This window comes from Triticum urartu, chromosome 3A, assembly GCF_056163025.1.
Source record: "Triticum urartu cultivar PI428250 chromosome 3A, HENAU_Tu73, whole genome shotgun sequence".
Classification (NCBI taxonomy): Eukaryota; Viridiplantae; Streptophyta; class Magnoliopsida; order Poales; family Poaceae; genus Triticum; species Triticum urartu.
Genome location: NC_141875.1, coordinates 164,732,812 through 164,804,900, shown reverse-complemented (window position 1 = coordinate 164,804,900; position 72,089 = coordinate 164,732,812). Strand labels below are relative to the sequence as shown.

Below are 72,089 nucleotides of genomic sequence, written 5' to 3'. Positions count from 1 at the left end.
TTCACGCATGTAGTTGAATCAAATCAACATAGCCTTCATGATATTTATGTTCATGGTGGATTATATCCTACTCATGCTTATATTGGGTGTGAATTAATTTTAATGCATGTTTATGACTGTTGTCGCTCTCTCAGTTGGTCGCTTCCCAGTCTTTTGCTAGCCTTCACCTGTACTAAGTGGGAATACTGCTTGTGCATCCAAACTCCTTAAACCCCAAAGTTGTTCCATATGAGTCCACTATACCTTCCTATATGCAGTATCTACCTACCGTTCCAAGTAAATTTGTATGTGCCAAACTCCAAACCTTCCAATGAAATTCTGTTTTGTATGCTCGAGCAGCTCATGTGCAACTATGGCTGCCTATATCTTCCATGCTAGGTGGGTTATTCTCAAGAGGAGTGGACTCCGCTCCTCATTCACGAGAAAGGGCGGGTAACCGGGATGCCCAGTCCCATGATCCAAAAAGATCAAAGCAAATCAAAATAATTAAACAAAACTCCCCCTGGGACCCGTTGAATGTTGGAGGCACTCGTTGTTTCGAGCAAGCCATGGATTGATGCTTGTGGAGGAGGGGGAGTATAAACCTTTACCATTCTGTTTGGGAACTGCCTATAATGCATGTAGTATGGAAGATACAGCCATCTCATAGTTGTTACGTTGACAGTGAAAGTATGCCGCTCAAAATATTATTTATCTCTATTTCAAAAAACGAGCTCTGGCACCTCTACCAATCCCTGCTTCCCTCTGCGAAGGGCCTATCTATTTACTTTTATGTTGATTCATCACCCTTCTTATTAAAAAGCACCCGCTGGATAGCACACTGTCGTTTGCATTCATTATGATTGGTTTATATTGGGTATGACTTGACTGGATCTCTTTTACCATGCATCACAATGTTTAGTCAGTCCTTGATCTTTAAAGGTGCTCTGCATGTATGTTTTGCGGTCTCAGAAAGGGCTAGCGAGATACCATTTTGTTATATCATGTTATGATTATTTTGAGAAAGTGTTGTCATCCGAGTTCTATTATTATGGCTCGCTAGCTGATTATGCTATGGATATGAGTAATTGTGAGACCTACGTGTTATTGTGAGTATGGTTAGTTCATAATAATTGCTGAAACTTGAATGCTGGCTTTTCATGTTTACAACAACAAGAGCAAACAGAGTTTGTAAAAGTTCTTCTTTTTCTCTTTCAGTTTGTCAACTAAATTGCTTGAGGACAAGCAAGGGTTTAAGCTTGGGGGAGTTGATACGTCTCCATCGTATCTACTTTTCCAAACACTTTTGCCCTTGTTTTGGACTCTACTTGTATGATTTGAATGGAACTAACCCGGACTGACGCTATTTTCAGCAGAATTGCCATGGTGTTGTTTTATGTGCAGAAAACAAAAGTTCTCAGAATGACCTGAAACTCCACGGAATATCTTAGAATAAATTATAAAAAATCCTCGCCAAAGATGAAGACCAGGGGGCCCACACCCTGTCCACGAGGGTGGGGGGCGCGCCCCTCCCCCTGGGCGCGCCCCCTACCTCGTGGGCCCCCTGGTGGCCCTCCGACGCCAACTCCAACTCCATATATTGACTTTCGAGGAGAAAAAAAATCAGAGAGAAAGTTTCATCGCGTTTTACGATACGGAGCCACCACCAAGCCCTAATCTCTCTCGGGAGGGCTGATCTGGAGTCCGTTCGGGGCTCCGGAGAGGGGGATTCGTCACCGTCGTCATCATCAACCATCCTCCATCACCAATTTCATGATGCTCACCGCCGTGCGTGAGTAATTGCATCATAGGCTTGCTGGACGGTGATGGGTTGGATGAGATTTATCATGTAATCGAGTTAGTTTTGTTATGGTTTGATCCCTAGTATCCACTATGTTCTGAGATTGATGTTGCTATGACTTTGCTATGCTTAATGCTTGTCACTAGGGCCCGAGTGCCATGATTTCAGATCTGAACCAATTATGTTTTCATGAATATATGTGAGTTCTAGATCCTATCTTGCAAGTCTATAGTCACCTACTATGTGTTATGATCCGGCAACCCCGAAGTGACAATAATCGGGACCACTCCCGGTGATGACCATAGTTTGAGGAGTTCATGTATTCACTATGTGTTAATGCTTTGTTCCGGTTCTCTATTAAAAGGAGGCCTTAATATCCCTTAGTTTCCAATAGGACCCCGCTGCCACGGGAGGGTAGGACAAAAGATGTCATGCAAGTTCTTTTCCATAAACACGTATGACTATGTACGGAATACATGCCTACATTACATTGATGAACTGGAGCTATTTCTGTGTCACCCTATGTTATGACTGTTACATGATGAACCACATCCGACATAATTCTCCATCATTGATCCGGTGCCTACGAGTTTTCCATATACTGGTTTACTCTTATTTACTTTTCTGTTGCTACTATTACAATCACTACAAAATACCAAAAACATTACTTTTGCTGTCTTTACTTTGTTACCGTTACCACCACTATGATATTACTTTTCTACTAAACACTTTGCTATAGATACTAAGTTTCCAGGTGTGGTTGAATTGACAACTCAGCTGCTAATACTTGAGAATATTCTTTGGCTCCCCTTGTGTAGAATCAACAAATTTGGGTTGAATACTCTACCCTCGAAAACTGTTGCGATCCCCTATACTTGTGGGTTATCAGTTGCTGGTGCCGCTACAGGCCAGCCAGCTGTCTTCGCCCGCGCAAAAGTGGGTCATAAGGCTTGTTAGGGTTGTCATTGTCCTCGGTTTTTCCTGGCCGAGGTGTCTGGCGAGCCATTCGTCCCGGACACTGTGCTTGAAAGCCGCAAAGGCTTCAGCATCTGGGCAGTCGACAATTTGATTCTTCTTCGTGAGGAATCTGTTCCAAAGCTTACGGGCTGACCCTCAGGGTTGTTGAATTATGTGACTTAAATCGTCTGCGTCCAGAGGTCGGACATAGGTCCCTTGAAAATTGACCCTAAAAGCATCCTCAAGCTCCTCCCAGGTTCCAATTGAGTTTTGGGGAGGCTTTTCAGCCAGTGCCGAGCTGGTCCTTTCAACTTGAGGGGCAGGAATTTGATGGCGTGGAGATCATCTCCGCGAGCCATGTGGATGTGAAGGATAAAGTCCTCAATCCAGACCCCAGGGTCTGTCGTTTCGTCGTATGCCTCTATGCTCACGGGTTTGAATCCCTCTGGAAATTCATCATCCAGCACCTCATCGGTGAAGCATAGGGGGTGCACAACACCCCTGTATTTGGATGTGTCATGGCATTCTTCGAACGGTTGTAACGTTTGGTTTTGATACCGAGCTGTTATTCGGTCAGTATAGTCGTTTGGGCGGCCATGATTCTGTGCCGGAGCGCGCTTCCTAGATCAATAGATGGACCTGGCCATACTAGCTTTTTTGTGCATGTCTTCACGTAAGTCGTGCACAGACTTGTGTGCGACGTCGACACCGGATCCACGAAGGAAGGGGGTCCCGAACTGTGCGGATGTTGGTTTCAAAACCAATGTCGGTGTCAAAACCGGCGGATCTCGGGTAGGGGGTCCCAAACTGTGCGTCTAAGGCCGATTGTAACAGGAGGCGAGGGACACAATGTTTACCCAGGTTCGGGCCCTCTCGATGGAGGTAATACCCTACTTCCTGCTTGATTGATCTTGATGATATGAGTATTACAAGAGTTGATCTACCACGAGATCGTAGAGGCTAAACCCTAGAAGCTAGCCTATGATTATGATTGTTGTTGTCCTACGGACTAAACCCTCCGGTTTATATAGACACCGGAGGGGGCTAGGGTTACACAGAGTCAGTTACAGAGAAGGAGATCTACATATCCGAATCGCCGAGATACTCCCTCAGCCATTTTTATTAGATCTAAGGGTTGGCCAGTCGTCGGCTTCAGCCCCCACGTAGGTAGTACGGGGGTGTTCGGGATGAATCTAAACACTCTTTATCCCAACATTTGGTCCTTAAAGGAGATGTTTAGAGAAGGAAATATGCCCTAGAGGTAATAATAAAGTTGTTATTTATATTTCCTTATATCATGATAAATGTTTATTATTCATGCTAGAATTGTATTAACCGGAAACTTAGTACATGTGTGAATACATAGACAAACAGAGTGTCACTAGTATGCCTCTACTTGACTAGCTCGTTAATCAAAGATGGTTAAGTTTCCTAGCCATGGACAAAGAGTTGTCATTTGATGAACGGGGTCACATCATTAGAGAATGATGTGATTGACTTGACCCATCCGTTAGCTTAGCACTTTGATCGTTTAGTTTATTGCTATTGCTTTCTCCATAACTTATACATGTTCCTATGACTATGAGATTATGCAACTCCCGAATACCGGAGGAACACCTTGTGTGCTATCAAGACCCACAACGTAAATGGGTGATTATAAAGATGCTCTACAGGTGTCTCCGATAAAGTTTTTTGAGTTGGCATAGATCGAGATTAGGATTTGTCACTCCGTGTATCGGAGAGGTATCTCCAGGCCCTCTCGGTAATGCACATCACTATAAGCCTTGCAAGCATTGTGACTAATGAGTTAGTTGCGGAACGATGCATTACGGAATGAGTAAAGAGACTTGCCAGTAACGAGATTGAACTAGGTATGAGGATACCGACGATCAAATCTCGGGCAAGTAACATACCGATGACAAAGGGAACAATGTATGTTGTTATGCGGTTTGACCGATAAAGATCTTCGTAGAATATGTAGGAGCCAATATGAGCATCTAGGTTCCGCTATTGGTTATTGACCAGAGATGTGTCTCGGTCATGTCTACATAGTTCTCAAACCTGTAGGGTCCGCACGCTTAACGTTCGATGACGAATTGTATTATGAGTTATGTGATTTGATGTACCGAAGGTTGTTCGGAGTCCTGGATGAGATCACGGACATGACGAGGAGTCTCAAAATGGTCGAGACGTAAAGATCGATATATTGGAAGGCTATATTCGACATCGGAAAGGTTCCGAGTGATTCGGGTATTTTTCGGAGTACCGGGGAGTTACGGGAATTCGCCGGGAGAAGTAATGGGCCTTATTAGGATTTAGTGGAGAGAGGGGAGAAGGGCCAAGAGGTGGTGAGCGCCTCCCCCCTGCCCAAACCGAATTGGACAACGGGTGGGGGCACAGCCCCCCTTTCCTTCTCCCTCTCCCTCTCTTTCCTTCTCTCCTACTCCGAATAGGAAAGAGGAGGGGAATCCTACTTGGACTAGGGAGTCCTAGTAGGATTCCCCACACCTTGGCGCGCCCCCTCTAGGGCCGGCCTCCTCTTCCTCCCTCCTTTATATACGTGGGCAGGGGGTACCCCAAAGGGACTCCAAGATTTGTCTTAGCCGTGTGCGCTGCCCCCCTCCACAGTTACACACCTCGGTCATATCGTCGTAGTGCTTAGGCGAAGCCCTGCGCCGGTAACTTCATCATCACCATCGCCAAGCCGTTGTGCTGACGGAACTCTTCTTTGGCCTCAACTGGATCAAGAGCCCGAGGGACGTCATCGAGCTGAACGTGTGCTGAACGTGGAGGCGTCGTACGTTCGGTACTTGGATCGGTCGGATCATGAAGACGTACGAATACATCAACCGCGTTGATTAAACGCTTCCACTTACGGTCTATGAGGGTACGTAGACGATACTCTCCCCTCTCGTTGCTATGCATCACCATGATCTTGCGTGTGCGTAGGAATTTTTTTGAAATTACTACGTTCCCCAACGGTGGCATCCGAGCTAGCTTTATGCGTAGATGTTATATGCACGAGTAGAACACAAAGGAGTTGTGGGCGTGGGTATATACATATTGCTTGCCGTCACTAGTTATTTCTTGATTCGGCGGTATTGTTGGATGAAGCGTCCCAGACCGACATTACGGGTACGCTTACGCGAGATTGGTTCTACCGACGTGCTTTGCACACAGGTGGCTGGTGGGTGTCAGTTTCTCCAACTTTAGTTGAATCGGATTCAATGAACATGGTTCTTTCTGAAGATCAAAAAGCAATCACTATAACGGGTTGTGATTTTTGATGCGTAGGTAAGAACAGTTCTTGCTCAGCCAATAGCAGCCACGTAAAACTTGCAACAACAAAGTAGAAGACGTCTAACTTGTTTTTGCAAGGCTTGTTGTGATGTGATATGGTCAAGACGTGATGAGATATAAGTTGTTGTATGAGATGATCATGTTTTGTTGAAGTTATCGGCAACTGGCATAAGCCTTATGGTTGTATCTTTATTGCATAAGATGCAAGCGCCAAATAAAATCTTTACTTTATCGCTATGCGATAGCAATAGTTGCAAGAACAATAGTTGGTGAGATGACCATGTGATGACACATTGATAGATATCAAGATGATGGAGATCATGGTGTCTTGCCGGTGATGATAGAGATCATGACGGTACTTTGGAGATGGAGATCAAAGGCGCAAGATGATCATGGCCATATCATGTCACATGTTTTGATTGCATGTGATGTTTATCCATTATGCATCTTATTTTGCTTAGTTCGGCGGTAGCATTATAAGATGATCTCTCACTAAATTTCAAGGTATAAGTGTTCTCCCTAAGTATGCACCATTGCGACAGTTCGTCGTGCCGAGACACCACGTGATGATCAGGCGTGATAAGCTCTACGTTCACATACAATGGGTGCAAGCCAGTTTTGCACATGCCGAATACTCGGGTTAAACTTGACGAGCCTAGCATATGCAGATATGGCCTCGGAACACTGGACACCGAAAGGTCGAGCGTGAATCATATAGTAGATATGATCAACATAGTGATGTTCACCATTGAAAACTACTCCATCTCACGTGATGATCGGACATGGTTTAGTTGATTTGGATCACGTGATCATTTACATGACTAGAGGGATGTCTATCTAAGTGGGAGTTCTTAAGTAATATGATTAACTGAACTTAATTTATCATGAACTTAGTCCTGATAGTTTTTGCATATCTATGTTGTAGATCAATAGCTTGCGATGTAGCTCCCATTTGTTATTGATATGTTCCTAGAGAAAAATAAGTTGGAAGATGATAGTAGCAATGATGCGGACTGGGTCCATGATTTGAGGATTATTGTCGGTGTCAAAACCGGCGGATCTCGGGTAGGGGGTCCCGAACTGTGTGTCCAAGGCGGATGGTAACAGGAGGTAGGGGACACGATGTTTACCCAGGTTCGGCCCTCTTGATGGAGGTAATACCCTACGTCCTAGTTGATTGTTCTTGATGATATGAGTATTACAAGAGTTGATCTACCACGAGATCGTAGAGTCTAAACCCTAGAAGCTAGCCTATGGTATGATTGTCTGTTGTCCTACGGACTAAACCCTCCAGTTTATATAGACACCGGAGGGGGCTAGGGTTACACAAGGTCGGTTACAAGGGAGGAGATATACATATCCGTATCGCCTAGCTTGCCTTCCATGCCAAGTAGAATCCCATCCGGACACGAGACGAAGTCTTCAATCTTGCATCTTCATAGTCCAACAGTCCGGCCAAAGGATATAGTCTGGCTGCCCGGAGACCCCCTAATCCAGGACTCCCTCAGTAGCCCCTGAATGAGGCTTCAATGATGATGAGTCCGACGCGCAGTATTGTCTTCGGTATTGCAAGGCGGGTTCTACTCCAAATACTCCCTGGAAGATTTTTGAACACAAGGATAGTGTCCGTCTCTGCAAAACAAGTTCCACACCCCACCGTAGAGAGAATAATATTTCCACAAATCTAATCCGCTAACACGTTTAGCAACATCACATCATGTCATGGCTCGGTCATTATTTGAACCGTTTTCCTCAACCAGCACCGCACATATCGCGAGGCAGTTTTCTTGACACGTCTAGTCGAACCAGAGATCGTGTCCCCTTATCACGAGATTCTCATCAATACGGGCATGGGTAACCCAACCGCGCCATCAATTACGGTGCTCGGGGAGTAAGCGATTTTAACAGGTAAGTGGGGAGGTGCATCGCCTCCTCCGCCCGTATAAAGGGACAAAGATTCACCCTTTTTACCCACGCCTTCTTCCTCCTTGCTTACCCATCCTCGCACACTCGATCTCCAGCGCCCAAGTTCGCGTCTTTCTTCTCAAACCACTCCAAGCATGTCCGGAGCGGGAGGCAAGTGGATGGTCTCCTCCGTCACGAAGGAGAACATCACAAAGTTATGGGAAGCCGGATATCTGGCTGCGGATATCGTGCATCGGCTGCCAGATGAAGGGCAGATCATCCCTACGCCCGAACCCCATGAGAGGGTAGTTTTTCTTACCCACTTCGTCCGTGGACTGGGATTTCCCCTCCACCCGTTCGTCCGCGGGCTCATGTTCTACTATGGGCTGGATTTTCATGATCTGGCCCCCAATTTCATCCTCAACATCCCGGCGTTTATCGTCGTGTGCGAGGCCTTCCTCCGCATCAAGCCCCATTTCGGCCTGTGGCTGAAGACCTTCAATGTCAAACCGAAGGTGGTGGTCGGCCAGCAAGCAGAGTACGGAGGCGCCATGGTGGGCAAGATGCCTAATGTCACCTGGCTCGAAGGCTCCTATGTGGAGACCATAAAGGGGTGGCAATTAGGGTGGTTCTACATCACCGAGCCGCGCAACACCAACTGGGCGGCGGCCCCCAAATTTCGATCCGGAATACCCACATGGCTCACTTCCTGGAAAGAGAAGGGCCTGTCCTGGGGTTCTTTGGTAGAGCTGGCCGGACTCCAGACTTGCATCAGGAACATGATGAGCAAGAAAATCAAGCTTGTCAACGTGGTCCAGGTCATGCTCTTCCGCCGGATTCTCCCGTGTCAATGACGGGCATTCAATTTGTGGGAGTTTGACCCGGCCAAGCACCAGATGCTGCAAGAGCTCTACGACACGACACACTAGGACGTCTGGAGGGTGCTGTTCAAGGGCGCCGAGGTACCTCCTTCCCTCACCGAGGACCGCGGACTCAACGCAAAGCGCCACGCCAATCCGGTAAGTTTCGATATCTCACAGGGTATTTATTTGCCCCAGTTAAATCATGTGTGGGATCTAAGCTTCCATGTCATTAACATGACTGGATAAAGACAGCGGAGGAGCTCGATTGCCCAGCCCCCCTGCCCGAAGATCCGGCAGATGTTCTCCTAACGGAGATGCTGGCTCCGACACCTTACGAGGTGCCGGCAAAGAAGGCCAAGAAGAAAGCCACAGGGACCCGAAAGGGTCTCCGGAGCAAGGTTGTATCGAACTCATCGTCCAATGACTCCGACGCGCACTCCTCCCACGAAAACGAGGAGGAGGAGGAAAGTTCTCCCCCCAGCTGGGGGAGACAAGAAAAGGAAGGCCGACCCAACCGGGGAGGCCGAAGGGTCCAAGAAGGGAAGGACCCTCCCTACAGACTGCTCCACGACGGTCGCCTATAGCGGCGATGTGTGGCTACCCAGGGTCAAGCCCCTGGCGAAGTCGTAAGTATCCGGACACCATAGTAATTCATGGTATGTTTTATTGCACTGCTTCTACTTATGCCGAATATGACTATGCAGCCCGTCCCGAGCCCGTATCGACGTATCGTCGGACGGTTCTTTGGACTCGTCGGATATGAACGATTATTCACTTCCGACTGCCTCCACCCCTTTCCCTGCAGACAACGTCGAGGTGTTGTCTCAACAGACACTGGGCCAATGGGAGGTAGTTCTGGGGGCGCCTCGAGGCGACCTTCGGATCCTGGGCGCAAAGGGAGCAAAATCCCCACGGGCTCCAAGTTCGGCCCCCAGCCGAATACTGCCCCGGAACCTCTAGTGGTTCCGGACATCGACAGGCGATCTCCCATTAAGGGGGGCAAGCCGCCCATGCCAGTGTCCTCTGTCCATCCAGAGGCACCGGACAACGTGCTGGAAGCGCTCCGTGGCGCTTCCATCGACGAAGAGCACCGCACTATCATGAGTGCAGTGATTGAGAAAGTTTAGTCCGCCAAAAATGGACTGACCGAAGCTTGTGCCAGCCTCCTAACAGGCTTTGAGGTAAGCAATGAAAATATAGGAAAATATTACCGCATGGACAATAGCCCCTGATGCCCTATTCGCGAAGAAAGGCCGAATAGAGGATCAAATGATAACTCAGGAGTCTAATTAGAAAAATGTCTATGTGTATGTGCAGGCTTCACTACTGGCCGCTGCCGCACATACTGCAGAGGTCTCTGCGCTGAAGCAGGACCTGAAGCGGTCCGAGGACGAGCTCGGCCTTACCAAGAGGCAGCTCAAGGAGAGCAAAGGTAAGAAATACCCCTGTCTATATAGTTAAAAAGAAATTCGGGTGTAAAGCAATAGGATCATCATGGATTTGCCAGGGGCCACGACCGAAGTGGCAACCCTGAGGAAGGCGATGTCCGAGGCCGAAGACAAAGCGGCCAAGGAGCGCATTGAACGGGAGAAGCAAGAAACCCGAGTAGGCGAGGTGCAGCAAGAGCTCGAGGCTCTCACCAAAAAGCACGAGTCCTTGGAGCTTGACTCTAAGACGCGAGATTCCGAGCTCGCGCAGGCGCTTGAAAGTGTCCGGAGCGCCAAGGCCGAAGCCCACAAGGCCCTCCAGGAGATTGACGCGGTGAAGAAGATAGCAGTGGGTAAGGCAATCATTATGCAAAGCAAGCACGTGAAGGAGACTTTCCTTTTTCTTACCCGAGTTTAGAGCTCTCCAGGAGCGTTTGTAGATCTTCCCCGCAGTGTACTTGATACCACAGAGTTTTACCGAGCTGAGGAGGGGAGCTCGACGAAGAAGTTGTTCTGGTCACAGTATACTGGGACCGAACACCCGGTGCCCTTGAGCAACCAGCTAAAGCAATTGATCGAGCTTCACAAGGCGGCCGAACAGGCCATGAAGGGCCTTATAGTCCGGATGTGGCCCGGCGAGCCCCTGCCCGACACCTACTTCGGTCTCGTGAGGCGGCTTGTGGATACCTGCCCATGGCTTGAAGTCATAAAGCGGTCCGTCTGCATCGAGGGCGCGTGCAGGGCTTTTGCCCGGTCGAAGGTGCACTGGGCGAAGCTAGACGCCGTGAAGCTTGTGAAGGAGGGGCCACCGGAGGGCAAGGAGCATCGCTGCCCAGAAAATTATTATGAGAGTGTCCTGAAGGGTTCCCGCCTAGTGGCGGATGAATGTGCCAAGGATGTAAATTTTGAATCAACATGTTCATGTGATCCTGTAATGTGAAACAAGTTCATTTGCGCTATACAACGCTTTTTAATTTAAAATATTACCTTCTGTGCGACCGTTTATGAAATCTGAGAGTTGGCCTATCGTCGGCGTCTGCCCCCATGTAACTAGTACTGGGGTGTTCTGGATAAACCTGAGCACTCTTTATCCCAATTTTGGGTCCTTCGAGGGAGATGTTCAGCGCAACGAACCAGGCAATCGGACTATAAGGCTTTATCACTCTCCCTTAGCCATAGAAGTCTACAATTTTAAATTTTGGCGAAGCCCCTAGTATTCGGAAGGCCAAATTTGGGGCACTATACACGCCTAAGATGGACAAGGCCGACTCCTCGCGCGAAGCGGAAAAAGTCTTTAAGGACTTGAGACCTCTCGAACAGCGACCAGTCTCTCGCCTTACCATGACAGTCAGTTTTCGGCTTTCTCTACTGAGGTGCTCGTCCAGAAGAACCGGGACACGATCGCAGTAGTTCTCCCACTGCTAGCTTAGCCGATATAGCGGAACGTAAGGTGCCAAAGCATGGGACCCAGGCAAACCCAACATTTGACCAAAGACATGATTCGGAGCTGATGCATATAATGCTATAAGTTCGGGGTGCCGCACTGTCGAAAGTGTTCGGACTTCTTGCACCGTATTATGGGGTAAACGAAAGCCCTTGGCGTACTGACCGTACCCGAACATGCGGGTGCGGATTGTCGTAAATGGACATATAAGAGAGAGAGAGAGAAATAAAAGCTTAAATAATGCAATGATAGACTAATGATATGCATTGTTATTTAAATAATACGTCGAAGCGTACTGGTACAAGTAGTGCAATAAGAAGAAAGTAGGACAATTCGAAATGTCCTATCCCAGGGCAAGCTGCGCATAGATAGTGAAAAACAGGTATATCAATTATTACTAGAGACTACCTGGGGGTTCCCGTGTTCATCTTAGCTTCTTGCCGCCTTGGTTGTTGCTTCCGGAATGTGTCCGGCAATCGTACTGCCGGAAAGGGCTTCCAGAGAGTTAGGCCCTAAAAGAGAAAAGAAATGATAAAGGTATGCAGCCCCTAGGGCGGTTAAGCCGCATTGCGGGACGTGCCCTGATCGTGCCCCCGCCTATGTCCATGGTATTTTCAGTGCATAGTTACGTGCATGGATTTCGTTGCTTGACTGGGACTAGGACGCAGGCCGAATTGCTAGGCGAGATCTGAACATGACAGGCGATCCTGCTGCAGCTTGTTCCGGACTCGCTTGAAGGTGTCCGGGGGCTGTGACGCCGAATTAGTGGTCTGCCTTAAAAGGCTTCTTTGTGCTTCTGCTACAAGGGCCGCAGTGTACGCTTCTGCTCCCTCTTAGGAATGTGGGTTGCGTATATCATGTTCACCTTCTTCACTTGTGGGGGGAACCCCTTCTGTCCTCCTGTGTTCGGCGGCCGGGGCTCCTCCTCGTCATCACTATGCAGCCCCTTGTCCTTGTTTTTGGCTTTTAACTTGTCGGCCTACTTGAACACCCAGCATTCTTTGTTGGTGTGATTGGCTGGCTTGTCTGGGGTGCCGTGGATTTGACATGAGCGGTCCAGTATGCGATCCAAACTGGACGGAGCCGGAGTACTTCTTTTAAATGGCTTTTTCCGCTGACCGGATCTAGAGCCTCTGAATCCGGCATTGACTACCATATCTTCTGTGTTATCGCTGTTATTGTGGCGCTTTGGTCTGTTACGACGTTGCCTACCATTGACATCTTTGCTATCCAAAGTGCCCGGATTCCTTCATGTGTTGTTGCTGTGAGCCAGCCAGCTATCCTCGCCCGCGCAAAAGCGGGTCATGAGTGTTGTGAGGGCTGCCACAGATTTCGGCTTCTCTTGGCCAAGATGGCGAGCCAGCCATTCATCGCGAATGTTATGCTTGAATGCCTCTTGGGCCTCTGTGTCCGTACAGTCAAGAATTTGGTTTTTTCTTAGTCAGGAACCATGTCCAGAATTGTCTGGCCGATTCCCCTAGCTGCTGGGTTATATGGCTCAAGTCATCAGCATCCGGTGGCCGCACGTAGGTGCCCTCGAAGTTGTCCAGGAATGCGTCTTCCAGATCCTCCCAACTGCCTACGGAGTCTGCTGGCAAGCTGTTCAACCAATGCCGAGCTGGTCCTTTGATTTTTAGTGGGAGGTACTTGATGGCATGTAGGTCATCGCTGCGGGCAATGTGGATGTGAAGGAGGAAATCCTCAATCCATACCGCGGGATCTGCTATGCCATCGTATGATTCGATATTTACGGGTTTGAAACCCTCCGGGAATTCATGATTCATAACTTCATCAGTGAAGCATAGGGGGTGTGCGGCGCCTCTGTCTCGGGCTATATCCTAACATAGTTCGTATGAGTCTTGTCTGCTGTATTCTGCCCGGTCGGGTTTACTCTTGGTGTATCCGACGCGACGATCATTGTCTCGTGTTGGCGTGCGTGCCCGTGACCCGTATATTGACCTTGCGATTTTTGCCTTACTTCCAATACGTCTCGCAGGTCCCCTGTGTTGCCCCGGGCCTTAGTATTTTTGATTGAGTGGTGGCGGGGTGCAGGCTGAAGTTCAGGCTGAAACGCCTCTCTGGCTCGGCCACGTAGTGGCCGGTCAGCCGCATCGTACACTGGTGAATGAGGTTTCAATGCTTCCTCCTCGAGGTGAGGTAGCAACCTGCATTTTGGGTAACTCTTGGAGGGGCGCTCGAGTTCGTACTCCTCGGCCGCAAGGACTTCGGTCCATCTGTCTGCTAGCAAGTCTTGATCAGCTTGAAGTTGTTGCTGCTTTTTCTTCAGGCTATTTGCCGTGGCCATAATCCGGCGCTTGAAGCGTTCTTGCTCGACGGGGTCCTCAGGCACGATAAATTCTTCGTCGCCGAGGCTCGCCTCATCTTCGGACAGAGGCATGTAATTTTCCTCCTCCGGCTCTCCATCTGCTGCCTGCTCTGGAGGGCTAGCTTGTTCGTCCTCCGGCTCTACATCATGCTGGAGGGGATTGTTGTTGTCTTCGGCACTATCCGGAGTGTTATTGTCTCCTGTGCCGGTATCACTACTTTTGCTGTGGCGGGACTTAGAGCGGCGCCGCTGACGTCGGCGCTTGGGTTGCTTCTTGGAGGGGTCATCCTCCGCTGTCTCGCCGCCATTGACTTCTTTGGGGGTGTCCACCATGTATATATCATATGCTAAGGTGGCGGTCCAGCGCCCTGTGGGCGGTGGTTCCTGTTCGTCTCCTGCATGGTCGTCCATACCGTCGAAGTCTTCGGAGTCAAAGTCGAGCATGTCGGTTAAATCGTCAACAGTGGCTACTAAGTGGGTGGTGGGTGAGCAGCGAATTTCTTCGTCGTCCGCGTCCCATTCTAGCCGGACATAGTTCGGCCAAGGTTCTCCTGACAGGGAGAGAGACCTTAATGAATTTAGCACATCGCTGAAAGGTGAGTGCTGAAACATATCCGCGGAGGTGAACTCCATAATCGGCGCCCAATCAGATTCGATGGGTGCGGATGCAGGTGGCTCGAAGTCCGTGGCCTGGAGAAGAATCCAGTGGTTCGGCGACACGGCTCTCGTAAGAGGTGAAGTCAGTATCCGGCTCTATCGCCACTTAGAGTGCGGCCTCCATGGCGGGGTCTATCCCTCCGCTCTCGGATGGCGCATTTGCTTCAGATTGATGGCCAGAGTAGTTGCAGATGCGATCTCCTGAACATTGTCCGACGGTAGAGTTATGTCATGCTCGTCGCGACTGTGCAGCACACCTGACATGGGCAAGAAACCGTCGAAGATCAAGTCTCCGCGGATGCCGGCGGTGTAGTTCAAGTTTCCGAATCTGACCTGGTGGCCAGGGGCGTAGCTCTCGATCTGCTCCAGATGGCCAAGCGAATTGGCCCGCAGTGTGAAGCCGCCGAATACGAAGATCTGTCTGGGGAGGAAATCCTCACCCTGGACCGCATCGTTGCCGATGATCGAAGGAGCCATCAAGCCTTATGGTGACAACACAGTGGAAGTCTCAATGAAAGCACCAATGTCGGTGTCAAAATCGGTGGATCTCAGGTAGGGGGTCCCGAACTGTGTGTCTAAGGCGGATGGTAACAGGAGGCAGGGGACACGATGTTTACCTAGGTTCGGGCCCTCTTGATGGAGGTAATACCCTACGTCTTGCTTGATTGTTCTTGATGATATGAGTATTACAAGAGTTGATCTACCACGAGATCGTAGAGGCTAAACCCTAGAAGCTAGCCTATGGTATGATTGTCTGTTGTCCTACGGACTAAACCCTCCGATTTATATAGACACCGGAGGGGGCTAGGGTTACACAAGGTCGGTTAAAAGGGAGGAGATATACATATCCGTATTGCCTAGCATGCCTTCCACGCCAAGTAGAGTCCCATCCGGACACGGGACGAAGTCTTCAATCTTGCATCTTCATAGGATATAGTCCGGCTATCCGGAGACCCCCTAATCCAAGACTCCCTCAATTATCCTCATTGCTGCACAGAAGAATTATGTCTTTGATGCACCGCTAGGTGGCATACCTGTTGCAGGAGCAGATGCAGACGTTATGAACGTTTGACAAGCTCGGTAGATGACTACTTGATAGTTTAGTGCACCATGCTTTACGGCTTAGAACCGGGACTTCAAAAATGTTTTGAACGCCATGGAGCATATAAGATGTTCCAAGAGTTGAAATTGGTATCTCATACTCATGCCCGTGTCAAGAGGTATGAGACCTCTGACAGTACTTTTCCTACAAGATGGAGGAGAATAGCTCAACCAGTGAGCATGTTCTCAGATTGTCTAGGTACTACAATTGCTTGAATCAACTGGGAGTTAATCTTCCAGATAAGATAGTAATTGACAAAGTTCTCTAGTCACTATCGCCAAGTTACTAGAACTTAGTGATGAACTATAATATGCAAGGGATGATGAAAGTAATTCGCAAGCTCTTCGCGATGCTGAAATCGGCGAAGGTAGAAATCAAGAAATAGCATCAAGTGTTGATGGTTAACAAGACCACTAGTTTCAAGAAAAGGGCAAAGGGACATAAAGAGGAACTTCAAAGAAGAATAGCAAGCAAGTTGATGCTCCCATGAAGAAGCCCAAAGCTAGACCCAAGCCTGAAACTGAGTGCTTCTACTGCGAAGGAAATGGTCACTAGAAGTGGAACTGCCCTAGATACTTGGCGGATAAGAAGGATGGCAAAGTGAACAAAGGTATATTTGATATACATGTTATTGATGTGTACTTTACTAGTGTTTATAGCAAACCCCTTGGTATTTGATACTAGTTCAGTTGCTAAGATTAGTAACTCGGAACGGGAGTTGCAAAATAAACAAAGACTAGTTGAGGATGAGGTGATGATGTGTGCTGGAAATGATTCCAAGGTTGATAAGATCACCATGGCACACTCCCTTTACCTTTGGGATTAGTGTTGAACCAAAAATAAATGTTATTTGGTGTTTGCGTTGAGCATAATATGATTGGATCATGTTTATTGCAATACGGTTATTTATTTAAGTCAAAGAATAATTGTTATTCTATTTACATGAATAAAACCTTTTGTGGTCATACACCCAAGGTGAATGGTTTATTGAATCTCGATCGTAGTGATACACATATTCATAATATTGAAGCCAAAAGATGCAAAGTTAATAATGATAGTGCAACCTATTTGTGGCACTGCCGTTTAGGTCATATTGGTGTAAAGCGCATGAAGAAACTCCATGCTGATGGACTTTTTGGAATCACTTGATTATGAATCACTTGATGCTTGCGAACCATGCCTCAGGGGCAAGATGACTAAGACTCCGTTCTCTGGAACAATGGAGCGAGCAACTGACTTATTGGAAATAATACATACTGATGTATGCGATCCGGTAAGTATTGAGGCTCGTGGCGGGTATCTTATTTTTTGACCTTCAGAGATGATTTGAGCAGATATAGGTATATCTACTTAATGAAACATAAGTCTGAAACATTTGAAAAGTTCAAAGAATTTCAGAGTGAAGTGGAAAATCATCGTAACAAGAAAATAAAGTTTCTACGATCTGATCACGGAAGCGAATATTTGAGTTACGAGTTTGGTCTTCATTTGAAACAATGTGGAATAGTTTCGCAACTCACGCCACCTGGAACACGACACCATAATGGTGTGTCCGAACATTGTAATCATACTTTATTGGATATGGTGCGATCTATCATGTCTCTTACCGATTTACCACTATTGTTTTGGGGTTATGCATTAGAGACAGCTGCATTCATGTTAAATAGGGCGCCATCTAAATCTGTTGAGATGACACCGTATGAACTATGGTTTGGCAAAAAAACCAAAGCTGTCATTTCTTAAAGATTGGGGTTGCAATGCTTATATGAAAAAGTTTCATCCTGATAAGCTCAAACCCAAATCGGAGAAGTGCGTCTTCATAGGATACCCAAAAGTAACTGTTGGGTACACCTTCTATCACAGATCCGAAGGCAAGATATTCGTTGCTAAGAATGGATCCTTTCTAGAGAAGGAGTTTCTCTCGAAAGAAGTGAGTGGGATGAAAGTAGAACTTGATGAGGTAACTGTACCTGCTCCCTTGTTGGAAAGTAGTTCATCACTGAAATCAGTTCTAGTGATTTCTACACCAGTAAGTGAGGAAGTTAATGATGATAATCATGAAACTTCTGATCAAGTTACTACCAAACCTCGTAGGTCAACCAGAGTAAGATCCGCACCAGAGTGGTACGGTAATCCTGTTCTGGAAATCATGTTACTCGACCATGACGAACCTACGAACTATGAGCAAGCGATGATGAGCCCAGATTCCGCAAAATGGCTTGATGCCATGAAATCTAAGATGTGATCCATGTATGAGAACAAACTATGGACTTTGATTGACTTGCTCGATGATTAGTGAGTCATTGAGAATAAATGGATCTTCAAGAGGAAGACGGATGCTGATAGCAGTGTTACTATCTACAAAGCTCGAATTGTCGCAAAATGTTTTCGACAAGTTCAAGGGGTTGACTACGATGAGATTTTCTCACTCGTATCGATGCTTAAAAGTCTGTCTGAATCATGTTAGCAGTTGGCGCATTTTTGAAACCTGGCAAATGGATGTCAAAACTGCATTCCTTAATGGATTTCTTAAAGAAGAGTTGTATATGATGCAACCAGAAGGTTTTGTCGATCCTAAAGGTGCTAACAAAGTAAGCAAGCTCCAGTGATCCATCTATGGACTGGTGCAAGCATCTTGGGGTTGTAATATATGCTTTGATAAAGTGATCAAAGCATATGGTTTTATACAGACTTGCGGTGAAGCCTGTATTTACAAGAAAGTGAGTGGGAGCACTACAGCATTTCTGATAAGTATATGTGAATGACATATTGTTGATCGGAAATAATGTAGAATTTTCCTGAAAGCATAAAGGAGTGTTTGAAAGGAGTTTTTCAAAGGAATACCTCGATGAAGCTACATACATATTGAGCATCAAAATCTATAGAGATAGATCAAGACGCTTGATATATTTTCAATGAGTACATACCTTGACAAGATTTTGAAGTAAGTTCAAAATGGAACAGTCAAAGAAGGAGTTCTTGCCTGTGTTGCAAGGTGTGAAGTTGAGTAAAGACTTAAAACCCGACACGGCAGAAAATAGAGAGAGAATGAAAAGTCATTCCCTATGGCTCAGTCATAGGTTCTATAAAGTATGCTATGCTGTGTACCAGACCTATTGTGTACCTCACCATAAGTTTGGCAAGAGGGTACAATAATGATCCAGGAGTGGATCACTCGACAGCGGTCAAAAATATCGTTAGTGGAATAATGAAATGTTTCTCGGTTATGGAGGTGACAAAGAGTTCGTCGTAATGAGTTACATCGATGCAAGCTTTGACGCCGATATGGATGACTCTAAGTCTCAATCTAGATACATATTGAAAATGGGAGCAACTAGCTAGAGTAGCTCCGTGCAAAGCATTGTAGACATAGAAAATTTGCAAAATACATACGGCTCGGAATGTGGCAGACCCGTTGACTAAATTTCTCTCACAAGCAAAACATGATCACTCTTTGGGTGTTAAACACATAGCGATGTGAACTAGATTATTGACTCTAGTAAACCCTTTGGGTATTAGTCACTGCTACCTCTTGAGCATGCATTGGTTTTCCCTTGAAGAGGAAAGGGTGATGCAGCAAATCAGCATAAGTATTTCCCTCAGTTTTTGAGAACCAAGGTATTGATCCAGTAGGAGACCTCGTGCGAGTCACCTCGTACCTACACAAACAAATAAGAACCTCGCAACCAACGCGATAAAGCGGTTGTCAATCCCTTCTCGGCAACCTGCAAGAGTGAGATCTGATAGAGATAATAATAATAATAAGATAAATATTTTTGGTATTTTTATGATATAGATTAAAAGTAAAGATTGCAAAATAAAATAGATTGGAAACTTGTATGATGGAGAATAGACCCAGGGGCCATAGGTTTCACTAGTGGCTTCTCTCAAGATAGCATAATTATTACGGTGGGTGAACAAATTACTGTTGAGCAATTGATAGAAAAGTGAATAATTATGAGAATATCTAGGTATGATCATGTATATAGGCATCATGTCCGTGACAAGTAGACCGACTCCTGCCTGCATCTACTACTATTACTCCACACATCGACCACTATCCAGCATGCATCTAGAGTATTAAGTTCATAAGAACAGAGTAACGCTTTAAGAAAGATGACATGATGTAGAGGGATAAACTCATGCAATATGATATAAACCCCATCGTTTTATCCTCGATGGCAACAATACAATACCTATCGTTTCCCTTACTGTCACTGGGATCGAGCACCGCAAGATTGAACCCAAACATAAGCACTTCTCCCATTGCAAGAAGGATCAATCTAGTAGGCCAAACCAAACAGATTATTCGAAGAGACTTGCAAAGATAACCAATCATACATAAAAGAATTCAGAGAAGATTCAAATATTGTTCATAGATAATCTTGATCATAAACCCACAATTCATCGGTTCTTGACAAACACACCGCAAAAGAAGATTACATCGAATAGATCTCTAAGAGAATGAGGAGAACTTTGTATTGAGATCTAAAGAGAGAAGAAGCCATCTAGCTAATAACTATGGACCCGAAGGTCTGAGGTAAACTACTCACACATCATCGGAGGGGCCATGGAGTTGGTGTAGAGGCCCTCCGTGATCAATGCCCCCTCCGGCAGAGCTCTGGAAAAGGCCCCAAGATGGGATCTCTTGGGTACAGAAGGTTGCGGCGGTGGAATTAGGTTTTCGTGGTGCTCTCTGATGTTTTCAGGGTACGTAGATATACATAGGAGGAAGAAGAAGGTCGGTGGAGCCACGAGGGGCCCACGAGGGTGGAGGGCGCGCCCAGGGGGTAGGCGCGCCCCCTGCCTCGTGGCATCCTCGTTGATTGCTTGACATCCACTCTAAGTCCTCTGGATCACATTTGTTCCAAAAATCACGCTCTTGAGGGTTTCATTCCATTTGGACTCTGTTTGACATTCTTTTTCTGTGAAACACTGAAATAGGCAAAAAACAGCAATTTGAGCTGGGCCTCCGGTTAATAGGTTAGTGCCAGAAATAATATAAAAGTGTATAAATAAGCCCATTAAACGTCCAAAACAGAATATATAATAGCGTGGAATAATAAACAATTATAGATACGTTGGAGACGTATCAAGCATCCCCAAGCTTAATTCCTACTCGTCCTCGAGTAGGTAAATGATAAAAACAGAACTTTTGATGTGGAATGCTTCCTAACATATTTTTAATTTATTCTGGCATGAATGTTCAGATCCGAAAGATTCAACATAAAAGTTTAATATTGACATAAAATAATAATACTTCAAGCATACTAACTAAGCAATCATGTCTTCTCAACATAACATGGCCAAAGAAAGTTATCCCTACAAAATCATATAGTCTGGCTATGCTCTATCATCATCACACAAAATATTCAATCTTGCACAACCCTAATGACAAGCCAAGCAATTGTTTCATACTTTTGATGTTCTCAAACTTTTTCAACTTTCATGTAATACATGAGCGTGAGCCATGGACATAGCACTATGGGTGGAATGGAATGGTGGTTGTGGATAAGACAAAAAGGAGAAGATAGTCTCACATCAACTAGGCGTATCAATGGGCTATGGAGATGCCCATCAATAGATATCAATGTGAGTGAATAGGGATTGCCATGCAACGGATGCACTAGAGCTATAAGTGTATGAAAGCTCTACAAAAGAAACTAAGTGGGTGTGCATCCAACTTGCTTACTCACGAAGAGCTAGGGCAATTTGAGGAAGCCCATCACTGGAATATACATGCGAAGTTCGATAATGTAAAATTCCCACTAGTTTATGAAAGTGACAACATAGGAGACTCTTTATCATGAATATCATGGTGCTACTTTGAAGCACAAGTGTGGAAAAAAGGATAGTAACATTGTCCCTTCTCTCTTTTTCTCTCATTTTTTTATTTGGGATTTCTTTTTTTTCTTCTTATTTTGGCCTCTTTTCTCTTTTTTTCGTCCTGAGTCTCATCCCGACTTGTGGGGGAATCATAGTCTCCATCATCATTTCCTCATTGGGACAATGCTCTGATAATGATGATCATCACACTTCTTTTTACTTACAACTCAAAAATTGCAACTCAATACTTAGAACAAAATATGACTTTATGTGAATGCCTCCGGCGGTGTACCGGGATATGCAATGAATCAAGAGTGACATGTATGAAAAAATTATGAATGGTGGCTTTGCCACAAATATGATGTCAACTACATGATCATGCATGGCAATATGACAATGATGAAGCGTGTCATAACAAACGGAACGGTGGAAATTTGCATGGCAATATATCCCGGAATGGCTATGGAAATGCCATAATAGGTAGGTATGGTGGCTGTTTTGAGGAAGGTATATGGTGGGTGTATGATACCGGCGAAAAGTGCATGATAATAGAGAGGCTAGCAAATGTGGAAGGGTGAGGGTGCGTATAATCCATGGACTCAACATTAGTCATAAAGAACTCACATAATCCATGGACTCAACATTAGTCATAAAGAACTCACATACTTATTGCAAAAATCTATTAGTTATCGAAACAAAGTACTACACACATGCTCCTAGGGGGATAGATTGGTAGGAAAAGACCATCACTCATCCCCGACCGCCACTCATAAGGAAGGCAATCAATAAATAAATCATGCTCCGACTTCATCACAAAACGGTTCACCATATATGCATGCTACGGGAATCACAAACTTCAACACAAGTATTTCTCAAATTCACAACTACTCAACTAGCATGACTCTAATATCACCATCTCCATATCTCAAAACAATTATCAAGTATCAAACTTCTCATAGTATTCAATGCACTTATATGAAAGTTTTTATTATTCCTAAAAGCAAATTACCATGTTGTTCTAAAGGACTCTCAAAATAATATAAGTGAAGCATGAGAGATCAATTATTCCTATAAAATAAAACCACCACCGTGCTCTAAAAGATATAAGTGAAGTACTAGAGCAAAAACTATATAGCTCAAAAGATATAAGTGAAGCACATAGAGTATTCTAATAAATTCCGATTCATGTGTGTCTCTCTCAAAAGGTGTGTACAACAAGGATGATTGTGGTAAAATAAAAAGAAAATACTCAAATCATACAAGACGCTCCAAGCAAAACACATATCATGTGGTGAATAAAAATATAGCTCCAAGTAAAGTTACCGATGAACGAAGACAAAAGAGGGGGTGCCTTCCGGGGCATCCCCAAGCTTAGGCTTTTTGGTGTCCTTAGATTTACCTTGGGGTGCCTTGGGCATCCCCAATCTTAGGCTCTTGCCACTCCTTGTTCCATAATCCATCAAATCTTTACCCAAAACTTGAAAACTTCACAACACAAAACTTAACAAGAAATTCTCGTGAGCTCCGTTAGCGAAAGAAAACAAAACACCACTTCAAGGTACTGTAATGAACTCATTATTTATTTATATTGGTGTTAAAGCTACTATATTCCAACTTTTCTATGGTTTATAAACTCCATTACTAGCCATAGATTCATCAAAATAAGCAAACAACACACGAAAAACAGAATCTGTCAAAAACAGAACAGTCTATAGTGATCTATAAGTAACGCAAACTTCTGGAACCCAAAAAATTCTAAAATAAATTTATGGACGTTAGGAATTTATCTATTAATAATCTGCAAAAAGAATTAACTAAATAGCACTCTCCAATAAAAATGGCAGCAGTTCTCATGAGCGCCAAAGTTTCTGTTTTTTACAGCAAGATCAAAAAGACTTTCCCCAAGTCTTCCCAACGGTTCTACTTGGCACAAACACTAATTAAACACAAGAGACACAACCAAAACAGAGGCAAGATAAATTATTTATTACTAAACAGGAACAAAAAGCAAGGAATAAAAATAAAATTGGGCTGCCTCCCAACAAGCGCTATCATTTAACGCCCCTAGCTAGGCATAAAAGCGAGGATAGATCTAGGTATTGCCATCTTTGGTAGGAAATCCATAAGTGGCTCTCAGAATAGATTCATATGGTAATTTAATTATATTTCTAGGGAAGTGTTCCATGCCTTTTCTTAACGGAAATTGGAATCTAATATTCCCTTCCTTCATATCAATAATTGCACCAATCGTTCTAAGGAAAGGTCTACCAAGAATAATAGGACATGAAGGATTGCAATCTATATCAAGAACAATGGAATCTATGGGAACATAATTCCTATTTGCAACAATAATAACATAATTAATTTTTCCCTTAGGTTTCTTAATAGTGGAATCCGCAAGGTGCAAGTTTAAAGAACAATCATCAAATTCACGGAAACCTAGCAAATCACACAAAGTTTTTGGGATCGTGGAAACACTAGCACCCAAATCACACAAAGCATAGCATTCATGATATTTAATTTTAATTTTAATTGTAGGTTCCCACTCATCATAAAGTTTTCTAGGGATAGAAACTTCCAACTCAAGTTTTTATTCATAAGATTGCATCAAAGCATCAACGATATGTTTAGTAAAAGCTTTATTTTGACTATAAGCATGAGGATAATTTAGTAGGGATTGCAACAAGGAAATACAATCTATCAAAGAGCAATTATCATAATTAAATTCCTTGAAATCCAAGATAGTGGGTTCATTGCTATTTAAAGTTTTAACCTCTTCAATCCCACTTTTACCAATTTTTGCATCAAGATCTAAAAACTCCGAATTTTTGGGATGCCTTCTGACTAAAGTTGACTCATCTCAAGTCCCATCATTATCAAGATTCATATTGAAAAACAAGGATTTAATAGGGGACACATCAATCACTTTTAGATCTTCATCATTATTATCATGAAAACTAGAAGAACACGCTTACACAAAGCAATCTTTCTTAGCACGCATCCTAGCGGTTCTTTCTTTGCACTCATCAATGGAAATTCTCATGGCTTTGAGAGACTCCTTGATATCATGCTTAGGTGGATAGATCTAAGCATCAAATAATCAACATCAAGAGAAATTCTATCCACGTTCCTAGCCAACTCATCAATCTTAGACAATTTTTCTTCAATCAAAGCATTGAAACTCTTTTGTGAACTAATAAATTCTTTAATATTATATTCAAAATCAGAGGGCGTCTTATTATAATTTCCATAAGAATTGTTGTAGGAATTACCATAATTATTAGAGAAATTACTAGGAAACAGCCTAGGATTAAAATTACCTCTATACACGTTGTTTCCAAAATTGTTCCTACCGACAAATTTCACATCCATAGATTCATTATTATTCTCAATCAAAGTAGAAAAAGACATATAATTAGGATCAGTAGGAGCACTCTTATTAGCAAACAGTTTGATAAGTTCATCCATCGTTCCACTCAAAACATTAATCTCTTCAATTGCATGCACCTTTTTACTAGTAGATCTTTCAGTGTGCCATTGAGAATAATTAACCATAATATTATCTAGGAGTTTAATAGCTTCTCCTAAAGTGATTTCCATAAAAGTGCCTCCCAAGGCCGAATCTAAACGCTTTCTAGAAGCAAAATTTAGTCCGGCATAAAAAATTTGTATAATCATCCATAAATTCAATCCATGTGTAGGGCAATTACGTATCATCAATTTCATCCTCTCCCAAGATTGTGCAACATGCTCATGATCAAGTTGTTTAAAATTCATAATATCGTTTCTAAGAGAGATGATCTTAGCGGGAGGAAAATACTTAAGAGATAAAAGCATCTTTGCACTTATTCCATGAATCAATACTATTTTTAGGCAAAGACGAAAACCAAGCTTAGCACGATCTCTAAGTGAAAACGGAAATAGCTTAAGTTTAACAATATCATTATCCACATCTTTCTTCTTTTGCATATCACACAAATCAACAAAGTTGTTTAGATGGGTAGCGGCATCTTCGCTAGGAAGGCCAGAAAATAGATCTTTCATGACAAGATTCAGCAAAGCAGTATTAATCTCACAAGATTCAGCATCGGTAAGGGGAGCAATCGGAGTGCTAATAAAATCATTATTGCTGGTATTGGCAAAGTCACACAATTTAGTATTACCTTGAGCCATCATGACAAGCAAGCAATCCAACACATAAGCAAACAAGCGAGGAAAAATCGAACGGAAACAAAGGGTGAAAGGAAAAGAGGGCGAATAAAACGGCAAGGGTGAAGTGGGGGAGAGGAAAACGAGAGGCAAATGGCAAATAATGTAATGTGAAGGATAAGAGTTGTGATGGGTACTTGGTATGTCTTGACTTGGCGTAGATCTCCATGGCAACGGCGCCAGAAATCCTTCTTGCTACCTCTTGAGCATGCGTTGGTTTTCCCTTGAAGAGGAAAGGGTGACACGCGCGAGTCACCTCGTACCTACACAAACAAATAAGAACCTCGCAACCAACGTGATAAAGGGGTTGTCAATCCCTTCTCGGCCACTTGCAAGAGTGAGATCTGATAGATATAATAATAATAAGATAAATTTTTTTGGTATTTTTATGATATAGATTGAAAGTAAAGATTGCAAAATAAAATAGATTGGAAACTTGTATGATGGAGAATAGACCCGAGGGCCATAGGTTTCACTAGTGGCTTCTCTCAAGATAGCATAAGTATTATGGTGGGTGAACAAATTACTGTCGAGCAATTGATAGAAAAGCGAATAATTATGATATTATCTAGGTATGATCATGTATATAGGCATCACATCCGTGACAAGTAGACCGACTCCTGCGTGCATATTCTACTATTACTCCACACATCGACCGCTATCCAGCATGCATCTAGAGTATTAAGTTCATAAGAACAGAGTAACGCTTTAAGCAAAATGACATGATGTAGAGGGATAAACTCATGCAATATGATATAAACCCCATCTTTTTATCATTGATGGCAACAATACAATACGTGTCATTTCCCTTACTGTCACTGGGATCGAGCACCGCAAGATTGAACCCAAAGCTAGGCACTTCTCCCAAACCAAACTGATAATTCGAAGAGACTTGCAAAGATAACCAATCATACATAAAATAATTCAGAGAAGATTCAAATATTGTTCATAGATAATCTTGATCATAAACCCACAATTCATCGGATCTCGACAAACACACCGCAAAAGAAGATTACATCGAATAGATCTCCAAGAGAATCGAGTAGAACTTTGTATTGAGATCCAAAGAGAGAGAAGAAGCCATCTAGCTAATAACTATGGACTCGAAGGTCTGAGGTAAACTATTCACACATCATCGGAGGGGCCATGGAGTTGATGTAGAGGCCCTCCGTGAAAGATATAAACCATCACAACAGTGTACAAAACCGTCAGGCCTTGTCCTCCGTGACGGATTAAGAATCTGTCATGTATCACGCGTCATAATTTGCCACCAGCACACTCCGTGACAGAAATGCTTAGCCGTCACAGATTCATGACGGTATCTGACTGTCACTGATCAGGCCCCTGGCCCCGCTCGGCCCGCCCCAGTCCCGGGTTTCGGTGACGGACAGATCCATCACCGATCTGCATGCCATGATGTATTGCGTGGCATCCACGTGGATCTGATGTGGCTTCATCTGGGCCTCTACCATTTGGGCCTATAATTTTGGCCCAGTTAATTTGTCGAGCCAGGTCGAATATCCGGAAAAAAATAAGACATACCGGATTGTTTGGCCCGTTAATTTTTGTCGGGCCCATATTTTAAAAAAAACTTCTATCTGTTAGCCTGTTTCTGATGGTCCAGTATGCTGTTTCTCAGCCCGTTTACACTGTACCAAATCTAGCCCATTAATGCTCAAAAACAAATTTTGGTCCACCACAATGAAGAACTTTCTTTTGGTACAACAACAATGTAAAATAGACAAAACAGATGCACATCATCACAAACACAAATTAAACTCCAGCATTACAATAAGATAAGTACTGATCCAACATAAATAAACTTCCATGTCCAAATCCGCTAACCATCAAACATAACACATCCAACACAACTTCCATCTACCAGCAAAATACTTAGTTTGCATCCAGCAACATCATAAGCAGTTTGCACTACAAAATAACATATAGCAGAAGGCAGGTTCCAGCACATTCATAGCTTCCAGCAGAATTTTGCTTGGACAAACAGCTTACTCATGAGCTTATCTTGGATGAATCTGATTTAGTAAAAAGTCTAATTTAGCTTCCAGCTCAGCTTGCTTTTTCCTGTTCTCCTCTTCTTGCTTGGTCCTTTCTTCTTCTTGCCTGATCCTTGCTTCTTCTGATTCCTGTAACTTATTGTTCAAGGTTTCAACAAGGGCCCGAAGCTCAGCATTTCCCCTCTTCTGCGCTTCCTGTTCTGCCTCACGGTCGCTACGACTGGATCTCTCATGCACGTGCTGGACCCCCACATGCTTAAGAAACATTGGCTTCTTAGTGTGCTTAGTAAGAACTTCAACCACAGCCTTGGTTGCAGAGTTGGATTGTTTGCCATCTTCTGTAGGTTGAGTAGCTTTCTCTTCCATTTCATCCTAGCCATGCAAGCAAATGAACACGGTGAGAAAAACATGAGACAAATAGGTTTTGCCTATATGTATGCCACATTTCCATGTACAGATGTAGACATGTAATTATACTCTAGTCACTACATGTATGGTGCAAGTACTGTAGGCCAAGGACAACAAGTATTTTAGCACAAGGACAGAAAATAGCAAGTACTTTACACAAGGACAAAAGGTGGCAAGTATTATAGCACAAGGACAGAACACAGCTAGTATTTTAGCACAAGGACAAAAAATAACAAGTATATTTGGCAATTACTTATTATCCTACTACTGGATCTATGGCAAAAGGTTAACATTTTGATGGTTGGTGATCTTTAAAAGCTGACTTACAATTGCAGCTTGCACAGCATCGGTGTGTAGCCTTTCTTTTTGATGTTGTAGTGGCACTCTTTGAATAAATCGAGTGCAGTGGGTTCTTTCTCCTTGTATTTTTCTCCCTGAAAACAACATATAAGCATCAAGCTAACATTTGTGAAGAAACAACATGTATAGTACCAATATTGAACTGTACTTTATTCATTTATTCATGATGAGATACCATTAAGTGCAAAAGACATGTATTGGCTGTAGGCAAGGGAGCAGTTATATTCATTACTGCTAGCAAACTAAGAAACTATCGTACTTAATGTACTTAAGTGCAAAAGACATGTATTGGCTGCAATGGTGAGGTTTACATGAACTTATGGTCAATAACATTTATGAAGACCAGGCAGAAAAATCTCATAAAAACAATTGCCGGTTACTGTCACATAAACTGTTTGCACATCCCGAGACACATGTTTGACTTAGCAGGTTATCACAGTGCACAGGCTAGTTGCGCGAACCAGTAGTGTGGTGAAACTTGACTTGAGCACGGTTATTTTTGTTAATTCCACATATCTTCTGCATGGATCAGTGATTTGGTTAGCTAAATGCATTTATTCAAGAGTTACTATGGAAACAAATAAACATTCGAGAAGGATTCATCTTATATACACACCCCGACATTTCAGAGGTTCATGATGTTCACACAATAACATTGCAACTTTAATTGATTGATCTTTTGACAGACAACCTCATGCTAAAATATGAGCTATAGTGTACAGAAGGTTGTTTACAAGTACTTCCAGATCAGGAGCTTTATGGTAGTGTATTACATCAGAGTAGACATTTCGATCATACATTGAGTTCTCATAATCAATATATGGATGACAATGCTAATTGACAAGCACACAAAGAAGTGAATAAGTCATAATGTTTTTGTTTTACATATATATTGAATTTTATTATTTCCTAAATGTAAGTCTGGTAACTTGCAGGACCTCTGACTCATGAGTAATGGGTTAGAACCATCCAATTTTGATGCTACTAGCTAATACAGGATGTAGTGGAGTGTTGCGTTCAGTACTGAAGTACAAGAAACAATAATAAGGGTGGTTGGCAACGACAAAATAATATTTGTCTCCAAGAAGAAATGTACCATTTTTTGGGGATCCTTCCAGCTTTCAACAAGCTCATTCCACTGGTCATCACTCATCGAGCGGACTGGAGAAGTTTTTGTCACCAAATTGAGTGGGAAAGGATCAAAATACTTCTGCTTGAGCCTGTATCGTTGTTGGCGAATTGCACCTTTCAGCATTTGCGTACAAGCCTTCCTAACGGGCACAGCTTTTACGTCCATCTCAAATTTGTCCTAGTCAGATGAAAGAACATGTGTAAGAATCATGATTTCACACAATAAAAATAGCACAAAATTGACAGGTTACTAGCCATTTGACTGAGAAAGGGTTGGATCATGTACTTACACCAACTTTGCCTACAAAGTTCTGGAAGATCCCTTCTCGGACATTTCCGCCTGGGTCCTTGTAATCCTTCCAGCGTTTAAACACAGGCACATGGCCTCTGACTGTGACATTGCATTCGGTTGCAAACTTTGCAGCAAGAAGAGGTGTCTCCGGCCTTAACCTCCCTTCTGGACTGACAAGCGGCAGCTTGCCCCCCCGACGTCGACTGATCCTTTCCAGGCCTTTTCCAATATTGACCCCCCTTTCCCTTGTCTCCTCATAGGATCGTGGCCCTTCAAAGAAGGTAAATCAGAATGTATACATATATCAATGAAAATTAGGAAGTAGAAAAGTGCACTGATAAATGGAGAACATCTTTCAAAATCAGTAACTGGAACAAGATGAATTAAGCTCATAACTTCAGTCTAATTTTAGAGAACTGTTTTAAGATCCACCAATTATTAGTTCAGTTTAACAAAAAGCACCACTGTTGTAACTCAAATAACATGCTAGAAATATTTTGGATTTTATAACATGCCTTGATGTCATTGTCAGGTTCAGATTGTGTTTGCTGACAAGGTTCGGCACTACCACCAGTTTCGAAGTCCATATGGTTGCCATCATCATGATAGGCAATGAGATCAGATCCATTGCTCATCCAGTAGTCATCATCAGAATGGGCATGGTCGCCATCTATTAAAAAGAATACATCCAGTGAGAGTATGCTCATCTTGCAATCAAAGTTAATGAATAGGGCTAATGAACCATAAGACAGAACATTAGAATGATAGTACAACTTGCCTTCAACACCATGTGTGCGGTTATCAAAGTTGGGAACGGTTTCTTCAGCTTCAGGCACAGAAACAGTTGGCTTATGGATTGCAATTGGTGTTTGATGTTTAGGATCTGACACCCCTTCACTTTGAGGACTTGCATCAGCATCTAGTAATAGTCTTTTGTTCGACCTTGTGACTCGCGCATTCGTTGGAAGCTCCGCATGAATTCTTTTAGGAGGCCGAGGCTTGATTCCACCAGGGCCCATGGCAGTAGATCTTTTCTTATTAGTTTCCTCACTGGTCTTCTTACAGTCGTTCAACCCCTGATAGAAATGAAAACATGGTTAAATCAACAAAGTGTAACAAAAATTCTGCTGCAATAGCAAACAAGCAACATATCTAGGAATGACTAGTCGGAGGATTTTAGCACCTTCAACTTTGAGCTAGGAGATGGTGTGGACTTTAAGTCTTGCAGTACTTCCCTCTCATCTATTAAAATATCATCAGACGAGTCTCCTTCACTAGTATCCTCCTCGTTAGGATGGTACTCAGCTTCAGATTCATCACAAGTATGCTCGGGCTTTCTTTTTTTAGGTGAAATGACAGCTTTGTTTGCAAACAATGTTGATAATGTAGGTAGTCCAAGTGATTGCAGCCTTGCATTGTTCCTCATGAACTTTTTGAGGCGCGACACTTCCATAGGATGTAGTGGCCGTTCTAAGACGAGTACAGATGTAAACACGAATTACTATGTGCATAAGAGTAATAACAAATTACTGTTTTTTATTGAGTTTGCATCAATACGGGAACCAAATCTACACTTGGAAGCACAAGGATCTTATTCGGCTGTGTTTGGATGCACAATATTTAGAAAACCATAGTATTAAGAAACCACAGTATTAGAACTTGTGGGCAAGAAATAGAACACTATACAAATACTTTGGTATTCTTCAGTATTGGCAAAACCCAGAGGCATTTGGCCATTGCAGTATTTAGTAGAACCAGAAGCACTATCAATTTGTATATTGTATTAGAACCAGAAGCACTATCAATTTAAATAAAGCGCTATCAATTTGGCCAGAAGCACTAGCACCATAAAAATGTTCAGTGTGTATTTAAATCAAGCACTATCAATTTGGCCAGAACCAGAAGCACTATTGATTTGGCCATTGCAGTATTTACTAGAACCAGAACACTAGCAGTACAGTATTAGAACCAGAATCACAAGCAAAAACAGAGAATATTAAAGGCATGGGGAGGGGTTATACCTGCTACTGCTGTCTTGCCTCCTCGGTGTTTCTTCCCTGCCGTCTTCTTCCCCATGGTCGGGGTTCTAGGGTTCGGTGGAGTGGAAGGTGAGGGGGGAGGGGGAGTCTTGGCCGATAGTCGGGTGGGGTGGTGACCTGCGGTGGATGCGGAAGAGGGAGTCTTGCTCGGCGGTGGAGGAGGTGACGGCGTGCTCTAGGGTTCGGTGGAGGCGGATGGTGGGGAGGAGGGGGTTCTTGGCCGGCAGTGGGGGTGGGGTCGTGACCGACCATGGATGTGGAAGAGGGAGGACAGTCGTGGCCGGCGGTGGAGGAGGTGAAGCGGTGGCCGGCGGTGGAGGAGGTGAAGCGGTCGCCGATGGCAGTGGAGGCGAAAGGGGAATGGGGAGCGGATTTGGCGAACTGTGGGGTAGGGGCGGGCGTGCGGTGGGGATTAAGTATTTCTTGTGTGTCAAATTACTAACATGCCCTTCGGATGGCACCTGGTGGAAGAATGGTTCTGTGCAATTGTCAAGCACCTTGATGAGTCATTCGGTCAATTTACGATGGTGGACTTTTTGGCTTGGCGCCGTTGGAGCTAAAATTGTACATGTGCCCGGGTATTCTTGCCGCCAAATGATATTTAGAATATTACAAAGGATATATATATAGCACTAGCATTTTATTTGTTACTAGAATTGGTAAAGCATATGTTTCTTTACATGCTATTTATTAGCCAACTCCAATGAAGTTAGTTACCGACACGCCTTCTCAAATCGATCGCCATGACACCGGCATCCTCACCACACAAAAGGAGACATGTACAATCTTGGATCGTCGACTCCTATGGCCCGTGGCGAAAAAGAATATGAGAATCGACTTGGTTATGCCTTGGCACTTCAGAATGGTGTGACGACACCTTGCATACTTAGGAGGAACACAAAAAGGTGGTGAGGATACTGGGGTGTCCCAACACTTGAAGGCTGTAATATGGAGAGGTGGTTGTCGCTGTGTCACCCGCTGTGGTACCTTGATGTGGATGAGTTGATCACTGATTTTTTTGGCTTCCATAACGCACCTAGTCACGCAGATATCGCTAACCTCCTGTTTCTAAAAACACAATCGCTAACCTCTTCGTTTAGCTGCTTTTTGATCTAAACCGAAGCATGCAGCGGCAAGGGGCCTGTTGATCTATCCGAGTCTCCATCGCGCCGTCATCGAGAAGGGCAGAAGGGAAGGGGACGCCAGGACAGGCAGCCACTTGCCGGTAGACCGGACGCGCAAATGAGCGGCAACAACACGAGGAGATCCTTCTACCCGTTCTATGCTCGAGTCTCCACCTATCGCCGCCAGGGCGAATTTCCTCCAGTTTCCAATCAGAAACTAGAAGAGGATTAGACGAGATCCTCCATGGCTGCATAGGTGCACAATTAATCCTTACTACTTTAGTTCATCTCTTGATCTTTAATTTGTTCAAATCTGTGCGGTTTGTGCCATTCAAAACTAAAAATAGTTGAGATTAATTAGGAAATATTTGATTGTCCAAAGATGCTTGTGTAGATATGAAGACAATTAGGATTGGCGTGTATCGTCGGCTACTATGGCCCACATCGAAAAAGAAGACGAGAATCGCTTGATCACGCCTTGGCACTTCGGATTGGTGTGACGACACCTTGCATGACTTTCAAAAAATGATCAAAACCTAGACATAAAAGACTTTTGAAACAGCGAAAAGTTTTTTTAATTGACATTTTTTTGAATCGATGTTTTTTTGAATTAGGAAAAAATTGAAATTCATAGAAAAGTTGTTTTTTAGAATTTTCAAAAATTTCATGGATATTTTTTTAGATTCATGAATATGTTTTGTATACATGATCATTTTTTCAAAATCAGGAACATGGTTTTATTTCCCAACAATTGTTTTCCAAATTGTAATTTTTTATAGTTTGCCAATTTTTTTGTAAAATTACCGACATTTTTTGAAACCATGAAAATTTTATGTTTTTTCGAACATTTTTAAAATCAGTAGACATTTTATGACATTTTTCGAAAAGTCACAACTTTTTAAAAAAAATCAATATCGAATTAATTCAAAAAAAATAAAAAACAGAAATAAGAAAAGAAAAGACAAAAAACGAAATGAAAAAAAACAGGGATGCCACGCCCCGTGGGCCGGCCCATGAAGACATACACGGGGATGAGATGGGTGAGAAAAATGAGTGAGGAACAACGTTGGTAGCAGGATTCGATCCCTGGCCTTCCGAGTGGGAGAAACAGCCTGTTGCCAATGCGCCACAGTTTGTATGTTGCCCATGCTGGGTCAACAGAGAAGTTAATTACTTGGTGTGTTGCTCTCGGCTGCTCGCGCGCCTAACCAGACAAGGTGTCTGACTTGGTGCGTTGCTGTAGTTCAGCACAACACACATTCAGATATGCACAACACACATTCAGATACACATACTGTATGCACTGAAGAAACCACATAAGGGATTCAAATATACACAGAAAAAATTCTCCCAACAGAAACATTTAGATAACAACATTCACATCATGCAGGTTTTGCAAAGTGACACAACATCTTTCAGTAAAACAAAAGTGACACAACATCTTTCGATAAAAACAGAAGTGCACAAAATCTGACACAAAATCAACGTAAATCATCTACTCATCATCGCTGTCAACATCCATCATGCCGCCTCCTTCGTCTTGGCTGCAATACTCCATTCATGTATCTTCTTCATCTTCATTGCCACCTTCATACACTTCTGTGTTCTTTTCTTTCATCAAGCGTGTAATTACATCAGCTTCAAAACTAATGCCTTGCTCATTGTCTCTATGCAAAGTCTTCTCAGATGTATGTTCAGAAACCGACGTTCTCGTACCCTCCTCATCACAACACTCCTCCTCTTGATATGCAGGACCAGTAAAAGGTGCACCCTCAGTTTCACTAATATTAAAGAGATGCCTACGGTCAAATGTTTGCACAACTTGCCAATTTTCCCCATACTTTGTGTCTGGCAAATAAAAGATTTTTCTTGCCTGAGTAGCCAGAATAAGAGAATCATCCTTGTACCATAAACTTTCAACATTGATGCTTTTGAAAAACCGGTCATTTTTTAGCTCCTTCTTCTTTCCATCAAGTTTAAACCAGTCACATTTAAACAAAATAACTGACCTGCCGTCCAAGTTATCGTTGGAGTTATAGTCCAACTGGATGATCTCTTTCAAGGTTCCATAAAAATCTATGACCTTACTGGCATGTTCACCTTTGGCCATGACTCCATTGTTCTGTGTTCTCTTGTTGCTATCACAGTCAATAGTGCTATATCTAATACCATTCACTATGCATGATGAGTATTTTCTGACTCTCTGATCTGGTTCACATGCCAAGGAAAAGAGATCTTCATCTATTTCTTCGCTGTGTTCATCCCGCAATCTCATGATCTACAACACACAAATTCATACATTAGAAACTGTAGTGAAGTCTAACAACCAAATATTATAACTAGATGTGAATGAAAACTAACATAGTTCTTGAACCATGTCTGGAATTCTTTCTGAAGCTCTTTATCAATGTTTGGCACCCGTTTTCTTTTTAACTCATCTCTGAACATTCTGTAAAATAGGATAAAACATATTAGTCAATAGAATACATGTGTACCACAAAAATGCAACATACGCAAGTTCAGAAGTGGGAACATACTCGATATATTTCTGAGTTTGACCACAATTGTTTAACACATACCACATCATTTGATCAAATTCTTTTTTGTCATATACATATTGATATTCATATCCTGAAGTAAAATTTACTCCATGTCCAAAAACATCAACACCATAGGCTTCTTCATCTGAATAACCTACATTTCTTGGTTTCTGATAAGATATGGTTTCGAAATCATCCATGTACTTGGAGCAAAATGTCAGGCATTCATCGGCAATATATGCCTCAGCAATTGAACCTTCTGGTCTTGCCCTATTCCTCACATACCTCTTTAAAGTATACAACCTCCTTTCAACTGGGTACATCCACCCATATTGTACGGGACCTCGGAGTAATGCCTCTTCGGGTAAATGTACAGCAAGGTGCACCATCACATCAAAGAAAGAAGGAGGGAAAATTTTCTCAAGCTTGCACAAAATTATAGGGATTTCTTTCTTCATTTCAGCCAACACATCCCTGTTAAGAGTTTTGCTACACAGTTCCCTGAAAAACTTGCCCAAATCAGCTATTGCTTCATATATATCACTATCCAGAAATCCTCCATGCCAGCAGGTAAGATTCTTTGCAAAAGAATGTGACAATCATGTGTTTTTAGGCCTTGGACCTTGGTTCCATCAGCACTTGTACATCTGGATATGTTGGAAGCAAACCCATCTGGAAACTTTAACTCCCGTAAAAATTGACAAAATGCAACCACTTGTTCTTTACCGGGCCTGAGGCATCTCATATGAGTTTCCATCCTTCCTCAAATGCAACTCCTCTTTAATTTTCAAATCTTGGAGATCAAGCCTAGCATTAAGTGTGTCCTTCGTCTTCCCCTCCATGTTGAGAATTGTCCCAATGAGGTTTTCACAAATGTTTTTCTCGATATGCATGACATCAAGATTATGTCTTAGCTTCAGTTTATCCCAATAATCCAAATCCCACAACAAACCCTCCGACTCCAAATTGGCACATGAGCCTTCTTGCTGCCCAAGTCAGAACGCTTTCTTTTCCTGCTTTCTTCTTGTCGCCCAGGTCTAACCTTCTCCAATTCTGCTTGTAGCTCTTCCTTTGAGAATTTACCTGGCTCATCATTGCGTTCATGAAGACCAACAAATTCATTGTTTCTTCGCAAATGATGTCCCTTTGGAAGGAAACGATAATGCCCAATATACCCAATTTTGTGCCTTAGGCCGTAGGAAAGAGGGTGTTTGTCACAATGAATACATGCAGCATAGCCTCTTGTGGTACGCCCTGAAAGAGTGCTCAGAGCTGGGTAATCATGAATGCACCATAGAACTGCAGCATGAAGATCAAACATTTTTCCTTCACGAGCATCATATGTACGCACACCCTTCCAAAGCTCAAGTAAATCTTCAACAAGTGGCTGTAGGAAGACATCAAAGTGCTTGCCAGGTGATTTAGGACCTGGAATTAACAGTGCCATCATGAAATTTGACTGATCCATGCATGCCCAAGGTGGAAGGTTGTATGGCACAACAAATACAGGCCACATACTATAGGTTGTGTTAAAGTTTCCGAAAGGATTGAACCCATCAGTGGCAATGCCAAGCCTCATGTTTCTGGCATCTTCTGCAAATTTTGGATATTTTTCATCAAAATCTTGCCACACATCACCGTCAGCTGGATGGCTCATTTCCTTCTCATTGGGTTGCCTCTTTAGCTTGTGCCACTGTGCTTCTTCTGATGCTTTTTTGGAAAGAAACATCCTCTTCAGCCTAGGCACCAATGGAAAATGCCTCAGAACTTTCTGTGGTATCTTCTTTCTAGCAGGGTCTTTCCACCTTGACATGCCACAAACTGGGCAGTTGTCATGCTTGGCATATTGCTTTCTGAACAAAACACAATTATTGATGCACACATGTATAGACTCATACCCAAGGCCTAATTCCTTTAGAAGATTCTTTGCTTCGTCATAAGATTTTGGGAGTGTATTGGGTTGAGGGAATGCTTCAGCCAGTAGCTTCAAAATGTCAGTAAATGCACTATTTGTGATCCTATGGCATGACTTCAAATGAAGAAGATTCACCACAAATGAGAACCTTGAAAACTTGGTACAACCATGATAAAGGTGCCGCTTTGCCTCTTTCCTCACATTCTTCAGAAAGGACTCAGTCTCAGAAGGATTTGCATCATTGTTACCCGTCTTCATTTTCAGTTTCCTTCTGATCTTGTTCTATTGCTATGCGTAGGTCACCAAACATCTCTTCAAATCGGTTAGCACCATTTTTACCATCCTCGGAGTCATGCACATCAACAAGATGCTCAATAACATCTGCATTGAAGTCTTCTCCATGATATATCCAGCGAGTATATGTACTTTCCATGCCATGCGTCAATATGTGCTTGTTCACAACAGCTTGATGCCAGTATTTGCGATTAAGGCATTCTCTACATGGGCATAGTATTTCTTCATCCTCGCTGAATTTTGCTTGAATTAAGTTCATAAACTCTTTGACACCATTGACATACTCTCGAGAGAACAGTGTGCCACGAATCCAAGATCTATCCATTTGCATTATAGAAAAAAGACCAACTTAATCAAAGGTAAATAATCAATGAGGAAACATGTTTACTAGCAGTTCCCAGGAAACATGCTCTACAAAACATCAATTCATAGTAAGATACATGACCTACAAAAACAACTTGCACAGAGGAGGACAAGCAAGTTCACTTACTGTTACATAATGTACAAAATCACAACACAAATGTATAGCAAAATTTACATGTTTATGAGTCTAGTACCAGGTGCATCACTTGCATAAAGTTATATAAAAGCGCATACTCCAGTAGGCAGCAGCTCAGAAGAACATGGACTGATGCAAAAATGTCAAGCCACTATGGAGGGAGATGCAATTGGAGCAAAATAAGAATTCGGCTTCTGGATGAGCAGGAGCCGAAGGAGCTAGTTACCAAAATTCTAGCGCTACCTGACGAAAAGAAAATTAAGTGCATCACGATGCTTTGGGTGTGGTGTGACACGAGAAATAAAAGGAATGCAGGCGAGCCGCTGAGAAATACCACAACTATAATCAAGCGAGTCAAGAGTGTAGTATAGGATATTATGTTGGTTGAGGAAAAGAAGGATACTACTACGCTACTACAGGACAGATGGATTCCTCCAGGATATGATGTACTGAAGGTTATTATTGATTTGGCAATAAATGGGATCCTCTTCAAGGAGATTAAATATTTTGCTTGTTTAAAATTTAATTTCTTTCGCATTTCATATTGCCCGAGGGTATGTAATAAAGTTGCAGATGCTCTTGCGATGTATGGTGCAGTGTCAGGTTAATGGAATTAGTATGGCTAAAAAAAGAACAAACTGTAGGTGTATTTCTGAAGCATACTCTAGTAGGTGTATTTCTGAAACTTCACAATCTCTCCATCTTACATGTAGATACAACTAACTGACTGGTAGTATTATTATGAGCTACGACACAGTCGCTCCATCTTACATGTAGATTAGTTCAAACCGATAAACTTTAATACGAATTGGATAGTCTGTACTAACACACAATATTGGTGATCTGTGAGAAACTGAGAACATGGTGACTGCAAAGTACTTTTCATATTCTACAGTCTATCAACACCACTGGAATCAGCAAGAGGAATTTGTTTTTGAACGACACCACTCGAATTTGCAGTACCCAAAAAGACATTCGGCTCAATAAATCAACTAGTACAATGGAATAACAATACCAAGGAGAAAACCATCTTATTTCTCTCTGTACGCTCAAGCATTCAGAAACAGATCAAATTCAGATTTTAATCTGAGACGTGCCTAACTTGGCTGATGTTGAGGCAGGGCAACGAGGAGTGACTGTTGCAGAAACGGCGACCGGTGGCTGACTCCTACGCACGAGACAATTGGTGGGCGGCGGTTGGCGATTGGCTCGTCAGCGCTGGCGGCGACTTGGACAGGATCTGGAAGATGGCGCACACACTCCCAACTCGCCGGATCTAAGAACCCTCGCCCGGGCAGTCGGTGGCGGCACGGGCGGCACCGACAGCCGAGGGGGCAGTCGGCGGCGGCGCTGGCGGCACCGAGAGCCGAGGGGATTGAGCGGTGGTTTTCTTTTCGTTCTTCTGGTCTCAGGCTTATCGAGGAATATACACGAACTATTTTTTAATCCTCTTGTATTATAGAACTTACATGTGGGCCACACAAGGCGATGCACGCCACGTCAGCGTAAGTGGTAATCCATGACGGTCTAACTTATATATATAAAATAAAAACTAAGCCCGATCTGGCCCAGTTGTTCAATCCCTGACGATTTGCGTGACAGTTTCGGTCGGGCCGTCATTACTGGGATGCCCAACGCAGGCCCATCCACGGCTCACTGATCGGTGACAGTTTCCGTGACGGCAAAGTGAGGACCGTCACAGACTGTGACGGATTACAGGACCGTCACCCATAAACCATCACAGATAAGCAGGTTTCTTGTAGTGGTACAGCTTCTATCACAGATCCGAAGGCAAGATATTGGTTGCTAAGAATGGATCCTTTCTAGAGAAGGAGTTTCTCTCGAAAGAAGTGAGTGGGATGAAAGTAGAACTTGATGAGGTAACTGTACCTGCTCCCTTGTTGGAAAGTAGTTCATCACTGAAATTAGTTCTAGTGATTTCTACACCAGTAAGTGAGGAAGTTAATGATGATGATCATGAAACTTCTGATCAAGTTACTACCAAACCTCGCAGGTCAACCAGAGTAAGATCCGCACCAGAGTGGTACGGTAATCCTGTTCTGGAAATCATGTTACTTGACCATGACGAACCTACGAACTATGAGCAAGCGATGATGAGCCCAGATTCCGCAAAATGGCTTAATGCCATGAAATCTAATATGTGATCCATGTATGAGAACAAACTATGGACTTTGATTGACTTGCTGATAGCAGTGTTACTATCTACAAAGCTCGAATTGTCGCAAATGTTTTCGACAAGTTCAAGGTATTGACTACGATGAGATTTTCTCACTCGTATCGATGCTTAAAAGTCTGTCCGAATCATGTTAGCAGTTGGCGCATTTTTGAAACCTGGCAAATGGATGTCAAAACTGCATTCCTTAATGGATTTCTTAAAGAAGAGTTGTATATGATGCAACCAGAAGGTTTTGTCGATCCTAAAGGTGCTAACAAAGTAAGCAAGCTCCAGTGATCCATCTATGGACTGGTGCAAGCATCTTGGGGTTGTAATATATGCTTTGATAAAGTGATCAAAGCATATGGTTTTATACAGACTTGCGGTGAAGCCTGTATTTACAAGAAAGTGAGTGGGAGCACTACAGCATTTCTGATAAGTATATGTGAATGACATATTGTTGATCGGAAATAATGTAGAATTTTCTTGAAAGCATAAAGGAGTGTTTGAAAGGAGTTTTTCAAAGGAATACCTCGGTGAAGCTACATACATATTGAGCATCAAAATCTATAGAGATAGATCAAGACGCTTGATATATTTTCAATGAGTACATACCTTGACAAGATTTTGAAGTAAGTTCAAAATGGAACAGTCAAAGAAGGAGTTCTTGCCTGTGTTGCAAGGTGTGAAGTTGAGTAAAGACTCAAAACCCGACACGGCAGAAAATAGAGAGAGAATGAAAAGTCATTCCCTATGGCTCAGTCATAGGTTCTATAAAGTATGCTATGCTGTGTACCAGACCTATTGTGTACCTCACCATAAGTTTGGCAAGAGGGTACAATAGTGATCCAGGAGTGGATCATTGGATAGCGGTCAAAAATATCCTTAGTGGAATAATGAAATGTTTCTTGGTTATGGAGGTGACAAAGAGTTCGTCGTAATGAGTTACATCGATGCAAGCTTTGACACCGATATGGATGACTCTAAGTCTCAGTCTAGATACATATTGAAAATGGGAGCAACTAGCTAAAGTAGCTCCGTGCAAAGCATTCTAGACATAGAAAATTTGCAAAATACATACGGCTCGGAATGTGGCAGACCCGTTGACTAAATTTCTCTCACAAGCAAAACATGATCACTCTTTGGGTCTTAAACACATAGCGATGTGAACTAGATTATTGACTCTAGTAAACCCTTTGGGTGTTAGTCACTACTACCTCTTGAGCATGCATTGGTTTTCCCTTGAAGAGGAAAGGGTGATGCAGCAAAGCAGCATAAGTATTTCCCTCAGTTTTTGAGAACCAAGGTATTGATCCAGTAGGAGAGCTCGTGCGAGTCACCTCGTACCTACACAAACAAATAAGAACCTCGCAACCAACGCGATAAAGCGGTTGTCAATCCCTTCTCGGCCACCTGCAAGAGTGAGATCTGATAAAGATAATAATAATAATAAGATAAATATTTTTGGTATTTTTATGATATAGATTAAAAGTAAAGATTGCAAAATAAAATAGAGTGGAAACTTGTATGATGGAGAATAGACCCAGGGGCCATAGGTTTCACTAGTGGCTTCTCTCAAGATAGCATAATTATTACGGTGGGTGAACAAATTACTGTTGAGCAATTGATAGAAAAGAAAATAATTATGAGAATATCTAGGTATGATCATGTATATAGGCATCACGTCCGTGACAAGTAGACCGACTCCTGCCTGCATCTACTACTATTACTCCACACATCAACCGCTATCCAGCATGCATCTAGAGATATTAAGTTCATAAGAACAGAGTAATGCTTTAAGAAAGATGACATGATGTAGAGGGATAAACTCATGCAATATGATATAAACCCCATCTTTTTATCCTCGATGGCAACAATACAATACCTGTCGTTTCCCTTACTGTCACTGGGATCGAGCACCGCAAGATTGAACCCAAACATAAGCACTTCTCCCATTGCAAGAAGGATCAATCTAGTAGGCCAAACCAAACTGATTATTCGAAGAGACTTGCAAAGATAACCAATCATACATAAAAGAATTCAGAGAAGATTCAAATATTGTTCACAGATAATCTTGATCATAAACCCACAATTCATCGGATCTTGACAAACACACCGCAAAAGAAGATTACATCGAATAGATCTCTAAGAGAATGAGGAGAACTTTGTATTGAGATCTAAAGAGAGAGAAGAAGCCATCTAGCTAATAACTATGGACCCGAAGGTCTGAGGTAAACTACTCACACATCATTGGAGGGGCCATGGAGTTGGTGTAGAGGCCCTCCGTGATCAATGCCCCCTCCGGCAGAGCTCCGAAAAAGGCCCCAAGATGGGATCTCTTGGGAACAGAAGGTTGCGGCGGTGGAATTAGGTTTTCATGGTGCTCTCTGATGTTTTCAGGGTACGTAGATATATATAGGAGGAAGAAGTAGGTCGGTGGAGCCACGAGGGGCCCACGAGGGAGGAGGGCGCGCCCAGGGGGTAGGCGCGCCCCCTGCCTCGTGGCCTCCTCATTGATTGCTTGACGTCCACTCCAAGTCCTCTGGATCACATTTGTTCCAAAAATCACGCTCTTGAAGGTTTCATTCCGTTTGGAGTCCGTTTGACATTCTTTTTCTGTGAAACACTGAAATAGGCAAAAAAACAGCAATTTGAGCTGGGCCTCCGGTTAATAGGTTAGTGCCAGAAATAATATAAAAGTGTATAAATAAGCCCATTAAACATCCAAAACAGAATATATAATAGCATGGAACAATAAACAATTATAGATACGTTGGAGACGTATCAAGCATCCCCAAGCTTAATTCCTACTCGTCCTCGAGTAGGTAAATGATAAAAATAGAACTTTTGATGTGGAATGCTTCCTAACATATTTTTAATTTATTCTGGCATGAATGTTCAGATCCGAAAGATTCAAGATAAAAGTTTAATATTGACATAAAAATAATAATACTTCAAGCATACTAACTAAGCAATCATGTCTTCTCAAAATAACATGGCCAAAGAAAGTTATCCCTACAAAATCATATAGTCTGGCTATGCTCTATCTTCATCACACAAAATATTCAATCTTGCACAACCCCGATGACAAGCCAAGCAATTGTTTCATACTTTTGATGTTCTCAAACTTTTTCAACTTTCACGTAATACATGAGCGTGAGTCATGGACATAGCACTATGGGTGGAATAGAATGGTGGTTGTGGAGAAGACAAAAAGGAGAAGATAGTCTCACATCAACTAGGCGTATCATTGGGCTATGGAGATGCCCATCAATAGATATCAATGTGAGTGAATAGGGATTGCCATGCAACGGATGCACTAGAGCTATAAGTGTATGAAAGCTCAACAAAAGAAACTAAGTGGGTGTGCATCCAACTTGCTTGCTCATGAAGAGCTAGGGCAATTTGAGGAAGCCCATCACTGGAATATACATGACAAGTTCTATAATGTAAAATTCCCACTAGTTTATGAGAGTGACAACATAGGAGACTCTTTATCATGAAGACCATGGTGCTACTTTGAAGCACAAGTGTGGAAAAAAGATAGTAACATTGTCCCTTCTCTCTTTTTCTCTCATTTTTTTATTTGGGCTTTCTTTTTTTCTTCTTCTTTTGGCCTCTTTTCTCTTTTTTCATCCTGAGTCTCATCCCGACTTGTGGGGGAATCATAGTCTCCATCATCCTTTCCTCATTGGGACAATGCTCTGATAATGATGATCATCACACTTCTTTTTACTTACAACTCAACAATAGCAACTCAATACTTAGAACAAAATATGAATTTATGTCAATGCCTCCGGCGGTGTACCGGGATATGCAATGAATCAAGAGTGACATGTATGAAAAAATTATGAACGGTGGCTTTGCCACAAATATGATGTCAACTACATGATCATGCATGGCAATATGACAATGATGAAGCATGTTATAACAAACGGAACGGTGGAAAGTTGCATGGCAATATATCCCGGAATGGCTATGGAAATGCCATAATAGGGAGGTATGGTGGCTGTTTTGAGGAAGGTATATGGTGGGTGTATGATACCGGCGAAAAGTGCATGGTAATAGAGAGGCTAGCAAATGTGGAAGGGTGAGGGTGCGTATAATCCATGGACTCAACATTAGTCATAAAGAACTCACATACTTATTGCAAAAATCTATTAGTTATCGAAACAAAGTACTACGCACATGCTCCTAGGGGGATAGATTGGTAGGAAAAGACCATCACTCATCCCCGACCGCCACTCATAAGGAAGGAAATCAATAAATAAATCATGCTCCGACTTCATCACATAACGGTTCACCATACATGCATGCTACGGGAATCACAAACTTCAACACAAGTATTTCTCAAATTCACAACTACTCAACTAGCATGACTCTAATATCACCATCTCCATATCTCAAAACAATTATCAAGTATCAAACTTCTCATAGTATTCAATGCACTTATATGAAAGTTTTTATTATTCCTAAAAGCAAATTACCATGTTGTTCTAAAGGACTCTCAAAATAATATAAGTGAATCATGAGAGATCAATTATTCCTATAAAATAAAACCACCACCGTTCTCTAAAAGATATAAGTGAAGTACTAGAGCAAAAACTATATAGCTGAAAAGATATAAGTGAAGCACATAGAGTATTCTAATAAATTCCGATTCATGTGTGTCTCTCTCAAAAGGTGTGTACAACAAGGATTATTGTGGTAAACTAAAAATAAAAGACTCAAATCATACAAGACGCTCCAAGCAAAACACATATCATGTGGTGAATAAAAATATAGCTCCAAGTAAAGTTACCGATGAACGAAGACAAAAGAGGGGGTGCCTTCCGGGGCATCCCCAAGCTTAGGCTTTTTGGTGTCCTTAGATTTACCTTGGGGTGCCTTGGGCATCCCCAATCTTAGGCTCTTGCCACTCCTTATTCCATAATCCATCAAATCTTTACCCAAAACTTGAAAACTTCACAACACAAAACTTAACAAGAAAATCTCGTGAGCTCCGTTAGCGAAAGAAAACAAAACACCACTTCAAGGTACTGTAATGAACTCATTCTTTATTTATATTGGTGTTAAACCTACTGTATTAAAACTTTTCTATGGTTTATAAACTCCATTACTAGCCATAGATTCATCAAAATAAGCAAACAACACACGAAAACAGAATCTGTCAAAAACAGAACAGTCTATAGTGATCTATAACTAACGCAAACTTCTGGAACCCAAAAAATTCTAAAATAAATTGATGGACGTTAGGAATTTATCTATTAATCATCTTCAAAAAGAATTAACTAAATAGCACTCTCCAATAAAAATGGCAGCAATTCTCGTGAGCACCAAAGTTTCTGTTTTTTACAGCAAGATCAAAAAGACTTTCCCCAAGTCTTCCCAACGGTTCTACTTGGCACAAACACTAATTAAACACAAGATACACAACCAACACAGAGGCAAGATAAATTATTTATTACTAAACAGGAACAAAAAGCAAGGAATAAAAATAAAATTGGGTTGCCTCCCAACAAGCGCTGTCGTTTAACGCCCCTAGCTAGGCATAAAAGCGAGGATAGATCTAGGTATTGCCATCTTTGGTAGGCAATCCATAAGTGGCTCTCAGAATAGATTCATATGGTAATTTAATTTTATTTCTAGGGAAGTGTTCCATGCCTTTCCTTAACGGAAATTGGAATCTAATATTCCCTTCTTTCATATCAATAATTGCACCAATCATTCTAAGGAAAGGTCTACGAAGAATAATAGGACATGAAGGATTGCAATCTATATCAAGAACAATGGAATATATGGGAACATAATTCCTATTTGCAACAATAATAACATAATTAATTTTTCCCTTAGGTTTCTTAATAGTGGAATCCGCAAGGTGCAAGTTTAAAGAACAATCATCAAATTCACGGAAACCTAGCAAATCACACAAAGTTTTTGGGATCATGGGAACACTAGCACCCAAATCACACAAAGCATAGCATTCATGATATTTAATTTTAATTTTAATTGTAGGTTCCCACTCATCAGAAATTTTTCTAGGTATAGAAACTTCCAACTCAAGTTTTCATTCATAAGATTGCATCAAAGCATCAACGATATGTTTAGTAAAAGCTTTATTTTGACTATATGCATGAGGAGAATTTAGCAGGGATTGCAGCAAGGAAATACAATCTATCAAAGAGCAATTATCATAATTAAATTCCTTGAAATCCAAGATAGTGGGTTCATTGCTATTTAAAGTTTTAACCTCTTCAATCCCACTTTTACCAATTTTTGCATCAAGATCTAAAAACTCCGAATTTTTGGGATGCCTTCTGACTAAAGTTGACTCATCTCAAGTCCCATCATTATCAAGATTCATATTGAAAAACAAGGATTTAATAGGGGACACATCAATCACTTTTAGATCTTCATCATTATTATCATGAAAACTAGAAGAACACGCTTACACAAAGCAATCTTTCTTAGCACGCATCCTAGCGGTTCTTTCTTTGCACTCATCAATGGAAATTCTCATGGCTTTGAGAGACTCCTTGATATCATGCTTAGGTGGATAGATCTAAGCATCAAATAATCAACATCAAGAGAAATTCTATCCACGTTCCTAGCCAACTCATCAATCTTAGACAATTTTTCTTCAATCAAAGCATTGAAACTCTTTTGTGAACTAATAAATTCTTTAATATTATATTCAAAATCAGAGGGCGTCTTATTATAATTTCCATAAGAATTGTTGTAGGAATTACCATAATTATTAGAGAAATTACTAGGAAACGGCCTAGGATTAAAATTACCTCTATACACGTTGTTTCCAAAATTGTTCCTACCGACAAATTTCACATCCATAGATTCATTATTATTCTCAATCAAAGTAGAAAAAGACATATAATTAGGATCAGTAGGAGCACTCTTATTAGCAAACATTTTGATAAGTTCATCCATCGTTCCACTCAAAACATTAATCTCTTCAATTGCATGCACCTTTTTACTAGTAGATCTTTCAGTGTGCCATTGAGAATAATTAACCATAATATTATCTAGGAGTTTAGTAGCTTCTCCTAAAGTGATTTCCATAAAAGTGCCTCCCGAGGCCGAATCTAAACGCTTTCTAGAAGCAAAATTCAGTCCGGCATAAAAAATTTGTATAATCATCCATAAATTCAATCCATGTGTAGGGCAATTACGTATCATCAATTTCATCCTCTCCCAAGATTGTGCAACATGCTCATGATCAAGTTGTTTAAAATTCATAATATCGTTTCTAAGAGAGATGATCTTAGCGGGAGGAAAATACTTAAGAGATAAAAGCATCTTTGCACTTATTCCATGAATCAATACTATTTTTAGGCAAAGACGAAAACCAAGCTTTAGCACGATCTCTAAGTGAAAACGGAAATAGCTTAAGTTTAACAATATCATTATCCACATCTTTCTTCTTTTGCATATCACACAAATCAACAAAGTTGTTTAGATGGGTAGCGGCATCTTCGCTAGGAAGGCCAGAAAACAGATCTTTCATGACAAGATTCAGCAAAGCAGTATTAATCTCACAAGATTCAGCATCGATAAGGGGAGCAATGAGAGTGTTAATAAAATCATTATTGTTGGTATTGGCAAAGTCACACAATTTAGTATTACCTTGAGCCATCATGACAAGCAAGCAATCCAAGACATAAGCAAACAAGCGAGGAAAAAGCAAACGGAAACAAAGGGCGAAAGGAAAAAAGGGCGAATAAAACGGCAAGGGTGAAGTGGGGGAGAGGAAAACGAGAGGCAAATGGCAAATAATGTAATGTGAAGGATAAGAGTTGTGATGGGTACTTGGTATGTCTTGACTTGGCGTAGATCTCCATGGCAACGATGCCAGAAATCCTTCTTGCTACCTCTTGAGCATGCGTTGGTTTTCCCTTGAAGAGGAAAGGGTGATGCAGCAAAGTAGTGTAAGTATTTCCCTCAGTTTTTTAGAACCAAGGTATCAATCCAGTAGGAGACCACGCGCGAGTCACCTCGTACCTACACAAACAAATAAGAACCTCGCAACCAACGTGATAAAGGGGTTGTCAATCCCTTCTCGGCCACTTGCAAGAGTGAGATCTGATAGAGATAATAATAAGATAAATATTTTTGGTATTTTTATAATATAGATTGAAAGTAAAGATTGCAAAATAAAATATATTGGAAACTTGTATGATGGAGAATAGACCCGAGGGCCATAGGTTTCACTAGTGGCTTCTCTCAAGATAGCATAAGTATTACGGTGGGTGAACAAATTACTGTCGAGCAATTGATAGAAAAGCAAATAATTATGAGAATATCTAGGTATGATCATGTATATAGGCATCACATCCGTGACAAGTAGACCGACTCCTACGTGCATATTCTACTATTACTCCACACATCGACCGCTATCCAGCATGCATCTAGAGTATTAAGTTCATAAGAACAGAGTAACGATTTAAGCAAAATGACATGATGTAGAGGGATAAACTCATGCAATATGATATAAACCCCATCTTTTTATCATCGATGGCAACAATACAATACGTGTCATTTCCCTTACTGTCACTGGGATCGAGCACCGCAAGATTGAACCCAAAGCTAGGCACTTCTCCCATTGCAAGAAAGATCAATCTAGTAGGCCAAACCAAACTGATAATTCGAAGAGACTTGCAAAGATAACCAATCATACATAAAATAATTCAGAGAAGATTCAAATATTGTTCATAGATAATCTTGATCATAAACCCACAATTCATCGGATCTCTACAAACACACCGCAAAAGAAGATTACATCGAATAGATCTCCAAGAGAATCGAGTAGAACTTTGTATTGAGATCCAAAGAGAGAGAAGAAGCCATCTAGCTAATAACTATGGACTCGAAGGTCTGAGGTAAACTATTCACACATCATCGGAGGGGCCATGGAGTTGATGTAGAGGCCCTCCGTGACAGATATAAACCGTCACAACAGTGTACAAAACCGTCAGGCCTTGTCCTCCGTGACGGATTAAGAATCTGTCATGTATCACGCGTCATAATTTGCCACCAGCACACTCCGTGACAGAAATTCTTAGCCGTCACAGATTCATGACGGTATCCGACTGTCACTGATCACGCCCCTGGCCCCGCTCGGCCCGCCCCAGTCCCGGGTTTCGGTGACGGACAGATCCGTCACCGATCAGCATGCCATGATGTATTGCGTGGCATCCACGTGGATCTGATGTGGCTTCATCTGGGCCTCTACCATTTGGGCCTATAATTTTTGTCTAGTTAATTTGTCGAGCCAGGTCGAATATCCGGAAAAAAAGAAGACATACCGGATTGTTTGGCCCGTTAATTTTTGTCGGGCCCATATTTTAAAAAAACTTCTATCTATTAGCCTGTTTCTGATGGTCCAGTATGCTGTTTCTCAGCCCGTTTACACTGTACCAAATCTAGCCCATTAATGCTCAAAAACAAATTTTGGTCCACCACAATGAAGAACTTTCTTTTGGTACAACAACAATGTAAAATAGACAGAACAGATGCACATCATCACAAACACAAATTAAACTCCAGCATTACAATAAGATAAGTATTGATCCAACATAAATAAACTTCCATGTCCAAATCCGCTAACCATCAAACATAACACATCCAACACAACTTCCATCTACCAGCAAAATACTTAGTTTGCATCCAGCAACATCATAAGCAGTTTGCACTACAGAATAACATATAGCAGAAGGCAGGTTCCAGCACATTCATAGCTTCCAGCAGAATTTAGCTTGGACAAACAACTTACTCATGAGATTATCTTGGATGAATCTGATTTTGTAAAAAGTCTAATTTAGCTTCCAGCTCAGCTTGCTTTTTCCTGTTCTCCTCTTCTTGCTTGGTCCTTTCTTCTTCTTCTTCTTGCGTGATCCTTGCTTCTTCTGATTCATGTAACTTATTGTTCAAGGTTTCAACAAGGGCCCGAAGCTCAGCATTTCCCCTCTTCTGCGCTTCCTATTCTACCTCACGGTCTCTACGACTAGATCTCTCATGCACGTGTTGGACCCCCACATGCTTAAGAAACATTGGCTTCTTAGTGTGCTTAGTAAGAACTTCAGCCACAGCCTTGGTTGCAGAGTTGGATTGTTGGCCATCTTCTGTAGGTTGAGTAGCTTTCTCTTCCATTTCATCCTAGCCATGCAAGCAAATGAACACGGTGAGCAAAACATGAGACAAATAGGTTTTGCCTATATGTATGCCACATTTCCATGTACAGATGTAGACATGTAATTATACTCTAGTCACTACATGTATGGTGCAAGTACTGTAGGCCAAGGACAACAAGTATTTTAGCACAAGGACAGAAAATAGAAAGTACTTTACACAAGGACAAAGGTGGCAAGTATTATAGCACAAGGACAGAACACAGCTAGTATTTTAGCACAAGGACAAAAAATAACAAGTATATTTAGCAAGGCACGTATTGTATTGTTGCCATCGAGGATAACAAGATGGGTTTTTATCATATTGCATGAAACTATCCCTCTACATCATGTCATCTTGCTTAAGGCGTTACTCTGTTTTTAACTTAATACTCTAGATGCATGCTGGATAGCGGTCGATGAGTGGAGTAATAGTAGTAGATGCAGGCAGGAGTCGGCCTACTTGTCTCGAACGTGATGCCTATATACATGATCATACCTTGATATTCTCATAACTATGCTCAATTATGTCAATTGCTCAACAGTAATTTGTTCATCCACCGTAGAATACTTATGCTCTTAAGAGAAGCCACATTTCCATCACTTTATTATTGCTTTGCTTTTTTACTTTGCCTTTTACTTTTCACTTTGCATCTCTATACCAAAAATACGAAAAATATTATTTATCATCTCTATCAGATCTCACTTTCGTAAGTGACCGTGAAGGGATTGACAACCCCTAAGCGCGTTGGTTGCGTTGAGCTATTGTTTTTGTGTAGGTACGAGGGACTCACGCGTAGCCTCCTACTGGATTGATACCTTGGTTCTCAAAAACTGAGGGAAATACTTACGCTACTTTGCTGCATCATCCTCTCCTATTCGGGGAAATCCAACGCAGTGCTCAAGAGGTAGAAAGAAGAATTTCTGGCACCGTTGCCGGGGAGTCTGCGCAAAAGTCAACATACCAAGTACCCATCACAATCCCTATCTCCCGCATTACATTATTTGCCATTTGCCTCTCGTTTTCCTCTCCCCCACTTCACCCTTGCCGTTTTATTCGCCCTCTCTCTCTCTATCCTCCCTCTCTTTCTCTATTTGCCTCTTTTTGCCTGTTTGCCTTTTGTTTTCTCATGTGTTGGATTGCTTGTTTGTCGTGATGGCTCAAGATAATACTAAATTGTGTGACTTCACCAATACCAATAATAATGATTTCCTTAGCACTCTGATTGCTCCTCTTACCGATGCTGAATCTTGTGAAATTAATGCTGCTTTGCTGAATCTTGTCATGAAAGATCCGTTCTCCGACCTTCCTAGTGAAGATGCCGCTACCCATCTTAATACCTTCGTTGATTTGTGTGACATGCAAAAGAAGAAAGATGTCGATAATGATATTGTTAAACTGAAGCTATTTCCTTTTTCGCTTAGAGATCGTGCTAAAGCTTGGTTTTCATCTTTGCCTAAAAATAGTATTGATTCATGGAACAAGTGCAAAGATGCTTTTATCTCTAAGTATTTTCCTCCCGTTAAGATCATCTCTCTTAGAAACGATATTATGAATTTTAAGCAACTTGACCATGAACATGTTGCACAAGCTTGGGAGAGAATGAAATTAATGATACGTAATTGCCCTACTCATGGTTTAAATTTGTGGATGATTATACAAAAATTTTATGCCGGATTGAATTTTGCTTCTAGAAATCTTTTGGATTCGGCCGCGGGAGGCACTTTTATGGAAATCACCTTAGGAGAAGCTACTAAACACCTAGATAATATTATGGTTAATTATTCTCAATGGCATACTCAAAGATCTACTAATAAAAAGGTGCATGCGATAGAAAAAATTAATGTTTTGAGTGGAAAGATGGATGAACTTATGAAATTATTTGCTAATAAGAGTGTTTCTTCTGATCCTAATGATATTCCCTTGTCTACTTTGATTGGGAATAGTAATGAATCTATGGATGTGAATTTTGTTGGTAGGAACAATTTTGGTAACAACGCGTATAGAGGAAATTTCAATCCTAGGACTTATCCTAGTGTTCCCTCTAATAATTATGGTAATTCCTACAAAAATTCTTATGGAAATTATAATAAGATGCCCTCTGATTTTGAATCTAATGTTAAAGAATTTATTTCTTCGCAAAATAATTTTAATGCTATGATTGAAAAAAAATTGCTTAAGATCGATGATTTGGCTAGGAACATTGATAGAATTTCTCTTGATGTTGATTCTTTAAAGATTAGATCTATTCCTCCTAAGCATGATATCAATGAGTCTCTCAAATCCATGAGGATTTCCATTGATGAGTGCAAGGAAAGAACTGCTAGGACGCGTGCTATGAAAGATGCCTTTATTAAAGCATGTTCTTCTAGTTCCTATGAAAATAATGATGAAGATCTAAAAGTTATTGATGTGTCCCCTATTAAATCTTTGTTTTTCAATATGAATCTTAATAATGATGGTACTGAATATGATCCACCTTTACCTAGAAGGTGTTCTAAAAATTCGGAGTATTTTGATGGTGAAATTGATAAAAGGGGGATTAAAAGAAATAAAACCCTAGATGATGCTAAACCAACTATATTGGATTTCAAGGAATTTAATTATGAAAATTGCTCTTTAATCAATTGTATTTCCTTGTTACAATCCTTGCTAAATTCTCCTCATGCTTATAGTCAAAATAAAGCCTTTACCGAACATATCGTTGATGCCTTGATGCAATCTTATGAAGAAAAACTTGAGTTTAAAGTTTCTATCCCTAGAAAACTTTATGATGAGTGGGAACCTACTATTAAAATTAAAATTAAATATTATGAGTTTTATGCTTTGTGTGATTTGGGTGCTAGTGTCTCTACTATTCCCAAAACTTTGTGTGATTTCCTAGATTTCCGTGATTTTGATGATTGCTCTCAAAACTTGCATCTTGCAGATTCCACTATTAATAAACCTATGGGAAGAATTAATGATGTTCTTATTGTTGCAAATAGGAATTATGTTCCCGTAGATTTTATCGTTCTTGATATAGATTGCAATCCTTCTTGCCCTATTATTCTCGGTAGACCTTTCCTTAGAACGGTTGGTGCAATTATTGATATGAAGGAAGGGAATATTAGATTTCAGTTTCCATTAAAAAAGGGCATCGAACACTTCCCTAGAAATAAAATAAAATTTCCATAAGAATCTATCATGTGAGCCACTTATGGATTGCCTACCAAAGATGGCAATACCTAGATCTATTCTTGCTTGTTATGCCTAGCGAGGGGCGTTAAACGATAGCGCTTGTTGGGAGGCAACCCAATTTTATTTTTATTTCTTGCTTTTTTCTACTGATTGGTAATAAATAAATTATTTAGCCTATGTTTTGGTTGTGTTTTTTGTGTTTAATTAGTGTTTGTGCCAAGTAGAACCGTTGGGAAGACTTGGGGAAAGTCTTGTTGAACTTGCTGTAAAAAACAGAAACTTTAGCGCTCATGAGAACTGCTGTCATTTTTATTTGGAGAGTGATATTTAGTTAATTATTTTTTAAGATGATTAATAGATAAATTCCTCACGTCCAGAAATTTATTTTAGAATTTTGGGGTTCCAGATCTTGCGCTAGCTACAGATTACTAAAGACTGCTCTGTTTTTGACAGATTCTGTTTTTCGTGCGTTGTTTGCTTATTTTGATGAATCTATGTCTAGTAAAATAGTTTATAAACCATAGAGAAGTTGGAATACAGTAGGTTTAACACCAATATAAATAAATAATGAGTTCATTACAGTACCTTGAAGTGGTCTTTTGTTTTCTTTCGCTAACGGAGCTCACGAGATTTTCTACTTTAAGTTTTGTGTTATGAAGTTTTCAAGTTTTGGGTAAAGATTTGATGGATTATGGAACAAGGAGTGGCAAGAGCCTAAGATTGGGGATTCCCATGGCACCCCCAAGATAATCTAAGGACACCTAAAAGACAAAGCTTGGGGATGCCCCGGAAGGCATCCCCTCTTTCATCTACTTCTATCGGTAACTTTACTTGGAGCTATATTTTTATTCACCACATGATATGTGTTTTGCTTGGAGCGTCTTTTATGATTTGAGTCTTTGCTTGTTAGTCTACCACAATAATCCTTTCTGTACACACCTTTTGAGAGAGCCATACATAATTTGGAATTTGATAGAATACTCTATGTGCTTCACTTATATCTTTTGAGCTTTATATAGTTTTGCTCTAGTGCTTCACTTATATCTTTTAGAGCACGGTGGTGGATTTGTTTTATAGAAACTATTGATCTCTCATGCTTCACTTAGATTATTTTGAGAGTCTTAATAGCATGGTAATTTGCTTAAATCCTAATATGCTTGGTATGCAAGATTAATAATAAAACTTTCTTATGAGTGTGTTGAATACTAAGAAAAGTTTGATGCTTGATGATTGTTTTGAGATATGGAGGTAATAATATCAAAGTCATGCTAGTTGAGTAGTTTTGAAATTGAGAAATACTTGTGTTGAAGTTTGCAAGTCCCGTAGCATGCACGTATGGTAAACGTTATGCAACAAATTTGAAACCTGAGGTGTTATTTGATTGTCTTCCTTATGAGTGGCAGTCGGGGACGAGCGATGGTCTTTTCCTACCAATCTATTCCCCTAGGAGCATGCGCGTAGTGCCGAGGTTTTTGATGACTTGTAGATTTTTGCAATAAGTATGTGAGTTCTTTATGACTAATGTTGAGTCCATGGATTATACGCACTCTCACCCTTCCATACTTGCTAGCCTCTTCGGTACCGTGCATTGCCCTTTCTCACATTGAGAGTTGGCGCAAACTTCGCCGGTGCATCCAAACCCCGTGATATGATACGCTCTTTCACACATAAACCTCCTTATATCTTCCTCAAAACAGCCACCATACCTACCTATTATGGCATTTCCATAGCCATTCTGAGATATACTGCCATGCAACTTTCCATCATTCCGTTCATCATGACACATTCATCATTGTCATATTGCTTAGCATGATCATGTAGTTGACATAGTATTTGTGGCAAAGCCACCGCTCATAATTCTTTCATACATGTCACTCTTGGTTCATTTCATATCCCGGTACACCGTCGGAGGCATTCATATAGAGTCATCTTTGTTCTAGTATCAAGTTGTAATCATTGAGTTGTAAATAAATAGAAGTGTGATGATCATCATTATTAGAGCATTTTCCCAAGTGAGGAATAAAAAAAAGAGAAAGGCCATAAAAAAGAGAAGGCCAAAAAAGAGAAAGGCCATAAAAAGGCCCAAAAATGAGAGAAAAAGAGAGAAGGGAGAATGTTACTATCCTTTTACCACACTTGTGCTTCGAAGTAGCACCATGATCTTCATAGTAGAGAGTCTCTCATGTTATCACTTTCATATACTAGTGGGAATTTTTCATTATAGAACTTGGCTTGTATATTCCAACAATGGGCCTCCTCAAGTGCCCTAGGTCTTCGTGAGCAAGCAAGTTGGATGCACACCCACTAGTTTCTTTTGTTGAGCTTTCATACATTTATAGCTCCAGTGCATCCGTTGCATGGCAATCCCTACTCCTTGCATTAACATCAATCGGTGGGCATCTCCATAGCCCATTGATTAGCCTCGTTGATGTGAGACTTCCTCCTTTTTTGTCTTCTCCACATAACCCCCTTCATTATATTCTATTCCACCCATAGCGCTATGTCCATGGCTCGCGCTCATATATTGTGTGAATGTTTATAGGTTTGAGATTACTAAAGTACAAAAAAATTGCTTGGCTTGTCATCGGGGTTGTGCATGATGAGAGCATTCTTGCGTGACGAAAATGAAACATGACTAAACTATATGATTTTGTAGGGATGAACTTTCTTTGGCCATGTTCTTTTGAGAAGACATAATTGCTTAGTTAGTATGCTTGAAGTAGTATCATTTTTATGTCAATATGAACTTTTGTCTTGAATCTTTCGGATCTGAATATTCATACCACAATTAAGAAGAATTACATTAAAATTATGCCAAGTAGCACTCCGCATCAAAAATTCTGTTTTTATCATTTACCTACTCGAGGACGAGCAGGAATTAAGCTTGGGGATGCTTGATACGTCTCCAAGGTATCTATATTTTTTGATTGCTCCATGCTATATTATCTACTGTTTTGGACATTATTGGGCTTTATTATCCACTTTTATATTATTTTTGGGACTAACCTATTAACCGTAGGCCCAGCCCAGAATTGTTGTTTTTTTGCCTATTTTAGGGTTTCGAAGAAAAGGAATATCAAACGGAGTCCAAACGGAATGAAACCTTCGGGAACGTGATTTTCTCACCGAATACAACTCACGAGACTTGGACCCTACGTCAAGCCAATTAACAGGAAGCCATGAGGTAGGGGGGCGCGCCTGCCCCCCCCCCCAAGCGCGCCCTCCACCCTCGTGGGCCCCCTGTTGCTCCATCGATGTACTTCTTCCTCCTATATATACCCACGTACCCCCAAACGATCAGAAACGGAGCCAAAAAACCTAATTCCACCTCCGCAACTTTCTGTATCCACGAGATCCCATCTTGTTGCCTGTTCCGGAGCTCCGCCGGAGGGGGCATCGATCACGGAGGTCTTCTACATCATCATCCAAGCCCCTCTGATGAAGTGTGAGTAGTTTACTTCAGACCTACGGGTCCATAGTTAGTAGCTAGATGGCTTCTTCTCTCTTTTTGGATCTCAATGCAATGTTCTCCCCCTCTCTCGCGGAGATATATTCGATGTAATCTTGTTTTTGCAGTGTGTTTGTTGAGACCGATGAATTGTGGGTTTATGATCCAGTCTATCTATGAACAATATTTGAATCTTCTGTGAATTCTTTTATGTATGATTGGTTATCTTTGCAAATCTCTTCGAATTATCAGTTTGGTTTGGCCTACTAGATTGGTTTTTCTTGCCATGGGAGAAGTGCTTAGCTTTGGGTTCGATCTTGCGGTGTCCTTTTCCAGTGACAGAAGGAGCAGCAAGGCACGTATTACATTGTTGCCATCGAGGATAACAAGATGGGTTTTTTATCATATTGCATGAAACTATCCCTCTACATCATGTCATCTTGCTTAAGGCGTTACTCTGTTTTTAACTTAATACTCTAGATGCATGCTGGATTGCGGTCGATGAGTGGAGTAGTAGTAGTAGATGCAGGCAGGAGTCGGTCTACTTGTCTCGGACGTGATGCCTATATACATGATCATACCTAGATATTCTCATAACTATGCTCAATTCTGTCAACTACTCAACAGTAATTTGTTCGCCCACCGTAGAATACTTATGCTCTTGAGAGAAGCCACTAGTGAAACCTATGGCCCCCGGGTCTCTTTCTCATCATATCAATCTCCATCACTTTATTATTGCTTTGCTTTTTTACTTTGCCTTTTACTTTTCACTTTGCATCTCTATACCAAAAATACCAAAAATATTATTTATCATCTCTATCAGATATCACTTTCGTAAGTGACCGTGAAGGGATTGACAACCCCTAAGCGTGTTGGTTGCGTTGAGCTATTGTTTTTGTGTAGGTACGAGGGACTCGCACGTAGCCTCCTACTGTATTGATACCTTGGTTCTCAAAAACTCAGGGAAATACTTACGCTACTTTGCTGCATCATCCTCTCCTCTTCGGGGAAATCCAACGCAGTGCTCAAGAGGTAGCAGCCTCCTCGTTGATTGCTTTACATCCACTCCAAGTCTTCTGGATCACGTTTGTTCCAAAAATCACGCTCCGAAGGTTTCATTCCGTTTGGACTCTGTTTGATATTCTTTTTCTGCGAAACACTGAAATTGGCAAAAAAACAACAATTTGGGCTGGGCCTCCGGTTAATATGTTAGTCCCAAAAATAATATAAAAGTGTATAAATAAGCCCATTAAACATCCAAAATAGAATATATAATAGAATGGAACAATAAAAAATTATAGATACGTTGGAGACGTATCAATCACATGGAGATGTGAACTAATCACATAAATATGTGAACTATTGGTGTTAAATCACACGACGATGTGAACTAGATTATTGACTCTAGTGCAAGTGGGAGACTGAAGGAAATATGCCCTAGAGGCCATAATAAAGTTGTTTTATATTTCCTTATGTCATGATAAATGTTTATTATTCATGCTAGAATTGTATTAACCAGAAACTTAGTACATGTGTGAATACATAGACAAACAGAGTGTCCCTAGTATGCCTCTACTTGACTAGCTCGTTAATCAAAGATGGTTAAGTTTCCTAGCCATGGACATGTGTTGTCATTTGATGAACGGGATCACATCATTAGAGAATGATGTGATGGACAAGACCCATTCGTTAGCTTAGCATTATGATCGTTACAGTTTCATTGCTACTACTTTCTTCATGACATATACATGTTCCTCATACTATGAGATTATGCAACTCCCGAATACCGGAGGACACCTTGTGTGCTATCAAACATCACAACGTAAATGGGTGATTATAAAGATGCTCTACAGGTGTCTCCGATGGTTTTTGTTGAGTTAGCATAGATCGAGATTAGGATTTGTCACTCCGTGTATCGAAGAGGTATCTCTGGGCCCTCTCGGTAATGCACATCACTATAAGCCTTGCAAGCATTGTGACTAATGAGTTAGTTGCGGTATGATGCATTACGGAACGAGTAAAGAGACTTGCCGGTAATGAGATTGAACTAGGTATGAGGATACAGACGATCAAATCTCGGGCAAGTAACATATCGATGACAAAGGGAACAACGTATGTTGTTATGCGGTTTGACCGATAAAGATCTTCGTAGAATATGTAGGAGCCAATATGAGCATCCAGGTTCCGCTATTGGTTATTGACCAGATATGTGTCTTGGTCATGTCTACATAGTTCTCGAACCTGTAGGGTCCGCACGCTTAACGTTCGATGACGATTTTTATTATGAGTTATGTGATTTGATGTACCAAAGGTTGTTCAGAGTCCCGGATGAGATCACGGACATGACGAGGAGTCTCGAAATGGTCGATACGTAAAGATCGATATATTGGAAGGCTATATTCGGACATCAGAAAGGTTCCGAGTGATTCGGAGTACCGGGGAGTTACGGGAATTCGCCGGGAGAAGTAATGGGCCTTATTGGGCTTTAGTGGAGAGAGGGGAGAAGGGCCAAGAGGTGGTGCGCGCCTCCCCCTGCCCAAACCGAATTGGACAAGGGGTGGGGGCACGGCCCCCCTTTCCTTCTCCCTCTCCCTCTCTTTCCTTCTCTCCTATTCCGAATAGGAAAGAGGAGGGGAATCCTACTTGGACTAGGGAGTCCTAGTAGGATTCCCCACACCTTGGCGCGCCCCCTCTAGGGACGGCCTCCTCTTCCTCCCTCCTTTATATACGTGGGCAAGGGGCACCCCAAAGGGGCGCCAATATTTGTCTTAGCCGTGTGCGGTGCCCCCCTCCACAGTTACACACCTCGTTCATATCGTCGTAGTGCTTAGGCAAAGCCCTGTGCCAGTAACTTCATCATCACCATCGCCATGCTGTCATGCTGACGGAACTCTCCTTCGGCCTTAACTGGATCAAGAGCCCGAGGGACGTCATCGAGCTGAACGTGTGCTAAACGCAGAGGTGCCGTACGTTCAGTACTTGGATCGGTCGGATCGTGAAGACGTACGACTACATCAACCGCGATGATTAAACGCTTCCGCTTATGGTCTACGAGGGTACGTAGAAGATACTCTCCCCTCTCGTTGCTATGCATCACCATGATCTTGCGTGTGCGTATGAATTTTTTTGAAATTACTATGTTCCCCAACGTTTAGCGCTACGAACCAGGCAATCGGACTATGTGTCTTTGTCACCCTCACTTAGCCATAGGAGTTTGACAATAAAAATTTAGGCGCAGCCCCTAGTATCCGAACTAGGGTGATGTAAACACCTGATCGGATAAGAACCGATTCATCGCATAATGCAGAAAAAATCGCTAAAGATTTGAAACCTCTGAAGAGCTGACCGGCTCTCGCCGCATCATGACAGTCAGTTTTCGGCTTTCTCTACTGAGGTGCTCATCTGGATAAACTAGGACACAATCGCAGTAGTTCTCCCTTTACTACCCTAGCCGATATAGCGGAACGTAAGGTAGTAAGCAGCCGGGCAACCCAACTATTGACCAAAGACATGATTCGGAGCCGATGCATATAATGCTAAATTTAGGGTGCCGAACTATACTGCAAAAAGTGTTCGGACTTTGTTGTCGTGTTATGGGGCACAATGAAGCCCCTGGCGGAATAAAGCGTACCAAAGTGTACGGGTGCAATTTGATAAGATTATCAAAAGAACGAACTAGTGCCGCAGAAGTTGGGCTGCAAATTGTTTCCATTATAGTTTGATTAATACATCAAAGCGTATTTTGTACAAGTAGTGCGATAAGGAACAGTGGCTATTTAACATGCCAAGACCAAGGAGGAGCTGTGTACGGGTCCTGAAAGCGGGTAGAATGATCATCGAGAAGAACATCTAGAGATTCCCCGACACGTTTGTGCTACTTACCACCTTGGTGTGTCCGTCCTTCGAAAGGACCGATTAGGAGGCTGTCGAGAGGGGCCTGCGGAAGAGAAACCTGAAAAGGAAAAAACAAAAGAAAAAAGAAAGAGTGAAAGTATGTGTGTCCAGGGGAGGTCAAGCCGTATTATGGATCACAATCTGGTTATGCCTTCGTCTATGCCCATGGTATTTTGAGTGCGTAATTATGTACGCGTGGCACGAACGCGTCACTTGGTGGGGTCTGGGACGGAGGCCGAATTGGTAGTTGAGCTCTTGATGAGCTGGGCTGTCCTGGTGTAGAGTAGTCCGGACTCGTTTGACAGTGTCCGGGAGTATGGCCGCCGAATTAAGGTTCTGCTTATGGAGATCTCTGTGTACCTCTGCTGCCAGGGCAGCGGTGTGCTCCTCGGTATGGAGGGAGCGCTTCGTGTTTCCATTGACTGTTATGACACCGCGTGGTCCGGGCATATTGAGCTTGAGATAAGCATAGTTTGGCACCGCATTGAATCGGGAAAACGTAGTTCGTCGAGTAGTGCGTGATAGCAGATGCGGAAGGGGACGATATCTAAGATTAACTCCTCGCTTCGGAAGTTGTTTGAAGATCCGAAGACGACCTCCAATGTAATTGAGCCCGAGCAGCGGGCCTCGACACCTGGTATAACTCCTTTAAAGGTGGTTTTGGTGGGCTTGATCCTTGATGGACCGATGCCCATTTTGTGCACTGTATCCTGGTAAAGCAGGTTGAGGCTGCTGCCACCGTCCATGAGGACTCGTGTAAGGTGAAATCCATCAATTATTGGGTCAAGGACCAGTGCGGCTGATCCGCCATGATGGATGCTGGTCGGATGGTCCCTGCGATCGAAGGTGATCGGGCATGACGACCATGGGTTGAATTTTGGGGCGACTGGCTCTATCGCATAGACGTCCCTGAGCACGCACTTGCTCTCCTTCTTGGGGATATGGGTAGCGTATATCATGTTCACCATTTTGATTTGAGGGGGAAACTTCTTTTGTCCCCCCTGTGTTCGGTGGACGGGGCTCCTCGTCTTCGTTCTCGCTTTGCGACCCCTTCTCCTTGTCTTCGGCATTTAATTTTCCGGCATGTTTGAAGACCCAACAACTCCTGTGGGTATGATTGGCTGCTTTATCAGGGGTGCCATGGATCTGACATGGGCGATCGAGTATGCGGTCTAGGCTAGAAGGGCCTTGATTATTTCTTTTATATGGCTTCTTCCGCTGTCCGGACTTGGAGCCACTGAATCCGGCGTTGACCGTCGTGTCATCAGTATGATCACCGTAGCTTCGACGCTTGTGTCTGTTGCGTCGGGGCTTTCCATTGCTATTTATGGCTTCCGAAGTGCCAGGTTCGCTTGTGTTGTTATTGCTACGGGCTAGCTAGCTATCTTCGCCCGCGCAAAAGCGGGTCATGAGTGCCATGAGGGCTGCCATGGACTTCGGCTTTTCCTGGGCGAGGTGTCGGGTGAGCCATTCATCCCGGATTCTATGTTTAAATGTCGCTAGGGCTTCGGCATCCGCACAGTCGACGATCTGGTTCCTTTTGGTTAAGAATCTAGTCCAGAATTTCCTGGCTGACTCTCCGGGCTGTTGGATTATGTGACTTAAGTCGTCGACATTCGGAGGTCGAACATATGTACCTTGGAAGTTGTCAAGGAAGGCTTCTTCTAAGTCCTCCCAGCTACCAATGGAGTTTTCAGGCGGGCTGTCCAGCCAGTGTCGGGCTGGCCCCTTGAGTTTTAGGGGGAGGTATTTGATGGCATGAAGATCATCGCCGCGCGCCATGTGAATATGGTCGATAAAGTCTTCAATCCATACCGCAGGATCTATGGTTCCATCATATGATTCGATATTCACGGGTTTGAACCCTTATGGGAATTCATGTCCCATTACTTCATCAGTGAAGCAGAGGGGGTGTGCGGCGCATCTATATCGGGCCAGGTCGCAACGTATTTTAGATGGAGTCTGACTGCGATTTTCGGCTCGGGCGTAATTATGCTTGCCATGTTCGGCTCGATAGCCGTCGTCGCGCGTCAGGGCACACCCCCGTGATCCATAGATCGATCTGGCCGGACCTTCTTTATTCTTCAGGCCCTGCCAGAGATCATATGTGTATCCCTGAGCAGTTTTGTCTCTGTCTTTACGATGAGGTGGTACGGGCTGGTATTCGGCTTGGGTTGCCGCTTTGTCACGACCATGTGGTGGTCGGTCAGCCGCATTGTGTGTTGATGGCACGGGCTCCAATGCCTTGTCATCAAATTGAGGTAGTAATTTGCGCTTCGGGTAACTTTTGAGTGGTCGCTTGAGGCCGTACTCCTCGGCTTCCAGGACGTTAGTCCATCTGTCATTGAGCATATCTTGATCGGCTTGAAGTTGTTGTTGCTTCTTTTTTAGGCTCCTTGCAGTGGCTATTAGTCGGCGCTTGAAGCACTCCTGCTCGAGAGGTTCCTCAGACACGATAAAATCCTCATTGCCGAGGCTCACCTCATCCTCGGAGAGTGGAAGATAATTGTTGTCCTCCGAGTCTTCATGCGCGGCCTGTTCATCAGGGCTGACTCGCTCATCTTCCCGTTCATCTTGTTCGGAAGTTGCCTCAACGGGGTATTCATTGTCTTTGGCACCGTCCGGAGTGTTATCTTCTCCTATGTCGGTGTTTCTATCTTTGATGTGGCGTGATTTAGAGCGGCGCCGCTGACGCCGGCATTTTGGTTGTATCTCAGGAGGTTTATCCTCAACTGGATCTTCCTTGTCATCGCCACTATTCTCTTTTGGTGCATATACCATGTATACATCGTATGAGGAGGTGGTCGTCCATCATCCGGTGAACGATAGGTTTTCGGCCTACTCCTCTCTAGCATCGTCATCCATACCGTCGATGTCTTCGGAGCTGTAATCGAACATGTCAGTTAAGTCTTCGACAGTGGCTATTAAGTGGGTGGGGTGGGCAGTGGAATTCTCCGTCGTCAGCCTCCAGTTCATATCAGATATAATTCGGCTGAGAGTCCCCCACTAAGGAGAGTGTTTTTAATGAGTTTACCATGTCGCCTAAAGGCGAGTGCCGAAAGATGTCCGCGGAGCTGAATTTGACGATCGATGCTTGATCAAGCTCGTCGTGCGCGGACACACATGGTTCGAAACTTGTAGCCGGAAACGGGTCCGAGGTTCCGGTGACACGGATCCCACTCGAGGTTGGGTCGTTGTGTGGCTCTGACGCCACTGAGTCTACGGTTTCCGTGGCAGGGTTGAGCCTCCCGTCCTCGGATAGCACAATCTGCTCCGGATCTAGGGCCAGAGCAGTTACAGGCGCTATCCCCTGGGCATGGTCCAATGACAGATTTAAGTCATGTTCATCGTGGCGACAGGGAGCGGCTGCCGTGGTCTCGAATCCGTCGAAGATCAAGTCTCAGTGGATATTCGCGACGTAGTTCAAGCTTCCAATCTGACCTGACGACCAGGGGCATAACTATTGATCCGCTCTAGATGGCCACGTGAGTTGGCCCACAATGTGAAGCCGCCGAATACAAAGATCTGTCCGGGGGGAAGGTTTCTCCCTGGACAACATTGTTCTAGACGATTGATGGGGCCATCAAACCTCCTGACGACACAACTAAACTCTCAATGAAAGCACCAATGTCGGTGTCAAAACCGGCAGATCTCGGGTAGGGGGTCCCGAACTGTGCGTCTGAGGTTGATGGTAACAGGAGACAGGGAACACAATGTTTACCCAGGTTCGGGCCCTCTCGATGGAGGTAAAACCCTACGTCCTGCTAGATTAATATTGATGAGTATGGGGGTTACAAGAGTTGATCTACCATGAGATCGTAATGGCTAAAACCCTAGAAGTCTAGCCTATCTAATTATGATTGTCTCTATGGACTAAGCCCTCCTGTTTATATAGACACCAGAGGCGACTAGGGTTATACAAAGTCGGTTACGGAGAAAGGAATCTTCATATCCGAATGCCAAGCTTGGCATCCACACCAAGGACACTACAAAAAAATACACTTCCGTGATGATACGTGTTTGTCACAGTAGGCCGCGTTTTTTTGTCATGCATGTACATCCATGACAAATTTGTGACAGAATCAAGATAGTCATACCTGTGCTGTCGTAGAATTGTTCCATGACATTACCAAAATTATCATCACGGAAGTGTCCACTTCCATGACGATAAATCACGCGTCACAGAAGTGCTTTCGTCACGGGTGACCGACACGTGGCATCCACCATAACGGAACGCCGTTAAGCTATCGGGTCAGGTTTTGGATCCGATAACTGTTGGAAATATGCCCTAGAGGCAATAATAAATTGATTATTATTACATTTCCTTGTTCACGATAATCGTTTATTATCCATGCTAGAATTGTATTGATAGGAAACTCAGATACATGTGTGGATACATAGACAACACCATGTCCCTAGTAAGCCTCTAGTTGACTAGCTCGTTGATCAATAGATGGTTACGGTTTCCTAACCATGGACATTGGATGTCGTTGATGACGGGATCACATCATTAGGAGAATGATGTGATGGACAAGACCCAATCCTAAGCATAGCACAAGATCGTGTAGTTCGCATGCTAAAGCTTTTCTAATGTCAAGTATCATTTCCTTAGACCATGAGATTGTGCAACTCCTGGATACCGTAGGAATACTTTGGGTGTGCCAAACGTCACAACGTAACTGGGTGGCTATAAAGGTGCACTACGGGTATCTCCGAAAGTGTCTGTTGGGTTGGCACGAATCGAGACTGGGATTTGTCACTCCATGTGACGGAGAGGTATCTCTGGGCCCACTCGGTAGGACATCATCATAATGTGCACAATGTTATCAAGGAGTTGATCATGGGATGATGTGTTACGGAACGAGTAAAGAGACTTGCCGGTAACGAGATTGAACAAGGTATCGGGATACCGACGATCGAATCTCGGGCAAGTAACGTACCACTAGACAAAGGGAATTGTATACGGGATTGATCGAATCCTCGACATCGTGGTTCATCCGATGAGATCATCGTGGAACATGTGGGAACCAACATGGGTATCCAGATCCCGTTGTTGGTTATTGACCGGAGAACGTCTCGGTCATGTCTGCATGGTTCCCGAACCCGTAGGGTCTACACACTTAAGGTTCGGTGACGCTAGGATTATAGAGATATTAGTATGCGGTAACCCGAAAGTTGTTCGGAGTCCCGGATGAGATCCCGGACGTCACGAGGAGTTCCGGAATGGTCCGGAGGTAAAGATTTATATATGGGAAGTCTTGTTTTGGTCGCCGGAAAAGTTTAGCGCATTATCGGTATTGTACCGGGAGTGCCGAAAGGGGTCCGGGGGTCCACCAAGGGGGTCCACCTGCCCCGGGGGGGCACATGGGCTGTAGGAGTGTGCGTCTTGGCCTATATGGGCCAAGGGTACCAGCCCCAAGAGGCCCATGCGCCAAGAGATAAGGGAAAGAAAGAGTCCTAAAGGGGGAAGGCACCTCCTAGGTGCCTTGGGGAGGATGGACTCCTCCCTGGCCGCACCCTTCCTTGGAGGAAGGGCCAAGGCTGCGCCCCCCCCCCCTCTCCCTTGGCCCTATATATAGTGGGGGGAAGGGAGGGCAGCAACACCTAAGCCCTGGCGCCTCCCTCTCCCTCCCATGACACATCTCCCTCCTCCCGCAGCGCTTGGTGAAGCCCTGTTGGAATCCCGCTACTTCCACCACCATGCCGTCGTGCTGCTGGATCTCCATCAACCTCTCCTCCCCCCTTGCTGGATCAAGAAGGAGGAGAGGTCGCTGCTCCATACGTGTGTTGATGGAGATCCAGCAGCACGACAGCGTGGTGGTGGAAGTAGCGGGATTCCAACAGGGGCAGCAACACCTAAGCCCTGGCGCCTCCCTCTCCCTCCCATGACACATCTCCCTCCTCCCGCAGCGCTTGGCGAAGCCCTGTTGGAATCCCGCTACTTCCACCACCACGCCGTCGTGCTGCTGGATCTCCATCAACCTCTCCTCCCCCCTTGCTGGATCAAGAAGGAGGAGACGTCACTGCTCCGTACGTGTGTTGAACGCGGAGGTGCCGTCCGTTCGGCGCTAGGATCATCGGTGATTTGGATCACGACGAGTATGACTCCATCAACCCCGTTCTCTTGAACGCTTCCGCGCGCGATCTACAAGGGTATGTAGATCCACTCCTCCCTCGTTGCTAGATGACTCCATAGATTGATCTTGGTGATACGTAGAAAATTTTGAATTATTGCTACATTCTCCAACAGTGGCATCATGAGCTAGGTCTATGCGTAGTTTCTATGCACGAGTAGAACACAAAGTAGTTGTGGGCGTTGATTTTGTTCAATATGCTTACCGTTACTAGTCCAATCTTGATTCGGCGGCATTGTGGGATGAAGCGGCCCGGACTGACCTTACACGTACTCTTACGTGAGACTGGTTCCACCGACTGACATGCACTAGTTGCATAAGGTGGCTAGCAGGTGTCTGTCTCTCCCACTTTAGTCGGATCGGATTCGATGAAAAGGGTCCTTATGAAGGGTAAATAGCAATTGGCATATCACGTTGTGGTTTTTGCGTAGGTAAGAAACGTTCTTGCTAGAAACCCATAGCAGCCACGTAAAACATGCAAACAACAATTAGAGGACGTCTAACTTGTTTTTGCAGGGTATGCTATGTGATGTGATATGGCCAAGAAGAATGTGATGAATGATATGTGATGTATGAGATTGATCATGTTCTTGTAATAGGAATCACGACTTGCATGTCGATGAGTATGACAACCGGCAGGAGCCATAGGAGTTGTCTTTATTTATTTATGACCTGCGTGTCAACATAAACATCATGTAATTACTTTACTTTATTGCTAACTGGTAGCCATAGAAGTAGAAGTAATAGTTGGCGAGACAACTTCATGAAGACACGATGATGGAGATCATGATGATGGAGATCATGGTGTCATGCCGGTGACGATAATGATCATGGATCCCCGAAGATGGAGATCAAAAGGAGCAATATGATATTGGCCATATCATGTCACTATTTGATTGCGTATGATGTCTATCATGTTTATACATCTTATTTGCTTAGAACGACGGTAGTAAATAAGATGATCCCTCATAATAATTTCAAGAAAGTGTTCCCCCTAAATGTGCACCATTGCGACAGTTCGTTGTTTCGAAGCACCACGTGATGATCGGGTGTGATAGATTCTAACGTTCACATACAACGGGTGTAAGACAGATTTACACACGCGAAACACTTAGGTTGACTTGACGAGCCTAGCATGTACAGACATGGCCTCGGAACACAAGAGACCAAAAGGTCGAGCATGAGTCGTATGGTAGATACGATCAACATGAAGATGTTCACCGATGTTGACTAGTCCGTCTCACGTGATGATCGGACACGGCCTAGTTGACTCGGATCATGTAATCACTTAGATGACTAGAGGGATGTCTATCTGAGTGGGAGTTCACAAGATGAACTTAATTATCCTGAACATAGTCAAAAGGTCTTCGCAAATTATGTCGTAGCTCGCACTTCAGTTCTACTGTTTAGATATGTTCCTAGAGAAAATTTAGTTGAAAGTTGATAGTAGTAATTATGCGGACTAGGTCCGTAAACTGAGGTTTGTCCTCATTGCTTCATAGAACGCTTATGTCCTTAATGCACCGCTCAGTGTGCTGAACCTCGAATGTTGTCTATGGATGTTGCGAACATCTGACATACACATTTTGATAACTACGTGATAGTTCAGTTAAACGGCTTAGAGTTGAGGCACCGAAGACGTTTTGAAACGTCGCGAAACATATGAGATGTTTCGAGGGCTGAAATTGGGATTTCAGGCTCGTGCCCACGTCAAGAGGTATAAGACCTCCGACGATTTTCTTAGCCTGCAAACTAAGGGAGAAAAGCTCAATTGTTGAACTTGTGCTCAGATTGTCTGAGTACAACAATCGCTTGAATCGAGTGGGAGTTGATCTTCCAGATGAAATAGTGATGGTTCTCCGAAGTCATTACCACCAAGCTTCTTGAGCTTCGTGATGAACTATAATATATCAGGGACATATATGATGATCCTTGAGATATTCGCGATGTTTGACACCACAAAAGTAGAGATCAAGAAGGAGCATCAATTGTTGATGGTTGGTGAAACCACTAGCTTCAAGAAGGGCAAGGGCAAAAAGGGATGCTTCATGAAACGGCAAATCAGCTGCTGCTCTAGTGAAGAAACCCAAGGTTGAACCCAAACCTGAGACTAAGTGCTTCTGTAATAAAGGGAACAGCCACTAGAGCAGAATTACCCTAGATACTTGGTAGATAAGAAGGCTGGCAAGGTCGATAGAAGTATATTGGATGTATTATGTTAATGTGTACTTTACTAGTACTCCTAGTAGCACCAGGGTATTAGATACCGGTTCGGTTGCTAAGTGTTAGTAACTCGAAATAAAAGCTACGGAATAAACGGAGACTAGCCAAAAGGTGAGATGACGATATGTGTTGGAAGTATTTCCATGGTTGATCAAATATCGTATGCTCCCTCTACCATCAAGATTGGTGTTTGCGTTGAGCATAGACATGATTGGATTATGTCTATCGCAATACGGTTATTCATTTAAAGAGAATAATGGTTACTCTGTTTATTTGAATAATACCTTCAATGGTCTTACACCTGAAATGAATGGTTTATTGAATCTCGATCGTAGTGATACACATGTTCATGCCAAAAGATAGTAATGATAGTACCACCTACTTGTGGCACTGCCACGTAAGTCATATCGGTATAAAACGCATGAAGAAGCTCCATGTTGATGGATCTTTCGGCTCACTTGTTTTGAAAGGTTTGAGACATGCGAACCATGTCTATTGGTGTATATGCATGAAGAAACTCCATGCAAATGGACCATTTGGACTCACTTGATTTTGAATCACTTGAGACATGCAAATCATACCACATGGGCAAGATGACTGAAAGCCTCATTTTCAGTAAAATGGAACTAGAAAGCAACTTGTTGGAAGTAATACATTTTGATGTGTGCAATCCAATGAGTGCTGAGGCATGTAGTGGATATCGTTATGTTCTTACTTCACAGATGATTTGAGTAGATGTTGAGTATATTTACTTGATGAATCACGAGTCTGAATTATTGAAAGGTTCAAGTAATTTCAGGGTGAAGTTGAAAGATCGTCGTGACAAGAGGATAAAATATCTATGATATGATCATAGAGATGAATATCTGAATTACGAGTTTGGCATAGAATTAAGACATTGTGGAAATTGTTTCACAACTAATACAGCCTGGAACACCATAGTGTGATGGTGTGTCCGAACATCATAACTGCACCCTATTGGATATGATGCATACCATGATGTCTCTTATCGAATTACCATGATAGTTTATGGGTTAGGCATTAGAGACAACCACATTCACTTTAAATAGGGTACCACGTAATTCCGATGAGATGACACCATATGAACTATGGTTTAGAGAAACCTAAGCTGTCATTTCTTAAAAGTTTGGGGCTGCGACACTTATGCGAAAAAGTTTCAGGCTGATAAGCCCGAACCCAAAGCGGATAAATGCATCTTCATAGGACACCCAAAACAGTTGGGTATACCTCCTGTCTCAGAACCGAAAGCAATAAGGGATTGTTTCTAGAATCGGGTCCTTTCTCGAGGAAAAGTTTCTCTCGAAAGAATTGAGTGGGAGGATGGTGGAGACTTGATGAGGTTATTGAACCGTCTCTTCAACTAGTGTGTGGCAGGGCACAGGAAGTTGTTCCTGTGGCACCTACAACAATTGAAGTGGAAGCTTATGATAGTGATCATGAAACTTCAGATCAAGTCACTACCAAACCTCGTGGGATGACAAGGATGCGTACTACTTCAGAGTGGTACGTGATCCTGTCTTGGAAGTCATGTTGCTAGACAACAATGAACCTACGAGTCATGGAGAAGCGATGGTGGGCCCAGATTCTGATAAATGGCTCGAGGCCATAAAATCCGAGATAGGATCCATGTATGAAAACAAAGTGTAGACTTTGGAAGAACTACTTGATGGTCGTAAGGCTGTTAGGTACATATGGATTTTAAAAGGAAGACGGACAATGATGGTAAGTATCACCATTAAGAAAGCTCGACTTGTCGTTAAGATGTTTTCCGACAAGTTTAAGGAGTTGACTACGATGAGACTTTCTCACTCGTAGCGATGCTAAGAGTCTGTTGGAATTATATTAGCGATTACTGCATTATTTATGAAATCTTGCAGATAGGATGTCAAAACATTGTTTCCTCGACGATTTTCTTGAGGAAAGGTTGTATGTGATACAACCGGAAGGTTTTATCAATCCTGAAAGATGCTAATAAGTATGCAAAGCTCCAGCAATCCTTCTAAGGACTGGAGTAAGCATCTCGGAGTTGGAATGTACGCTTTGATGAGATGATCAAAGATTTTGGGTTTATACAAAGTTTATGAGAAACTTGTATTTCCAAAGAAGTGAGTGGGAGCACTATAAAATTTCTGATGAGTATATGTTGTTGACATATTATGGATCAGAAATGATGCAGAATTTCTGGAAAGCATATAGGGTTATTTGGAAAGTGTTTTTCAATGGAAAGCCTGGATTAAGCTACTTGAACATTGAGCATCAAGATCTATAAGGATAGATCAAAACGCTTAATGGTACTTTCAAATGAGCACATACCTTGACATGATCTTGAAGGGGTTCAAGATGGATCAGTCAAAGAAGGAGTACTTGCCTGAGTTGTAAGGTATGAAGTTAAGACTTAAAGCTCGACCACGGAAGAAG

The 72,089-nt window shown here is 42.6% G+C and overlaps 3 protein-coding genes and 1 pseudogene across 3 annotated transcripts; all 4 read right to left on the bottom strand.

Annotated features, from left to right (window-relative positions):
* Positions 1-27,814: 27,814 nt before the first annotated feature.
* Positions 27,815-30,589, bottom strand: LOC147979054 (uncharacterized). Its single transcript, XM_087515006.1, has 4 exons — positions 30,523-30,589; positions 30,001-30,278; positions 29,676-29,888; positions 27,815-28,183 (listed from the first exon to the last, which is right to left on the bottom strand). The coding sequence occupies exons 1-4, from the start codon at positions 30,587-30,589 to the stop codon at positions 27,815-27,817; spliced, it is 927 nt and encodes a 308-aa protein (XP_087371132.1).
* Positions 30,590-30,633: 44 nt separating this feature from the next.
* On the bottom strand, positions 30,634-32,078 carry LOC147979053 (uncharacterized). Its single transcript, XM_087515005.1, has 4 exons — positions 32,024-32,078; positions 31,186-31,472; positions 30,758-31,078; positions 30,634-30,672 (listed from the first exon to the last, which is right to left on the bottom strand). Exons 1-4 carry the CDS (start codon positions 32,076-32,078, stop codon positions 30,634-30,636), a joined length of 702 nt encoding a protein of 233 aa, XP_087371131.1.
* A 2,645-nt stretch (positions 32,079-34,723) lies between these two features.
* Positions 34,724-36,547, bottom strand: LOC147979052 (uncharacterized). Its single transcript, XM_087515004.1, has 3 exons — positions 36,432-36,547; positions 35,527-35,614; positions 34,724-35,443 (listed from the first exon to the last, which is right to left on the bottom strand). Exons 1-3 carry the CDS (start codon positions 36,545-36,547, stop codon positions 34,724-34,726), a joined length of 924 nt encoding a protein of 307 aa, XP_087371130.1.
* Positions 36,548-36,621: 74 nt separating this feature from the next.
* On the bottom strand, positions 36,622-38,239 carry LOC147979051 (uncharacterized; annotated as a pseudogene).
* Positions 38,240-72,089: the final 33,850 nt, after the last annotated feature.

Bases quoted from the DNA above. Each gene is read 5' to 3' on its own strand.
- LOC147979054 (XM_087515006.1), bottom strand. From the start codon at position 30,589: ATGGACTTCGAAACTGGTGGTAGTGCCGAACCTTGTCAGCAAACACAA. The intron at 30,279-30,522 runs TCAAGGCATGTT...GATTTACCTTCT, and splicing joins ATCTGAACCTGACAATGACA to TTGAAGGGCCACGATCCTAT. The intron at 28,184-29,675 runs GTACATTTCTTC...TTGCATGGCTAG, and splicing joins GGAAGGATCCCCAAAAAATG to GATGAAATGGAAGAGAAAGC.
- LOC147979053 (XM_087515005.1), bottom strand. From the start codon at position 32,078: ATGGGGAAGAAGACGGCAGGGAAGAAACACCGAGGAGGCAAGACAGCA. The intron at 31,473-32,023 runs GTATAACCCCTC...TACTCGTCTTAG, and splicing joins AGGCAAGACAGCAGTAGCAG to AACGGCCACTACATCCTATG. The intron at 30,673-30,757 runs GTTCTGTCTTAT...TCTTTTTAATAG, and splicing joins AGTTGTACTATCATTCTAAT to ATGGCGACCATGCCCATTCT.
- LOC147979052 (XM_087515004.1), bottom strand. From the start codon at position 36,547: ATGGAGGGGAAGACGAAGGACACACTTAATGCTAGGCTTGATCTCCAA. The intron at 35,615-36,431 runs GTAAAGAACAAG...CCTATTTTACAG, and splicing joins TATGAGATGCCTCAGGCCCG to AATGTTCAGAGATGAGTTAA. The intron at 35,444-35,526 runs GTTAGTTTTCAT...TGTGTGTTGTAG, and splicing joins AGACATGGTTCAAGAACTAT to ATCATGAGATTGCGGGATGA.